Genomic DNA, 64,523 nt, shown 5'->3' on the forward strand with positions numbered 1-64,523 from the left:
CCTGTCTTTGGGGCAGTGTGCACGCTTGTGTTTGGAATGAAGGCTACTCTTATTTCAGCTTCCTGGGAGGGGTTGCAACTACTTTGGAGAATAGGGTCATAATTCAAAATGATCTGGATAAATTGGAGATGATCCGAGGTAAACAGGATGAAGTTTAATAAGAACAAATGCAAAGTGCTCCACTTGGGAAGGAACAATCAGTTTCACATATATAGAATGGGGTGAGTGTCTAGGAATGACTACAGCAGAAAGGGATCCAGGGGTTATAGTGGACCACAAGCTAAATATGGGTCAACAGTGTGATGCTGTTGCAAAAAAACCAAACAGGATTCAGGGATGCATTAACAGGTGTGTTGTGAACAAGACATGAGAAGTCATTCTTCTGCTCTACTCTGTGCTGATTAGGCCTCAGCTGAAATACTGTGTCCAGTTTTGGGCACTGCGGTTGAAGAAAGATGTGGAGAAAATAGAGAGGGTTCAGAAAAGAGCGACAAGAATGATTAAAGGTCTAGAGAATGTGACCTATGAAGAAAGGCTGAAAGAACTGGGCTTGTTTAGTTTGGAAAAGAGAAGATTGAGAGGGGGACATGATAGCAGTTTTCAGGCATCTAAAAGGGTGTCATAAGGAAGAGGGAGAAAACTTGTTCTTTTTTGCCTCTGAGGATAGAACAAGAGGCAATGGACTTAAACTGCAGCAAGGGAGGTTTAGGTTGGACATTAGGAAAAAGTTCTTAACTGTCAGGGTGGTCAAACAGTGGAATAAATTGCCAAGGGAAGTTGTGGAATCTCCATCGCTGTAGATATTTAAGAACAGGTTAGATAAATGTCTATCAGAGATTGTTTAGACAGTACTTGGTCTTGCCATTAGGGCAGGGGGCTGGACTTGACGGCCTCTCAAGGTCTCTTCCAATCCTAGTATTCTATGTATTCTATGATAAAGCAGCTTACGTCTAGATGGTTGATAGAATTTAGCTCCTAACTTCTGTTTGAAATGATAGATCTAGGCCTATGTGGTTTTTGACAAATATCTTAAATGAAAGGAAGCAGTCATGTCTCCATATCACCCCCAATGCCAAAGTGATTTCACCTAACCCACACCAACACAGTGCACCTTTAAAACCAGAGGAAAGGCAGGGTTCTCCTGCATCCTGGTGCAGCGTGCTGAGAAAGGAGGAAGGAAGGAATGTGAGAGAAGTCACAGTTGAACTGAAACAAATGAAAAAAGCCCTCTGCATTTGAAACATGGAAATATACACATCTCATGGAGCTAGAAGGGACCTTGAGAGGTCATTAAGTCTAGCATAACCTGTCACCATCCCTGATGTTTTTGGACCCAGACCCTTGAAAGCCCCCTGGATTGAGCTCACAACCCTGAGCTCATAAGGCCAATACTCTAACCACTGACCTATCCTTCCCCCCTTGAGGAAGACTGTACCTGCTAGAATGTTGTGAATTGCATCAAATCCAGGTTACAAATTCAGGCTGTGCCTCACAGCAGGGCCCGATTTAAATTGGATGCTCTAATAATGCAGTGACTTGTCATGCACACCTACCCAGGGAATCTGGCTAGATGCAAGAAAGCAGGCATATGACAGGTACATGCATAAATAGTCTATGAAAAGGTTAACAATATCTTGCTTCCAATTCCCGTGTGCAGAAGTGACTTGGAATGTCCCTTAAAAAGGCCTCAATGTCATCTGAGCCTGGAACATGCAACGTTTCTCAGTGTCACCGTAAGCAAAAAGAAACAAAAAACCACAATCACTGAACTTCCCAAAGGCTGCTTGGTGCCTATTTTCCCTGCACAATTTTCCTCCTCCACAACAATGCTGTCAGGTTGGCCTTTTGTGTCAGCCATGGAAATGACCAGCTGGGGGGTTGTGTAAGCTCACAGCTCCCATCTCTCTCCCTTCCAGGGCTTGCGGCCAGGGCAGGCTGAAGATGCTCCTTCTAGGAGCAAAAGGGCAGGTTTGTCTCTGTGTCAGATGGACCCTATACATCTCTACTGAATCACTCTTTGGTGGTAACCTGTCCACTAGAAGGTCAACAGCAGATTTTGTGTAAGCCACCAACGAGCCAGCTGCTATCAGCAACTCTCAGTCCCTACCAACCTGATCCAGAGTCATTCCAGCCACCTGAAAATGTTTCCCATTGCCAGCCCTTGAACCCAGGCCTGTTTGCTGTGAAGGATACGCACCATCCAGGCTCTTCTTGACTACGAGAGATGGCAGGGAGCCAGAAGTCACTACAGGGAAATAGATAACTGACAGGAAAGGAGGAGGGAGATGGAGGATCCTGACAGCAGAACAGAGAAGCACAGTTGTATAACTGGATTTGGCACATTTTCAGTGCCTGACTTCTGAGAATTCTGAAGTACTTTTCGAAGGTGGGTTTTACTGGCCACTCCCCCTGTGAGTCGCCCCCATGAGAGCAGAAAAGCAAGGTGGGGCTTGCTGCAGCCTATGTAAATCCTCTCTCTCTCTCTCTAATGCCGTTGAGTAGCGTTCTGATGCTGAGCACACGAGGAGGGGCACGTTACACTGCCTCACTTAAAAAAAAAGTGCCTGAACTAAAGTATGACAATTAAAAGTCAAGCCTGAATAAATGAAAAGTGCCTGAGCCCCAAGCCATTAATACAGGAATGTGCATTTTAAATTATTTTTAATATGCTCTGCAAGGCAGCCATAAAAGACCCCTTGTCAATATGCATTTGAATTCCTTGCATTGGGGTTTGCAGAATTTAAATTCATTGCACTGTGAGGGATTGGAAGCCCACCAGCATTTCAATTAGATGGAGCTCTTGTGTGGCCAAAAAAAAAAAAAAAGTGGGGAGGGAGGAGGCTGAAGGAGGGATTGGTAATAGGACACAGGAGCTGTCATCTGCAGCTCACTTGTTTCAGTCCAGGCTGGGTCAGTCCAGGCCTTTACTGCAATGAATTGTTAGTGCCTGCCCAGTGCTTCTGGAATCACAGACACTGACATTTATTCTCTTGGAAAGCCTCCTGGGTAAGTGCAATGGGCCCCTTTAATGGCAGCTTAGGCTGTATTTGTATTAAATGGCACCTTGGGCCACATAATGTGCTCATTAACCCTCTTGCTGGCAAACACATCAGACAGGTCCAGGATGGAATGGGCCATGGACACCAAGTGACGCTCTCTGAGGTGATGGCATCATCTCATGTGGTGCCTCAAGCACAATAGTACGGCAGAGATGTCCCCACTAGATGCTGGATTGAATAATAAATTTTCTCTGGCCTCTCCACAGCAGCAGGTTTGATCACAAGTAGCTGCTACTCTGCCTTCTACCCTCAGCCTCTCTTTTTAAGGGCTTTCTCTCCCTGAATAGCTCCAGGAGTGCCCTCTGTAATGTTGTTAATATTGTATTAGGTGACTATAGTGTCTAGTAGCCCCAGTCATGGACCAGGGCCTCAGTGTGCTAGGCGCTGTACAAAAAGAACAAAACGACAGCCCTGCCCTAAGCAATTTATAATTTAATCATAAGACAAGGGACAATGTAACCCACACACCTAGGTGTCCCATGTAGTAGCACCTAGATAAGTTCACTGTCCCACGTAGTAGCACCTAGATCATTTACATAGAGAAAGAATGAGCCACCTCTACAGTCTTAACTGAGCGCCCCCTGGCTTTTAGCTCAAACTGTAGAGGGCTCCTGCACCAAGGTCCCAGGTTCAAATCCACCTGTGGGTGGTTACAAAAACACTTGCAGAACAAATTGACCTGTAGGGATATGCAAAGAGAGGTCATATTATATAAATATAAACGTAGTGCAATATGATCTTCCTGAGTCTGCAGACAGCATAAGAACCTCAACTGTTATTCTGAAACATAAGTGGGGGGAAATGACATGGTTCTTGCCAGTTTTACTTCAGCCCATAGAGCTCTGAATACCAAACTATGCATACATTGGTGGCTTATGCACAAGTAAATAATGATGAGCAAATGTGACAATGGTTCATTTTGGGAAAGCATCTGAAAGCCTGGACCCTTCTCATAAATTCATCTAAACTACTGATCTGTAGAAACTGACCTGGCAGAAATAACAAGAAAACAGGGTTTTGCTTAACTTTTTAGCAGCTTTTTTTTTTTTCAAGCAGGGGGCCAGGAATGGGTGTTTTGGTATTTCTGCTGCTGAGCTCTTCCCGCAAGGAGAGAATTCAGAAGCACGTTAAATTCTTTTCCACTGGGGTAAGTCAGTTCAACGGGTTCATTCTTCATCCTTCATTGCAGCCCCATTCTAAGCCTGTGCCTACTTTCTGGGGAGTCTTTACCACCCCTTCAACCTCCCCAGCCTCCTGGCCCAGTCAGATAAAAGCGCAGACCATCCCAGATCCTTAACTCTCTGACTCATTTCCAGCTGGTAACATCCAGACAGATTCACACTTCTGAATGACAAAACACTCTTCATATTCCCTGTCACAGTGGGGCCACCTCCCTGCCACTAAACTCTCCTCCTCCACAGTCTGCTAACATTTGCCTTCGGCAGAGTCAGGCTCCCATATGCATGGCTTTTCTCAGAGCCCCACAGGTCATCAGGCCCGCCAAGGCAGCTGACTCTTCCTGACCTCAGTTTAGCAGAGGGCAAGAGGCATGGAAAGACAGATGGAACCTTTCCATTAATGCGACTGAAGCAACAAAGCGACAGCTACTGTCACTTGTTTGTGCAGTATTGCTGCTGACGTGGTCCGTGAAGCTAGTGCCGCTGTGATTCTGGGCTGGCTTGCGTCCTGAGTGGAGGGGGAGGGGGTATTTGTATATTTTAAATGAAGCTAAGACTGAGCTAGGGAAAGGCAGGCTTTTTAGAAAGAGATGTTTCCTCCTTCAAGGAAGGCAGCGCGAGGGGCAGGGAACGCTCAGAGAAATGTCTAATTTGTTTCAATGTGAAAGGCCTTTCTGGGTTTGCAAGGGCCCCTCCTGTGAGGCACCCCAGGCTGGAGACATTGGCACAGGCTGCATAGTCCAGAAGAACAGTATTGTTGAAAACTGAAGAGGCCCCGTTCTTGGGGAGGCGGGTGGAGAGGAGAGAACCATAATGTCTGCAGAGAAAAATACCCGGGAAGGGAAGGAGCCAGCCTGCCATCTAGTGGAGTTTGCTGGCTGCTTCAGGCCAGCAGTTATATAACTTGCCCAGGAAAGGGGCGGGAGAGAAGGGAGGTAAAAAAACACCCCAATTGTTTTTAATACAAATCGAGTCCAAGCGTTGAAACACAAAGGAATGTGCCCGCAGTCTGGGGAATCTCAGGTTACTTCTTCATGTCAGTGTTTTTTCTGCTCAACCCAAAGACATTAGTGGCTGCCCGGCCTTTCTCCCAAGATATACAGGGTTATCGGAACAAAAAGCAGTCAAGTAGCACTTTAAAGACTAGCAAAATAGTTTATTAGGTGAGCGTTCGTGGGACAGACCCACTTCTTCAGACCATAGCCGTACCAGAACAGACTCAATATTTAAGGCACACAGAAGCAAAAATCCGATGAAGCTGCAAGGGAAATTCAACCAGGCATGGGAGTGTAAATGCATTAAATAAAACACAATGATCTAGAAAAGTTGACTCAAATGGCAATGTGTTCATCTCTTGCTTTTTTCCTTCGAGCCTGTCTTTCCCTCTCCCATCACCACGGCTTTGTTCTGTCCATTTAAAGTCCAACTGGCTTTTTCCTGCTCTTCATTCTGTTTCTTCCCTATTCATTTATTGAGGAGCCATTGAGGTTACATATCTTCCTCATGCAAACATCAGAAACAAACCAAGAATCACTGGGCTAGTGAGCTCTTGTTGAAAGACACATTACTGGTGACTGTAGTTATCAGCTCTCTCTCTTTAACAGGGTATTACTGTATTACAGTCTGAGCACCTTTGCAACACCTAGGACATGTTGTTTCTAGTGAGCTGATTGAATAGAGTGAAATCTCTGATTATACCCACTGAACAGACCAGACAGGTCTAGCGAATGGTAATAGTCACAAAAATTGGATAGGTGTAGTTTGGGTTTGCAGGTGAATGTACTTGGACATTTAGTTACCTTTTGCTTACAGTACCTATTTGACATTGGTCTATTTTGCTGGGTGTGTAAGTGGTGTGTTCATTTTCCCTAACAGCATCCTGACATTTTCTGAACTATTTCTGTACAGTTGGATTTTATTTTTTATAAAAGAATTCCCTCTTTTTTCCTTTCTTTGAAAAGCAACTACTTCCTTGCCATTCTCTTCCTGTCTCTCCTTTGCCCCACATTGTGTTACCTCCCACTTCTTCTATCTCAGTTTCTTTGCCTGTTGCCTCCCTTTCTTCTCTCTGCTTCCTGCAGTGCCATCTCTCTGTCCTCTTGCTCTTATCTGTACCCTTTCAAATGACTCTGCTTCCTGGGTGTTGCACTTCCCCTAGGGGACGTAGCACTGAGTAGGACAAAGCGGACTTTGACTGTATTCCTGGCTTAGCCACTGGCTTGCTAATTGACCTTGGGCAAGTCATGTCACCAAACTGGGCCTCAGTTTTGCCACCTGTAAAATGGGGATAATAGAAAGTGCTATGTGATCTAGTGATAAAAAAAGTAGCATATATCAGTTGGGTGTTATTGAACCTCCCTCTGTTCCCCCAGCATAGAGTTTGAGCTGCAGAAGGGGGAACATATCTGGGAAGGTGAAAAGGGCATAATTCATCTGGGGGACAGCATCAGACGGGAAGAGGCAGAAGGGTGAAATCCTGGGCACACTGATGTCAAAGGCAAAGCTCCTGTTGACAACAGTGGGGTAGGATCTCACACCAAGAATCAGATGGAGGAGAAAAAGAGGGACAAAGAGTCCACTGGTGGGGGAAGTGGTGGTCCCAGGGCTGAAAAAGGGGTGGTGGAGACCTTTGAAATGGCATGTAGGAGTTGGAAAGAATAGATGGATGCAGACTTCCTCCTAAGCGTACCAGGAGAGACCAAGGAGCAGAAACCCCAGTGAAATGTCACTTTACTGCAATCAAGTTGTGGGGAGAAGCCCAATGGGGAGATGGGTTGAGTGGAAGGAAGGGATTGCTGGGTCTTATGGGGGCCTCCGTTGCTTCAGATACACATCTGAGCCTCTGTGTGCTTACGTGGACTCCAGCCCTATGGAGGTTCTCCCAGCCTGAGCTCGCAGATCCTGCTCATTTGACAGGAGATTGTCCAGTCTGAGACCATGGTCATCGAGAGAGCCCAACATTCACCAGGATGTGCCTGGAACTCTGTAGCAGCCCCATTGCCCTGGGGAGGTGTCCCAGGGAAAAACAGAAAATTATTGATGAGAGCCTCCTGGCTCCCCCTTCATTTGCCCCTCCCACACCCCCATGCTGCTTACCTCCTCCTTTTTATAACAAGGGACTCCCCATATATCAGGGAGTTTATATAGGTCAAGCCAACTTTTACGCACAGGCTTGTAAGGATTCACGGAGTGGAACCCAGACCTGCAGACCTAGGGATGACTGACATTCCCACACGCTCTGGGAGGCAGGGCAGAGCCACAGGAAGTATCATCCAAAGGATCCAGAGTGGCAATACCCTGTGGCCTTCTGATTGGTCAAGGGCGCTGTGGAAACCTGGTGGGTGGCCTAGGCAGCTCTCTGGGCAACTATCCAAGGTTCTGACTCACTGTCACTCCAGACCTTATTATGTCTTCCAATCTCTGATTCCGACCTGCTGCTGATCCTAACTCTTACCTCCTTGATTCCAGCTTGGGGCTATCTCTGGTCTCTGACTGCAGCCTGACTCTGACTTACTTATCAAACCAGGCTCCACCCTCTGCTCACAGACTTCTGTCTTACGGATGTCCTTGACGTGTGGCCTCCAGTCCAGCTGTGACTGCTAGGCTAACATGCCTAAGCCCCAGTCCCATATAGCTTGCCAAGACCCACTTTTGACTGCCTGAACGGCAACCCCTTAACAGAGTTATGGAAGGGGTGGGTCCGTCACCTGCCATTGAACCCAATGTGGAACTGGATCTGTAGGAGTGGATCGCACAACTCCAAGTCAAGTACCACTTGCTGTGGCCTCAAGTAGCACAGCTCTTAAGAGAAAATCGGACACTCTGAGAGTGGCTAGCAGTGTCCCACAAAGAGAAGTCCTGGCTCCAAGCTTGGGTTGGACCATTGCCTTGGACCCACCAGAAATTCACTGCATTCCTGAGCCAATGACATCTCCTTCTCCTGCTCCACACTGGAACACATCCCATTGACCAACCCAGGACTGGAATAGAGATCAACGTGCTAGCTGCAGAAACACTGGATTAGGCCCCCCCTACTGCTGCAGCAGGACAGGCCAAAGTTCATGGACCAAAATGTTTTCCTGGGAGCTTTTTCTACCATTTTGGAGGACTCATCATGCTCTGTCAGCAGAAGACATCACATGAAGGCACCAGCCACAGCCAGCTGCCTTGCACGTAGGCCAGTTCTGGCAACGTACAGCTGACATCGAGTGGAATGAGGTATCCTAATGGCATCATTTTCAGTGTGGACTTAGTGAGGAAGTGAAGGATGAGCTTCCCTGTTTTGAGACCCCAACGAGCTTGGATGCCTTCATTGAACTCTCTCTCCGTATCAAGTACTGGTTACATGGGCAAAAGGAGGAGAGAAGGTTCACCATGCCACCATTTTGCCCACAGCATGTGCAGAAAATCCCAGGCACCCAACAAGAATCACTAAAGGTTGATCTGGGCCACTGGCACTTGAGCCTCCAAGAAAAGGAAGAGAGACAGAACATTAAGCTAAGCTTTTGTGGTGGAGCACCAGAACATGCCCATATCTCTTGCCCATTGCGGACTTCTGCCTGTAAGGAATCAGGAAACAAACAAGCTAGGACCTTGAGGGCAGGGTAGCAGTGTGGGCACCAACACCATCAGCACTAAACTCCCGAATAAGCCTCCAGCCCTTGACGGAAACCCAGTCCAGAATGTGGGGGCCCTCCCCACATTCCCTAGTACAGATAAAATGATGGATGGGGCCCTGATTGAGTCTGGGGCTAACAATGACTTGACAAATGCTAAAGCCACAAATCCCCCTCTATTTAAAGCCTATATCGGTCCTCAGAAAGCTTATCTGTGGGTCCCTTCTGTCCCTGGGGACACTGCTGCAGGAAAGAGTAACCCCCCCAGAGTTTGTAGTCAGAGTCATGAGGAAGTGCTACAGTTCAATGTGATCCATTCAACACCCTCCCCCCGAATTCCTGGAATCACTTGACTGGCCTTTGCATGACTCTTGCATCTCAACTTCCCCTCTAAATACTGACAAAGGGTCTGCCTGGGAGCAGCAAGCCCCAGCCCTCTGATCCGGGGCTGGTGCAGCCGATCAGAACCAATAGCATCTGTGAGGGAAACCCAGATGGTGGCAGCTATGCTGAAGAAGCCTGAATTCCCATCTCCCTGATAAGTGCTGGGGCTGGGTGGTGTAGGCTCCAACCCATTTATCCCAATTCCTCTCACTCAGAGCATCCCATCTTTCTCACTTCACTTGGCCTTATCCCTCTCCTCCAGTACAGGTTCCCTGAACAGCAGGAAAAACACACCCACATACTCCACCTGCCCAGTCTTTCCATGCATGGACCAGAGAAAATGGGTCTCCAGTTCATCAGAGGCAGTTGAATGAGACCATATGCAGGGCAAATTGGTACACCAGCTGGACTGCTTCACTAAAGGCTGTGAGGCCAGGGATGGGGGGAAGCCATAGTCTGTGGCGCCCTGGGCTTTGAGGTCAACAATTGTCACACTGGACACTGTGAGGCCATCAGCTGAGGAGCCAGAAACTGGAGGATCAGAGCCTGGGAGTCCAGGGCCCTGCCACTCCATACTTGTAGATACACATCTTGTTCTGTCATTCCCCATGGTTCCTGTGATCCACCATGAGCCTGACCCAGAGCACCACCATTGCTCCCACCAGATTTACATTCCTGAAACCTTGCAGATGCACCAGGGGAATGGGCTGACCCCACTGAGGGAACCAGATTAATGTTCCCTCTCATTTTAACCATCCATGGGTGGAATAAATGTTATGTGCATGCGGGCATGTGTGGATGTGCACCACCAATGGAAACACACGCAGCTGGCTGTGGGTGGCTGTGAGTGCTCTGCTACTCAGCTGGGTGGCCTTTTAATCTCTCCTGGATGGCTGCCCAAGTGCACCACTTACAGCGAATATTGGACCAGACCACCAGGGCCTGTCCCCTGCTCTCCCTTTGGGCCCCAAGCACTTGCGAACTCACCCTGCTGCAGGGATCGGGCTGTTGCCTCTTGCACTTGATCATGGCTTTCCAGGGCTCGAAGCTGACCTCAGATGGACTGCCTCACCTTCGTGAGCAGCTCTATGACAGGCTGCTCTGGTCACAGCTCCCCTCATTCTTTGCACGCATTTGTCACCCGCCCCCATCCCCCACCTAAATCCGTTGACTGCTTCCTGGCCTGAGATCCACAACACATAGCCCCCTGCATCCAGCAGCTGGAAGGAGGTCGTTAGCCAGCCCTGCTGCTCCACCAGGTCTTGAGGTGTCACAGGGTACAGCTGCCATTCATGCTCACACAGGCTGCCCTGGCAAACTATTGTGCTGCTCCTGGTCCCAGTCCTGCAGAGAGCCAGCTGCATGGACTTGGACACTGCCAGCCTGCTGCCTATGGTCCATGCTCAGCTGGGCTGCTTTGCACCTCCTGACTGGTGGACAAACTGGCAAACAGCAGGTGGCCCTGACAACAAAGCTCCTTTCATAGCTTCGGAGACAATCTCCTGAGATCTCCAGCCCACCCAAGAAGTCCTGTGGGGATGGGAGAACCCACAGAGAACTGGTCCACCCTGTCCTTTTATGCTCTTTCCCCTTAGGAGAGCCACCAGACTGCCACTCTCACCAGGCTCAGGGCTCTTGCCTCCCATTCGGGAGCTTTCATGACTTTCTCTGTGGATCCAGAGGGTGGGCCAAAGCTGGGTGCCCAGTAGCAGCTCAGGTGCAGCTTTTCCTCTGGAGTGACTGTCATCTGTACTTTCTCTCCTTGCCCCAGGTGGGGTGATGCTGACAGGTTATGGTCTGTGATCGGGCCTCTTCTTCTCCCAGACTCCTCTTGATACCAGCTGCCTGCAACTAACCAGGCTCGTCCACCAATCTGCGCATGTGGCCAGCGGCTACACTGGCAGCTCTGCAGGGGAGCCAGCACACCTGCAGGTAGGTAGCAAGTGTGACCGGCTGCCTGGCACAGCAGCAGTGCTAGCTCTGATGCAGAACAAGAAAGTGGGACACAGGAAGGTCACCCAAAGGTCAGGCCATAAAGAAACAGCTACTGACAGTGCATATCCATAGCTAAAACTAATGGAGGTAACACACCTCACAGGGTTCCTATTGTTCACCCAGTTGAGGAGAATGATTTGCAGCAACTAATAGTGTGCTACCATCCGGTCTGGGTGAGACAGGCAGGAGAGCTGAGGCTGCACTCAGTGAGGGATTTAATCATAAGATTCTCCTCACTGGATGTGCCACTGTGCATGACACTTACCAGTTGGTTTAATGCCACTCCCCTCCTGAGCCTCGCCCTGAAATTGCAGCTTTATGTTTGGAGTCAGCGTGAGTGGCCAGAAATGAAAGCAGTGCTGCCAGAGCCCTGCACTCTTCTAGCCTGCTGACACAAGCCACCACGTCACACTACCTGGAAGCTCCTGCCAATGCCACCAATAAGGCTATGTCCAGGTTTTCTGCCTCCAGATTGATCTGAAGTCAAGCAACCTCCCAGAAACATGGAGGAATCAGACCGTCTTTGGTTCTGGAGTGTTCTCTGGAGTGTTCCCTATAACCAACAAGCAGTCCTGTGGCACCTTAAAGACTAACAAATTTATTAAGTTACTAGCAAATTGACCCCTCATTGCTCGGGTATTTAAGTGAAATAAGAGGGAGCAGTGCAGCCCATCGGTGCTGTGGGTTGGTAGGAGGAGCAGAGGGTCAGGGGATTGAGGCCACCGGAGCTGGGGAGCCATCAGAACAGTGGGGGAAGGGCTGAGGGATTGAGCTGCTGGGGCCAGGAGGCACAGCCAGGGGACAGCTGAGGGGCCAGGGTATTGGGCAATGGGGCCAGGAGGCAGTGCAGAGGTCCAGGGGCCAGTGTATTGGACCACAGGGCTGGGAGGTGGAGGGGAGGGGGATGGTTGGGAGATTTTGTGGCTGTACTCAGGAGGCAGAGTGGAGGCCGGGGGATTGACATTGCTTGAGTGGCCTTGGACTTCAGCTGTGCTGGGCACACACAGGGGCAGCATAGGGCACTACTTAATTTGGGACAAAGTGATGCGCCAAATGTAGTGGTTCCCTGTGCAGCTACGTACTCTGCATATGCCTGGGGATGGCCCTGATAACTACAGAGCTACTCAGTCGCAGTTCCACAATAAAGGCTCTAACCAGGATTGCACTATATATCACTCCCCTTAACTTCATACAGGAAAACTTTCCAGCTTTTGATTAATTCATTAATTAAAAATAACTCAACGGTAAAACTTCAGATCCAATGTACAGTTAAACCACAAGAAAATCTAGGGCGAGTTCAAAAGGGTGTTAAGGATTTATTTACAGAAAATGGCCTTATTTCTTGACCCATCAATAGGGGTGAAAGAAAATCAACAGGCCTGATTGTTGCTTATTCCTTCTAAAAGACCCACTTCTGCCAGGCTGCCTATAACAGATCTAGATTTCCTATCTACCATCTCCTTTTTGGTCTCCCTTCCCTAATATCAATCAGTCTAGCCATCTGAAGGTTTTATATTGCTGTCCATCCCTGTAATAATGAACATCTTCCATATAAAATCAATAGCAAGAGCAAAGTTCCTAGTGGACCTCCTGAACTTTCAGGCATTTCTCCTTTTTCAGGGTGGTACTCTACACATCCTAGCTTTTTGATGGGTTGGGATTGGAAAGAGTTTTAGCATAAAAGGGGTGTTCAAATTGTGAGCGTCACTTAGGTAGGAAAAGTTTTCTCCAGGAAGAAGGCTGTGGCCCACAAACCTTGTGTGTCAGCTAGCAGAGGGTGCTCGTGTACTTAGGATACAGGGATCCTCTGAGTTCATCAAACGGGGCACATAAAACCCCTAATAAAAGCCTGGATCACAGTCGTCATTGTAATGATTGCAACACGCTAAGCTCTTCAACAGCCCATTGTTTAATAAAAACAAATAAGAAAGTGGACAAAAGCTTTGTTAACATTAATTCCAGGTTGCTTCCAAGAGCGCATACCAAGGAACATTAGTTTAAAAAATAACATTCAACAACTAAGCATTTAGTTTAGAGAATGCCGAGGAGTAATCAGGAACTCCAAAGCACAATTGGAACTACAACTGGCAAGAGATGTGAAGGGTAACAAGAAGGGTTTCTACATGCATGTTAACAATAAGAGGGTGATCAGGGAAAGTGGTGGATTCTCCATCCCTGGAGGTTTTTAAGTCCCAGCTTGACAAGGTCCTGGCTGGGATGACTTAGTTGGGGTTGATCCTGCTGGAAGCAGGGGGCTGGACTCGATGGCCTCCGGAGGTCCCTTCCAGCCCTATGATTCTATGATAACATTATTTAAGAGTCTAGAAATGCACAGTTCTGTAAGCCCCGTTTTGTGCTGTGACAGGAATGGGGAATCTACAGCCTGTAGGCCAGATCCAGCCCGTGGCTTGTCTTCATCTGGCCTGCGAGGCTCTGAGCTACCCTACCTCCTGCCCCGTCTCACCGGGGGGGTAGGTGGTGCTAGCCCTTCAGACACCTGGGGGCACAATGGCTGGAACACCAGCTCCCCTCTCCAGGAGCAGGGGGGAGCCCTGCGCCTCCCAGGACGATCAAGGCAAGCCATGAGCAGCGTACAGCTTGCAGGTGTGATGCCAACAAGTGGAACCACACCTGGAGCCTTTGGAGCTTAGTGTAGGAGCCTCTGCAGAATGAGTTAAAAGAAAGATGGAGCTCAGCTGAGGTTGTAGAAGAGATTCAATTCTTTCTCTCTCTGTAAGTGGCCAAAGTGCCACTGCCTGGGACAGTGAACCACACCCACTAGGTGTGTGGGTTACACAGGCGCTGCCTGGCAGGGAGGAGGAAGTGGCTCTGTGTGCTACAGGGAAGCACTCCCTGCAGGCACTGCCAGCAACAGAGCAGAATGGAGCATCTCTTTCCCACAAGGAGCTGTGCTACATAGGCACCACATTCCGCCACCCCCTTGTGTTTGCCCTCCTGCCCAAACCCCACTTCCCCACCCGTAGCTTGCTCTTGCACCCTATCTCCCACCTGCACCCTGCACCCCCACCCTGCTCACTGGTAAGCCCCTTTCACACACTGAGCCCCACATTTTTGGTCTCACCCAAGAGCCTCAGGGTCCCCCCAGAAAATCTACTAGCCCCAGGACCCCAACAATGTTCATGCAGCCCTGGGGTCAGCCTCCCTGCTCCCATTCCCCCGTTGGGCTGGAGTCTGAGGAACGTGAGGGGAATGTCTTCTTTTTCATCTTCTCAGCTGGGGGCTACATTAGCGAGGGGAGTTTTTCTCCTTCTCACTTGGGGCCAGGCCAGTGAGGACATTTTGGTTTTTGCTTCTCACTTGTGTGTGGGCCCCGATTGATTTTTCTGTGGGTCAGTGGCCCCTGACCCAAAATGTTTGCCCACCCCATCCTATGACAATAGAGGGAAGGGAGGGTAACAGAGCACTTCACCTTGAATTATCCTTTAGAAATTGTGGAAAAACTACTTACGCACAACTTTCTTTTTAATCTTGTATTTAAATGTGACACTCTCAGTATCTCTCCTGGAGATGAAAAAGAACTCTATGTAGCTCAAAAGTTTGCCTCTCTTTCATGCTTGATTTATAATATTTAATATCACATCATATGAGGGTTTTCAATATCTGACTGAAGATGTCTGCTTCCCACTTCATGATGCATAACACTGAATGTACATGTGCAGCTGATATAAATTCTGTGTAGAAAATCTTTTCCATATATAAAGTTAAAACTCACTAGCAGAAGTTGGTTCAGTAAAAGATATTGCCTCACCCACCTGGTCTCTGTAATATCCTAAAACAGACACGTCAAATAGGATATTCCAAAATCCACCTTAACTCTATCCCATAACCTGACCCAACCTCAGCTCCCGTTTTTGTTTTTAATAGGGTTTTTTCCTTAACACAGTGTTTCCCAAATGGTGTTCTGCAGTACCCCAGGGTTCCATGAAGTGAAAAGAAGTTTTCTGTGAGCAAATTCCATTACAATAACATTTTAGCTACGTCTACACGTGAAGCCTACTTTGAAGTAGCCTATTTCGATGTGGAGACATCGAAATAGGCTATTTCAATGAATAACGTTTACACGTCCTCCAGGGCTGGCAACGTCGACGTTCAACATCGACGTTGGGCAGCACCACATCGAAATAGGCACAGCGAGGGAACGTCTACACGCCAAAGTAGCACACATCGAAATAAGGGTGCCAGGCGCAGCTGCAGACAGGGTCACAGGGCGGACTCAACAGCAAGCTGCTCCCTTAAAGGGCCCCTCCCAGACACAGTTGCACTAAACAACACAAGATCCACAGAGCCGACAACTGGTTGCAGACCCTGTGCATGCAGCATGGATCCCCAGCTGCAGCAGCAGCAGCCAGAAGCCCTGGGCTAAGGGCTGCTGCACACGGTGACCATAGAGCCCTGCCGGGGCTGGAGAGAGAGCGTCTCTCAACCCCTCAGCTGATGGCCACCATGGAGGACCCCGCTATTTTGATGTTGCGGGACGCGGTTCGTCTACACGTGCCCTACTTCGATGTTCTTCAAAGTAGGGCGCTATTCCCATCCCCTCATGGGGTTAGCGACTTCGACGTCTCGCTGCCTAACGTTGATGTTAACGTCGAAATAGTGCCCAACACGTGTAGCCGTGACGGGCGCTATTTCGAAGTTAGTGCCGCTACTTCGAAGTAGCGTGCACGTGTAGACACGGCTTTTATGATTTAAAAATAATTAATATTTAAGCAATTATGGATTTTATTAAAAACGATTTCCATTTGTGTTTGCCACGATAAGTCTCCCTGTGTAATGCCAATTTAGACAGAGAGTGGGGATGATGATGTTACTACCCACCACTGCATGCACAGTCAGTCAGTGGTGCAATCGCTTGTTATATACCATTGTAAATCTCTGTTCTCACTCTCAGGGAGCATGGATCATTTGGGGGCAGTTTATGTCAAGAATATTCAGCTTTATCAAGATGTGCAATTTGTCATTGTTACCCTTTGCTAGCACATGCTTTTGTGAAACTGGCTTCTCAAATTACACAGCAACAAAAACAAAATACAAAGAGCGACTGAATGCCGCACCATATACGCAAATCCAACTTTCCCATATTAAACCAAATACAAAAAGAATTTGCCAAGAAGAAAAGCCACTCTTCACATTGAAAACTGCCAATATAATGCATATTAGTTTTTGAGCTTTAGTTTTGTACAGGTTAAATGTGATTTTTGTTTTTTAAATATGTGCAGTTAAACTAAATGTTGGTATCATGGCCTTGTTTAGCATTTGTTTATTAATATCCTTATTTGTGGTCTTCTTTTTCAGTTCCGTATATGACTGTTATTAGGGGATCTGCAAAATTCTTTCAAGTTTAAAAGGGTTCCATGGCCAAACAAAATTGGGAGACACTCCCTTAGCAAAGGACGTAAGTTTCTAGGCCTGCTGACCTAGGAGCTCAGACATGCACAAAATGCACTGGCATTTTTGTAACGAACCAGCCACTCTTTAAACCACCCTAAGAACAGTTTTAAATCACCCAAAGCAGCCTGCATGGCAGCATCACAGTCCCATTCTGAACACTGTGCACTCGAAAGGCTCAGTCCAGGTCATACCTTTTTATAAATCCAAGTGGTCATTACTCACACAAGGGGTGTGACTTCCAGGGGACTACTCAGTTGATTACGGGCTCCTTACATTTGCAAGTGTAATGGCATCAGACTCTCCATTTATATGCATTTGTATGTGATGGGGGTTGAGATGATTTTTAAAAAATGATTTTATAAGAGCCCTAATGCAGTGATTTCCCACATGTATGCTCTCCATATTGAGGTCAAACAGCTGCCTGAAAGAGAGGAAGGGCCAGGGATCAATGAGAAGCAAAACGCCCATACGTTTTAAAGGCTACAAGGCTGCTTGAGCACAAATACTGTAGCAGTCTGAAAAAAAAGAACAGATTCCTTTAGTCTTTAACACTTCTGTGATCTTCTCCAATAGCCATTAGGCACAGGAACAGTGATGTCAGCTACGGCAGGACTTGCACCATGAAACAACAGAGTGGCAGATCTGTCTGCCAACGTGCCTATGTGTTAAGACCGCATACTTTAATTTTTTAAAACTTTTCTCTGCAAAGTGTTAATGTAACATTATTAAAGCATGCAATGCAACCAAGGCCTCAATTCATGTGTGTATTTAGGTATGTATGCTCTATATGTGCAGTGCAGGTTCTTAGACCTTTTATTATAATTGACTACAATAAAAAGTAGAGGCCCCAATGAGATCAGGATATTGAACACATACATGGTAAGAGGCAGTCTCTGCTCCAAGGATCATGCAGTTAAAAGAGACAAGACAAAGAAGTGATCTTAGCTCCCTTTGAACAAGTAAGAAACTGAGGCACAGTGGCATCAGTTTAAGGCTTAACTCTTAAGTACTCACTTATGTGCTGTCCTGAAAAGAAATGGACTTAGAGATGAGCGCTTTAAAACTGTCAGCACTAGAGGGAGTAAGTGGCTTGCCCAAGATCACAGAAGTAATAATGAGCTGGGAAAACGAACTCACACCTATATCCTAGTCCCCTGCCCAGGTCACAAAACCAAGCCACTCTCTCAAAAGGGCAGATCCGGAAAATGAAGTCTCTGTGTGGGTTTGGCAGTGCAGTTCCCTTCAGAACGTGGGGCTGAGACCCCCACCCCTTAGATGTGCGCAAAGGGCTAGAGACCCCCCAAATGTGGGGTTCACCCCTCACCGTGGGTGCGCATAGGGGAGCTCAGCCACGCCAAGTACGTGCGGCTTGGGGGGGGTGTGGGGAGCACAGACACTCCCGGGACGGAGGGCTCCGGCTCTGCCGTGCGTGTTCCGTGGGGGGCTGGCGTGGGCACCCCCAGGATCTGGGCTGCAGCCCCTGCAGCGTGTGGCCGTGGGAGGGGACAGACGCGCGCTCACGGGGCTGAGTCCCAGGTGCGTGGGGGGGGGGGCGCACAGGCACCCTCAAGTGCCGGCCCCGGAGGGGGAATAAACACACCCCCGGGCGCGGGCCTGACGGGGGACCCGGACACGCCCGGACGCGGACTCGACGCGGGTCACGGACTCCCCCGGACGCGGACCCGACGCGCGGCGAGGCCCGGCCACACTAGGCCCGCGGCTCTCCCGGGGGCTCGCCCTGCAGCGGCCCCTAGCGGCGGCCCGGGCGCTGCCGGTGCCGAATCTGCTGCGCGCTCGGGCGGCCGTGAGGAAAGTGCGGCGCGGCGGCGGGGGCTGCGTGCGCCTGGGCGGCCCGATTTCATCATGCGCCGGGGCGGGCCGCGCCGCGCCGCGCCGCGCGACGCTCCATGCCGCCCCTTAGCGCCTTGCTGCTGCCGCTGCCGCTGCTGCGCCGCCGCCTGCCCGCGCTGCTGCGTCCGCTGGTCGCCCCGCTCCGCCACGCCAGCGCCGGCATGGACCGATCCGCCGCCGAGGCGCTGCTCGACCCGCTCCGCCAGGCAGTGCGGCTGCAGGTACCGGCCGGGCTCGGGCTGGGTCCGGGGCTGTGCGCGAGGTGTCTCCCCTGGGAGCCGGGCTCCGGCTTCCCTGTGCCCTGCGGGTCCGGGGCTGTGCGCGGGGTGTCTCCCTTATAGAGCTGGGACCTGTGATTCCCTTGTACCCCACGGATCCGGGGCTGTGCGCGGGGTGTCTCCCGGGGGGAGCCGGGCTCTGGGCTTCCCTTCTGACTTGTGGGTCTGGGGCTGCGTGCGGGGTGTCTCCCTTGTGAAGCTGGGATCTGTGATTCCACTCTGGCCTGTGGGGCTGGGGCTGGGGCTGTAAGGGGGCTGTCTTCCCTACAGAGCTGGGCTCTGGGCTTCCTCTCTGTCCTAGGGGATTGGGTCTCTATCGGTGGTGTCTGCTTGGGCTCTGTAGCACCCCTTCTGCTGTAGGAATGGGGTTTTCCTGGGGCGTGTCTCCCTGTACAGCTGGGTTATGTGGCCTTATTTGTGCCCTAGGGAGCTGGGTCTTCAGGGTAGGTGTCTGCTCCTGGAAGTGGGTCTCTGTTTTCTAGGTGTGTGGTCCGTTTCTTTTCCCCTGTAGATTTGATCTGCATAGGTTCCCTTTTATCCTATGGAACTGGCTCCATATGAACTAGATATATAGAGCGTCTTCTCTTCTATAGAGCCATGTGGTGGTCTCTCACCATATAGAGCTGGCCCACATAGGATCACTTCCCTTTCTTTATAAGCAGGTCTGTGTTACGTCTCCCTTTCCATTCCATAGAGCTGTCTCTCTGCGGTACCCCCCACCCCAACTTAGAGAGCTAGGTCTGTATATGGCCTTCATGGTATAAGTGCGTATTTTGCTATGTAATGGTTCCCTTTTCACCAACAATACCTTGCTGTGTGTCTCATCCCTTTTAGAACTGGGCATATATAGGTCTATGTATTTCCTGTTACAGAACTGGAACTATATGCCTGTGCCCTTCTTGCTCTGTTATCGCTGATCTATGGCTGTGCACTTTCATCTAGAGGTGTCTGTGCATTCCCCTTCTCCTTGCATAGCTGGATCTATATTTGTGCACCATTCTTAAGTGTATCTGTTTCTGCATACGCTTCTTATACCTCATGGATTCTCCACATCTTTTCGTAGCTAGATCTGTATGTGCATGGATTGCCCTGCATGTCTTCTTAGCATGGCTAGTTCTGTATAGATCCCTTCTTACCTACACCCCATGTGCATATGTTCCGTAGGTATTGTTAGGGCTACATGCTTGTTTGGCCCTTACATATTTTTGTTATGTAAGTGGATCTGGCTTTGTTCTTTTTACGTGCACCCATACTTTAGTGAGTTTTTGTTATGAGTCATTGTACAGTAACTGAATGTATTGGTGGGGAATCTCCAAGTAAGTGCAGTTAAAATAACTGGACCCAGATGACTTGCTTTTTATTTCATTCCATTAATTTGGGAGCGGCCCCTCTGCCTTTTAGAACAGAAATACATGAATGCCCCTTTTCCCATGCTCTTGGGGATGGGACAGAAGTGTGGGCTGTAAGAGAGAGGTTTGGGAGGGTGAGTGATGAAGGGCAACCTTCCACCGTGTGACGTGAAAGGGTAATAGTAAAAGGACGGGCGTTCAAGGTGTTTTTGCAATGGAGATAGAATAAGGTAAATGCTCTTGTGCAATCCAGATGAAAGGCCCGTGCAGTTCTATGAAATCCGTAGAAGCCTTAATAGAGAGAGAAAAATTGTCCCCATGCGGCCAAGCCGGTGTTTCGTCCTGCAGCAGTGCCTGATGCAATAAGCTGTTGTGATACAGGGGTGGATCCCTTTCACTGTTGTTTGGGACAAAGCTGCAGCAAAACCTGCCACATCAAATGGTGCTGTGTGCTCCTCCTCTTCTGGGCTGGGCTCATGTCTTTAATTAAATTGTGTCCAGTCAGCAAGCATAATTGTTTGCTTCATTTTTTTTTCCCCTGCCCTATGCCCAAAGTCTGAGTCTTTTTTATTGTCATTCTGGACAAAGAGCTGCTGCATGCCATTTTTTTTCTGGTGTGAATGCAAGGCAGTGTGGTGAACTCTTCTGAGCATGCAGCAGTCCCTTGGACACTCTGTCTTTGCTTTCTTTCCTTGAAGATCCCCTAATTCAGCAAAGAGGGGTTTGGTTTGCTACTTTTTTTCCCCGGTGTTCTGATCCCTCCCTCTGCCACGTTAGCTTGGAATTACAGTTCAGCCGATCAGCCTTGGAGTGAAATTTTCACATTTTGATTACACTGGTTACCAGGAAGGAAGCAGTCAAGTGCAGTTGCCAACTTTCTTTATCCAGTGGATTAAAGTGGCTGACATGTTAAGTTTATTAGATCAGCCTTTCGTGGTCTTTTATTTTCTCTTTGCTTAATTTGCTTACTGTCAGTTCTTTCCCGGTATAAAGTCAGCCCCTGCTTTCCCCAGCCTGAGAGATGAAATCCCAACTGCAGCCTGTGTTTCCTATCTCATTGCCTGTGTGCAGTGATTTTGCTAGGGCTGAGCATCATGCAGGAAAAACAAAATCTTGCAGATTGTAAACAAAGCTAGCAATACAGAAAAAAATAAAAATCAGGTTCACATTTTCTTAAATGAAAGAACAATAGGTACAGGAAAGATGCTGTACTGGGAACATTAAAGTAGGGAAGCTGTTAATTTTTTCACATAGTTCACATCTTTAGCTGTCTTTTGCTGTCTCTTGCCTCTCAACAGTCCTCCCTCAATAACTCAAGATAAACACTTTTTATTTTTGGCTCAGTTAACTCCTTGGGTGTGGTGGAGGGAAAGACTGTTCATTCACTTAAAGCCAGCACAGGCAAGAAACAGAACTAAATTACCTGCAGCTGCTGCCTACAATTTATAGTGATACAGCAGTGTAGATCTGGGATGTGAAAAACCTGATCAACAGAGCTGTGCCAACAAAACTTTCTGTGTAGGTGCAGCTATTCCACCAGAAGAATAGCTACAGTGTCAGAAATAATGTTGAGAGAGATGGTGATCCTAACTGGCAGAAAAGCTTCTGTTGGTGTTGGAAGTATCTACACTAGGGGGCTATGCTAAATAGGCTCAGAAGTGTTGACACGATCCCAGCAAATATTATAAAACCATATGATAGTGTTGGGTATAGACTCTGATCCCTGCCCTAACAAGTCATCTAGGCAAGGTGCTGATGATGATGCTGACGGAGAGACTAAGATTGCAGATAAAAGAACATCTAGTGAATGAGCAAGCTGGATTCAGGAAAGATAGAAGTACCATACAGCAGATATTGGCACTAAGATTGATAGCAGGGAAAGCTGGACAAAAGAACAAGAACATCTACACTTGCTTTGTCGATTTTCAGGAGGCATTTGAAAGTGTAGATCAGAAAGTGACTTGGGCGGTGCTGGAGCCATATGAAATGGATAGCAGACTGATACGGTTGTTAAAGGATATCAGCGACAATGCAGAGGCAGCAGTGAGAACGTGTGGAGAGTTGGGAAGTTGGTTTAGAACGAGTAGAGGTACGAGACAAGGAGATCAGATATCACTGAGTATCTTCATCACATAAGAACATAAGAATGGCCATACTGGGTCAGACCAAAGGTCCATCCAGCCCAGTATCCTGTCTGCTGACAGTGTCCAATGCCAGGTGCCCCAGAGAAGGAGAACAGAAGACAATGATCAAGTGATTTATCTCCTGCCATCCATCTCCTGCCCTTGTACTGAAGGCTAGGGCACCATACTTTACCTCTGGCTAATAGCCATTTATGGACCTAACCTGCAAAAATTTATCGAGCTCTTTTTTAAACCCTAATAGAGTCCTGGCCTTCACAGCCTCCTCTGGCAAGGAGTTCCACAGGTTGACTGTGCGCTGTGTGAAGAAAAATTTCCTTTTATTAGTTTTGAACCTACTACCCATCAATTTCATTTGGTGTCCCCTAGTTCTTATATTATGGTAAAAGGTAAATAATTTTTCTATATTCACTTTCTCCACACCATTCATAATTTTATATACCTCTATCATATCGCCCCTCAATCGCCTCTTTTCCAAACTGAAAAGTCCCAGTCTCTCTAGCCTCTCCCCATATGGGACCCATTCCAAACCCCTAATCATCTTAGTTGCCCTTTTCTGAACCTTTTCTAATGCCAATATATCTTTTTTGAGGTGAGGAGACCACATCTGCATGCAGTACTCAAGATGTGGGCGTACCATAGTTTTATGTAGGGGAAGTATGATATCTTTTGTCTTATTATCTATCCCTTTTTTAATAATTCCTAACATCCTGTTTGCTTTACTAACTGCCGCTGCACACTGCATGGATGTCTTCAGAGAACTATCCACTATAACTCCAAGATCCCTTTCGTGATCTGTCGTAGCTAAATTTGACCCCATCATGTTGTACGTGTACTTTGGGTTATTTTTTCCAATGTGCATTACCTTACACTTACCCACATTAAATTTCATTTGCCATCTAAACAGAGTGATGGACAAGATCAAGGAAGAGGTAGAAGGCACATCTGTACATGGAGTAAGAATTAACAACTTGAGGATTGCGGGTTAGTTATCATTGAGGAAGATGAGGAGAAGCTAGCGAAAACTAGGAAGGGAAGCAGTACGGAATGTTTATGAACATGGATCAAACAAAAACAATGGCATTTGGAGATAAAGAAATAGGAAGGAAGATCATTGTAGATGGGATTGATCTAGAGAAAGTAGAGAAGTTCACGTATCTGGGGAACAACATAATGTATGATCTAGACCATGGGTGTCCAACCTTTTGGCTTGCCTGGGCTGCATTGAGTGACGAGGAATTGTCTTGGTCCGCGTATAAAATATATTATATAGTTAATGTATATAAATCACATAATAATGTTAAAAGTTTATGATCTTGTGGGGCCGCATTACTAGCTGTCCAGGGCTGCAGGTTGGACACGCCTGATCTAGACTGAGAAGGAAATGGCAACTAGAATAGCAAAAACAAGAGTGAGTTTGAAGGAGATGGATAAGATCTGGAAAAGCAAAGTGATTAGCTTAGGAATGAAGCTGAGCATCTTGAAAATGTGTGTATTCAGCAGCATGTTGTACAGATATGAGACATGGGTGATAACGAAAGATTTGAGGAGAATATTGGAGTTTGAGAGGTATTGTTACAGGAAGATCCTGAGAAGGTCACCCACAAAGAATTAGACTCATCCCGCATTAAATGAGTACTCTGCTTACAAGTACTCGCTTAAACAAGGGACACATACACTTACCTCTGTTCACTAGGTGAGTGAACTCCCCCCGCTAATATGAGCCTGACCCCTCCCCATGGCTCCAACCCACCGCAGTCTGACTTCCACCCCGCCGGCCACGGAGCCGTAACACGCCTCAGCCTGACCGGCCCCCAACCACCACAGCCTGACCCCCCTGCAGCCCCAAACTGTAGCAGCCTGACTTCCCCTGCCGGCCCCACAACCCCAACCCACCGCAGTCTGACGCCCCTCCTCTCCCATCTGCCCCACAGGCCCAACGCAGCACCAGGTTTTAACCCCCCCACTCGTGGCCCCAAACTGCCCCTAGCCTTTAACCCATCGCCCTTCCAAACCCAAGGTTCACTTAAAAAGCAGCACCACATGCTGTCACTCCTTCACAAAGTTAGGAGCACTAGGAACCAATCAGAGACTTTTACATGTATTTTAATGGGAATTTAGTGTCCCTCTTACCAGTTTTCACCTACAAGCAGAAAGCTGGGAACCAGTTGTGCTAGTACAGTGAAGGATGAGTGTACATAGGAGGATACAGCTGAAAGAGAGCTGACTGCAGAAAGTTATGCAACACAAGATACAGTTATTTGGGCATATTTGCAAAGTAAATGACAAATGAAAAATCAAGACCCTGGTATTCAGCATAATGGACAGTTTGAATAGGAGAGGCAGACCCCACAGAGAATGGGTAGGTGATATAGTAGATTGTAGACTAGCTCCACACCCGAAATTAAGCCACTCTGCACTGGACAGGGAAAGATGGAAGGAAATGGTGAGAGAGGCATCAGACACCAACGGGCACTGAGCCCACGGTTGATGATAATATTATAGTGTGCATAGGAGTTAAAAATTTACCTGTTCTTTGCCTGTCCCATTTTGGGGGTCATGGGGTGGGGACTCCTGACCAAGTGGGACAGCAAAACCCTTCCAGAAATCTTACAAGATGGTAGTAGTCAGTCATGTTCCAAGGCCCCTACTGTAACTGGCTTTCTTATAAATTTGCTTCCTACACTGCTTTGATAATCTGCTGTCCTACAAAACCATGGATGTCCTGAATGTCAGAGAATCTTTAATCACCATAATAGTGCTTGTGCCTATTCAGCTGGACTTTCTTTAAAGGGAACGTATTCACATATTGAGATTAATTGTGGGTGGTTTGGGAAACATTTACTTCAGTGATACGTTAATGCTTCCGTGCTCATTTTCCAATTTCAGAGTGCTCCCCCCCACTTCCAGTACCTCGGCCAGTTTCCATGGGATTGTAGGCTCTCTCAGGCAGCCTTGAGAGCTAAACATCCCTCACACCCGCCTTTCAGAGTGGAATCTTCATCTCAGATTCTTCTGTGTTCTTCCTCAGGGGGAACTGGTAAGAAAGCTGAAAGAAGAGAGAGCTCCCCAGGTGGATGTAGACAGAGCTGTAGCAGAGCTCAAGGCTCGAAAGAGGATCTTAGAAGCCAAGGTGAGTCTAAGTACAGTAGACCCTTGAGTTATGGGAGGGTTTCATTCCACACTCCCTCACGTAACCCAAATTTCACGTAAGTGGGGTCCAGCTTTTTGTCCAGTGGAACACATGTTCTGCAGCTGCGGAAGCAGCAGAAAGGTAGGCCATAGGGTGGGGCGGGGGGGGGGCAGTTGGAGAGGGTTAAGCCTGGTGGTTGGTTGGGGCGAGGGGTGGAGATGAGCCACAGCTGTTCACAGGGGTGGTGAGCCAGAGCCCTGCTTGGGTGGTGAGTCGGGCCCTGGGGGTGGAGGGTGTTAATTGAGTCCGAATGCAGGGGAGTTTGAACCGGGGTGAGGGTGTTGAACTGAAGCCACGTGCGGGGGTGGGGAGGACTCGCACTGGGGTGGGAGAAAAGAACTGGGGCCTCACGCGAGGGGTGGTGAGCCGGAGCCAGGCGTGGGAGTGAAGGGTGAGCTGGAGCCGCGCTTGGGTCGTGAGCCGGAAGGGGGATTGAACCGGGACTTGGGAGGTTGAGGCAGAGTTGCGCCTGAGGGGTGTGAACTAGAACCAGAGGTGGAGATGAGAGGGGAGCAGGAGCTGTGTGCGGGTGGTGAGTGGAGCTGGGGGTGGAGACTGAGCCGGCGCCGTGTGGGGCCTGGCGGTGGTGTTGAGCCAGGGCCAGGGGGGCACCAGTTAAGCACACTGGAAATTGTGCATTTCCAGGGCTTGCTGTAGGAATCGGGGGTCAGCTGTGTAAGAGCGGGGTCGCGTGCTCTGGGCTCATGTACTCTGAGACCTTACTGTATTAGATCTGTGATCTGGAGGGTTGCATGAGCGTACTACGATTCCTACAGTGAAGTGGTCGTGTTTTTTAAATGCAGACGTTTAAAAGAAAAGGAGGAGCTCGATGTAAGCTTGAAAGCTTATCCATCTCATCAACAGACATTTGTCAACTTCTGGGTGGGTTATCTTACCCACTTTCTCTATGTTTATGCCACACCCTTTGGACCACTACAGGTTGAACCTCTGTAATTGGAAACTGTCTCATCCAGCAAACTCTGTAATCCAGCCTGATTTTAGTTAGCTGTATGACCAGTTATCATGAGTGTGGCCAAATTTCCCATGGTCCCATAAAGTTTGTTTACAGCCACCTGTCCTGGCTCTCAGTGTTGTTTAGCTGTAATTTACCCCTGCATGACTTCTAAGAGCCCAGTAAGCAGTGGAAGTGTTGGTAATGTGCTAGAAAATGCTGACTTCCCATCGTCCAGGAAATTCTTTCCCCCACCACTGGTCAGGTCCTGAGGGTGCCAGATAAGAGAGGTTCAGCCTACAGATGCTTTGTTGAAATCTACTCTTTCAGCATAGGATTCATGTTAATGTGTCAGCATGGGCCCATGTTACCCCTTACCTTTAATTACGAAACGGTCAGCTCAGTGGTCTACGTGTTTTTGAGACCACTTGATAATGTTCCTTGCCTTAGTTCTTCCTGTGTGGCTGACATTTCATGCAGTCTAGTTCTTCTGCTGATTATGGTCACTTGCTAGTTGTGCTCCTTCTTTCCAGGAGATACCAGTGCATCCAGTATCTCCTGTTGCTGTCTTCTGCCAGCTTTTCCTTGGCCTCCTTACTTACTCTTTCCTTCCTTGCTGTTTGTACCACAGAGGAGTATTCAAGAGCCCTTCCACTGCTGCACCCATGACTGTCCCAGCCAATACTTATTATAACTTGCAATCAACTTAAAAATCACATTTTAAACAAATTTTATCTATCTTCCCTAGGTTGCTAATAACAGTTTAGATTATCAAAAGTTAACAAATTTTTAAAATCCAATGTGTACGTCACCATTTTTTGTTTACTTTTCCCATTTCTGTCAGCCAGCAAAATGAAAACCTTATATGGTCACTTTGTATCTGTTTCACTTCCAGATTCTTTACACAATGTTTGAATTACAAATCTGGCAAGGGAGATTTTAAAAAAGGAGAAAATTCTGTTCGTAGCAGCTTAACTCATCTGTTTAAAAACATTTCCTGCAACCTTAATTTTTTTTTTTTTTCAAATTGAAGGCCAAATTTAAGTTTGTATCTTTAAAACAGACACATCCTGGCCTGGAAAGAGGTTCTAAAAATAACGTTATGGGATTCCAGGTTTATTGTCTTCATTTCCAGAACACATTGGCTCAGTATGAGTAAAAATACATTTTCCTCCCACTCAATAGCCAGCCCTGCAAACTCATCTTGAGATCTAAGAGCAGATTCTGGGTACTTTCTGGTTTGTGTATCACCACAAGTTTAAAAAATGGGGAAATTCTTTTGTTAGGTGCAGACAACCTTGTTGTGAAACCTTGTCTTCAGCAGTGTGCATAAACCTAGGGCAGAAGCTGCTGCTGTGCTCGCGACTCAGCTAATAATTAGAACACCAGCATCAAACCTCGCTCTGGCCTGCTTTGAAGAACTAATTGAATTATTTAGAAGTTATTTGTCTCATAAGTCGGTAGTTATGACTGGAGATGTGCGAGGAGGCAATGTGAGTAAGAGTGAGTCACTTTTCGGAGTGAAACCACGCTTTAGAATCCACGGTTTGCTCAAGGCTAGTCTCGGTTACTGTGACTCATCTCTTTAAATCTCTGGTTATGTCTTGTCATTCTGGCAAAGGATTCTTGGCACCTCTTTCAGCCACTCCTTATCCATGGGAAAGGCATGTGCAGGATGCGATGCAGAAGCCTCTTTGCTGGTTACACAATTTGTGTGGGTTATACTCATGTATTCCAGGGTGACCTTGCAACAGCAGCACATCTTTTCACCAGCACAAGGGTGATTATTGTAATTCCTGTTTGGCAAGGCTTCCAGCAGTGCATGTTCATCCGTTGCAGTTTGAGAGGAGAGTATGGATGGATACCTGCTGCTTTGAGCAACTGGGCACTGTCACACCAGCCCTGTGACACAGCTGCATATTCAAGGGAGGTGTAGCTCTAGGTGGGCATCACTGGCTTATAATACCTTCCCTGAGCAGGACACATCTGTGTTTGAGATCCCTTAGTGGGCATGGATGCTCAGCTACCACTTGGAACCTGTTGCCATCTTAAGACGTCCTCCTTGAAGCTGTTGTGTGCTTCCCTCCACACGGCTTAAAAACAGAGTGAAGCCAGACAGTCTCTATTTCTTCCCCACAATAACCCAACAAGAGTAGCATTGCCTCTGTAACAGTGACTCAACGTGTATTGGTGGTTGGGGCCAGGGATTTCCTGTCACTCCAAATTCCTCCATTTTCACTTTTGGTATCAGCCCTGTATCATTTGCTGCTTCGCCCACCAGAAAGTCATTCTGCCTGGTGAGAAGTCCTAACACGTTTGCAATGTCTATGATCCAGATAGAGTGCACTTCTCTCTGTCCTCAGTTTCTCAGTGGCAGTGTCTACACGAGCTCCCTACTTCAAAGGGAGCATGGTAGGTAGGGTGTCGGGAGATTATTAAAGAAGTGCTGCAGTGCATACGCAGCACTTCATTAAGCTAATTGTCCCCCATGCTACTTCAAAGTGCTGGCTTGCATGTAGCCATGGCTAACCCGCCGGTACTCCTCAAAATTTTGAGGAGTAAGAGGACTTCACATCTTCTCAGGCACTTCCGAAGTATCAGTGGGTTGGCTGCGGCTACGCAGAAGCCAGCCCTTTGAAGTTTAACACTTCGAAGTTGCACGGGGAGAATTAGCTTAATGAAGTGCTGTGTATGCACCGCAGAACTTCATTAATAATCTCCCGACACCCTACTTACCATGCTCCTTTCGATGTAGGGAGCTAGAGTAGCCACAGCCAATCTGTACTTCAAAGCTATTGTTTTAACACTGTCAACAACCTTAGTTTAAAACAGTCTTTTCAGGCAGATGTATTTATTCTGAAGCTGACGGGAGCTGCATATGCTTTCACCTCTCTGAAAATCAGTCCTCTTCTGTTTGTTCTCAAATGTGCGTTTAGGTGCTGATCTCCAAGGACCCAAGCTGGGAAGTGTGTGACGTAATTTTTTAGCTTTGGGGTATAAGCCAAAGACCATTCAGAATAAAGACGTCAGTTTAACCTTTTCAGAGACAGGTTCGCTCTCCGAAATCCATGATTCTCTGGCAAGATCACGGATGTTGCTGGAGCAGACGGCCCTGGTGACAGAGCGGGCGCCATCTGTGAGTCCCCCCCGGCTGGGGCTGTGCAGCTGGGGAAAGGAGCCGTGGCAAGGGAGCTTCAGTGGCTGGGAGGTGGGAAGCTGTGGTAGCCCAGGGGAAGAGGAGGGTCAGGGAGCTCTGGTGGCCACAGAGCTACAACGGCCAGGGATAGGAGCTGCTCCAGAGGCTTAGAGGGGCAGCATCAGGGAATGGGTGATGCCCAGGAGCAGCAGACAGCAGGGACAATCCTTGGTTTGGGAGCACTCAGGTCCCAAGGGTACCACACCAGCAAGGTGCAACCTGTATTCTATTTTGCTTTAAATAGTTTGTTTTAGAAACAACAACAGCAATTTTAGTCATCTGTCATAAGATTTAATCACTAAAATGTCTTCATGGCAGGGGAGAAAAATCACCATCAGTAATGAATGGGATGGGTGCTTGCAGTGGTGGGTTTGCTATTAGAATCTATGTGTATAGACTGAAACTACCATACACTTGTTTAATCAGCAGTAAATGTTCTCGCTGAATATTTTTGCCATAATGTGTGTTTGATAATTGATACTGAAACTTAATAGGGAAAGTAATGTTTATGGCATATGTTCTGAGTCTAAACTGATGGTGTTTATTATCAGTATCTTTCTACAGTAATCATATGGAATACAGGCAACTGTGTTTGCTCTGGTATTTGAATTCAGAGACTATGAGGATGACATGAAAGATATTCCTAGCCGTCAGTCAATGCTTCAATTAGACATCTACCTCTAGCTTAGATTCTGTTACACAGAATCCCAAGTGCGTCAGAGGAAGTTTGCTTTAGAAGTAGTCATCCCTCATGCTGCAGGTGGCTAGGAAATGTCTGCTCAGCGTATCACAATATGAATGTGCTTCATAATCCTCCTTGTCAAAATCCCCATAGCATCCAGAACCTCACGATATTTGTGCAAATGTTTGTTTACAGAATTCACTTTTCAAACTTTGTGGCTAAAATCCTGCATTTGGGCAACCTTAGCAGTTGGACACGTTTTCCAATGTCTGATCTGGGAGGTGCACATCTAAGTTGGGTGCCTGTGAAGGCTGTTTTTGAACAAAGGTGCTTTTGTCCCACAATAGTTAATGGGGAAGGATTCATTTTACTGCCACTAACTGGGACCATTATTTATCTTCTCCCTACCTGTTTTACAGGAGCTGGCTTTACAGCCCAAGGATGATATTGTGGACAGAGCTAAAATGGAGGACACTCTGAAGCGGAGGTTTTTCTATGACCAAGCTTTTGCTATTTATGGAGGTACAAGCATAAAACAGTTTAATTACTAGTCACTTTAGAGAAGCTTCTCTGTATGCAACTGTGAAGTGTATTAATCTCAGCATGCTAAGTTGTTGGTGATCATAATACCGTGAAACATGAAGTGGTTTTTGGAAAGCTGACTTTAGGAGACATCACCTTCTTGAGTCTCTACATTTCTCAAAATCACCTATTTTCCTTCAAATATGTGTGGGCACAAGTTCCATCTTGTGCTGTTGGAATGCAACGTGGAGGATCAGAGAGAGGATGCTAGCTGTCCAGGGAAGTAATGGAAATAGGTTGGCTGGGCATTTTTAACAAAGGCCAGGTGATTAGGATCTCTGCATCTTTCTCTAAACTTCCCTGGCTAAGCTAATGTTAACATCACTCAAATACCAGATCCTGCGATTGTTCTCAATCCTATTACTGCAGGGACACACTTAGCAAGGGGCTAAATGTGGCAGTCTAATCTTTTCAGATAGCCAGGTGCGAGTGTGCATTAGAACAGCGGTTCTCAACCAGGGCATGCGGAGGGGGTACCTCAGCTCATCCTAATAGCTTGACATTCGCCTGCAACAGGCTGCATAAAAAGCACTAGCCAAATCAGTGCAAACTAAAGTTTCGTACAAACAATAACTTGTTGATGCTTCTCTGTGTAGTATACACGCAGATGCAAGTGCAGGACGGTAAACCCTTGATTTAACAGTCCTCAATTTAAAGGCATTCAGAAATAATGGATGCTGTCTGCCAGCCCCCACCCCTGCAATGTAAATGCCCACGACTCACCAGAGCTGCTGCCATCACTGCTGGAGCCACCGGGGCTGGAGGAGCTGTCACTGTGGCTGTGGCCACCGGGGCTGCTGCAGCAGAGTGGGTGCCTAGACTGGACAGCTGGTGGGCGTCCTGTCAGCTGCAGCCCTGAAGGCCCAGCCTTGGGTGGATGGTGAGCGGCTCGTGGCAGGTGAGCCCAGAAGCTCTGCTCTGTAAACTACACAAAGAGCCTACTGCCAAGCTCTCTCTTGCGATCCTGCTGCGTTCCTCCCAGCTCTCAGGTGGAGTGCTCCCTAGCGCACCTTGCAGGTGCCTCCAGTCCTGCAGATTCAGATGTAACAGACTTTTGGCATTAATGGACATCCCTTTCCCCCATTAGTCCGTTAAATCGAGGGTTTCCGATACTTGGAGTCCAATTAATATTTGTAATTAAATGGTGAAAATCAGAGTCAACAATTTTCCAGTAGTTAGGGTGCTGTGGCACTCCTGTATTCGTGTCTGATTTTGTGAGCAAGTCGTTTTTAAGTGAGGTGAAACTTGGGATGTTCAAGACAAATCAGACTTCTGACAGGGCGATCGTCATCTGGAGAGGTAAAGAGCCACTGCATTAGAGTGGGGCTGTCAGTCAGGCTGCAGGTCTCTCCTGTTTGGCCTCAGATTCTGGAGTCAGTTTTCAGTGTGGCATCTACTGGCCAACAGCCTGGGCTTTTCTGCCCTTTTCTTTCATTGGGATGTGTTTGCTACTCCCCTTTCATCTTTAAGGATAAACTGGTGGGCGTGTAACATGCATTCTGTTAAAATGCAACTTCCCCACAGAATATAGAAGTGTCCACTCTTTGTCCAGATTCAGCTCCTGCTGTCAAATACACTTCTTGCATACACTCCTCAGGGATAATCCACAGGAGGAAGACGTGTGGTTGGTATATTTATAGAACACCTATCTGAATCTGAGTTTTTGGCTGCTCAGTGCAGTGTGGGACTGAACTGAGTTTATTTTCTCACCGAGGGCCTGATTCTTAGAGATGCTGAGCAGCTCTACTTCCAGTGCTTGGCAGGATTAATCCCTCCCATTATAAGCATTCTCAGGCAGAGCCTATTTTAATGCTGGTTCGTATGAAATGCTCGTACTTGGGGAGTGATCAGTCAATAAGTTGGGACTGACACCTATAAGTTGAAACATTGTAGTTGATGTGTGTTTGTTTGTTTTATCAAAACAAAGCTGCTGTGTAAGATTGTATGAACCCTATTTTACTTTTCTTGTAGGTGTTAGTGGCCTGTATGACTTTGGGCCAGTTGGATGTGCTTTGAAGAACAACATTATCCAAGCTTGGAGGCACCATTTTATACAGGAGGATCAAATTCTAGAGATAGACTGCACCATGCTCACCCCAGAGCCGGTTCTGAAGTAAATATGGGCCCTTTTCTCTGCAGTGTGTGTTCATTTCTGGTAGCGCTAGAGTTCCTTACAAGCCCGTGTAAAAATAACCACGGGAATGAGAGACTAGGTCATCCAGTTTGTTACCCTGCAGCAATGCAGACTGTCAAAGTGGTTGCACTTGGCTAGGTAATTAGTGCAAATTGCCGTTCAGGTATATAGCTAATGAAAGTTTGTATTACCATAATAGTCCCATAATTTTTAATGGATTTCTCCTCATAAGCGCTTCCCCCAGAACAAGAGCAGTGCTCTCAGCTACACTTCACAAATGGAGGAACTGAAGCACAAAAACTGACTCACTGAAGGGTCTCACAGGAAGTCGGGCAGAGCAGGGAACCGAGCCCAAATTCTAGACTAGTGCCCTAGGCCCTGGGTGCAGTGTCCCCTCCATGTGGAAGCATGGCACAAACCACCCTGTGTCCGTTAAGAGTGGGATGGTAGTGCTAGTGAGTGGTGCCAGCCTGGGAGACTGAAATCCTTTGTTTATCCACAGCACAGGTAGAGCACAGAAAGCAGCAAAGCAATAGGCCTCACACAGCTCCTGCAGTGTGCCTCAAGCCTGCCCTGGAGGCATCACCTCAAAGGGTGAGAGTGCAGTTCAGTCGCCGTACCTGTCCCATCCTTAGCGCCTCTGCCAAAACTGCCAGCCAGGAGGCTCGAGGGACTCATGGCTTTAGTGTGTTGTGGAAGCTTGGCCTCCAGGAATGGGGCTGAGACCTCCAAATAACTTCAGATGGGTCACTGAGCCATCACCGAGTAGTAAAGACTTCCCCCCATAACACCTTGGGTCACACTCAAACTGATGGCATAAGTGAGTGTCCATTTGCCCCCGCCAGTCACCTGACTGATCAAGTTCCGTATATGAATGCATCCTTATCGTGCTCCAGTAATAATGCAGCAAACCAAAGAAAGAACATAATGCTATGTTATTGGCCCAGCGTATGAACCTAAAATTGATTCGGGAGTGACCAGCCTGTCTCAAGGATACTTATGGCTGTAGACAATTTGTGAGTGGGCAAACCAAGTATAGGTCTGTAAACTGAAGCAAGAATGAGCTTGCAGCTTGGCTAGGAGGGGATCTGATTAATGACTGTCTTCCCGGCAGGCTCACCTCATACTCTGGTGCTGTCAAGTGATAGTATGTGATTCTAACGTAGCCTCTTCTCTTCCAGGACTTCTGGCCATGTGGACAAATTTGCTGACTTCATGGTGAAAGATGTGAAAAACGGGGAGTGTTTTCGTGCTGACCATCTCTTAAAAGGTGCGTCCTGAGCCAGGGCTGGCGGAGGGATTCCGTGTGAGTGCTTTCTGCCCCAGGGGACTCCCCTGCTTGTGAGGCTAGATGAGATGACTTAGGGAACTGTAGATGTTAATATGTAACAGACCTACTCAGGAAGACATTCATTCCAGTGTAGATGCTCTTGCAAGTCTATTTACCCATTGTGTTAAGAGTCTGAAGTGATGCCTGGATCCCCTGCAGTGGAATGACTTGTATCCAAAGAAATACCATACACTCAGGACCTCATTTTTATTTTCTAGTCATTCATAAATGAAGCCAGAAGGGACTATTGGATCATCTAGTTTGGCTTCATAGCAAGCCTAACCTTCTGCCTGTCGAATCTAAATGAAGCATGTAAAGGCCACGCTTTGGTCTTGTTGTTCTGGTGTTGGCTGAAACTTGCTTTTTGATGCACTCTTAGGTTAAATCTAGTAGATAGATGGCTGCATGACAAAGCTGCTGGATTGCACTTATTTCATAGAAGAGGTGTTCCAAGGGTACTGTTCAGCTTAATAACCCCAGAATCTAGCTAGCACTGGGATCCATAAATGTGCATATTGGGTGGTTTTTTTTCAGGTTGCAAAGTCAGTGTGATTCTTTACATTGGTTTGTGTTAAACAAACCGTGACTCCTAAACATTGGAGCTGAGTCAGATTTGCATCTTGACCATCCCTGGCTCAAGGGAGGGACAGGTGCAGTCTAGCTTTAAGTGTCTCATTCTGCGGGGGGTTCCCATCATTCCCCTGGGATACTGGTCTGCAGTCTAATAGATATCAGCATTAAGAAATAGTCTTGGAATATTCAACTTAAAGTTTCCTTTTGCTGTTTTGGAACCTGCTAAGTGAGACTGTCCTCCCCTGTATGGCTGATCCACAGGGGAAAGCCACCTGTGTTGCTCCCTGTTAGCAGACCAAATCTTTTTGCTTAAAAGGTGCTGGTGATCTGTACTTTGAATCTAGAGATCCTGGGTTTGCTCCCCAATGATGATTTGTCCTGTGGAGGGTCATTGCAGACTTAAAAAAAAAAAAGCAGGCTGTACAAGTCAGTGACAGAGAAGTTGTATGTATGTGTACGAACACGATAGACAGAAAAGCCTTTCTGAACAGCTTTTGCTCTCAAGCTTCCAGTGCCTTACTGAGAGCAGGTTTAAAATAAGGGGCGGGGGAGCAAAGGGTAGCACGAGCGCTGTTTGCTAAGTACACACAGCAGATGTGATCGTGTCCTCTCTCAGCTGAGAGATAAAGAATGTCAAAAATCAAATGGGAAACGTTGAGCCAAAGCTTCCTCTGTTGTACGTCAGCATATCCCCTCTGACTTCAGGGAAGCTACAGTGAATCACGTGAGTGGAGAAGCCAACCCATTGCATGTTGTCTGGTGGACATGCACATGTTTTCAGACACTTCATAATCCTCCGGATTCCTTTAGTTCTGGGGTTAGAGCGGTTCAGTGATCTTGCTCAAATGTGAAACTAACTCCCGATGCTTGCAGCTCACTTGCAGAAGCTGATGTCTGACAAGAAGTGTACAGCTGAGAAAAAGACAGAAATGGAAAACGTTTTAACACAGGTCAGTGCTTGAGCACAGGAGGATGAAAACTTGCCAGATGAGGTGGCAGATGTGAGGTGTGATACAAACATCCAAGAGTGCATCCTGTCCCAACTCCCTCAGAGGAGAAGCACTCTCGGCTTCCCGCATCCATTGTGAATGTTCCACTGGGCACCAGATATTTTTTCAAGCAGACATGAAGGCGGTAGCATTTGATGTAAATTTCTAAGCCAACCTTCCCCTCCCCCATATGTGCATGTCAGCCTCCTAAATATATGTGAGGTGTTACTTTCCTTAAAGAAAATGTTCTATTGCAAGACCCCTCAGAAGGCCCTGTCGCCATCAAAGCTGCTATAGTGTCATTGCAGCCAGGGTTTGTGGACTGTGCACCCTGTGAACCTTTGTTAGGAGCCATTTGGGCTCATTGTGCCACTGTACAGGTGGAGATGCAGATCCACCAGTCAGAGAGAGACTGGTCTCAAGCATCCTACTGAAGACCTATGGTTGAAGATCTAGAGACCATCCCCATCAGCAGCCAGGGGAGGAGGATTCTGCCCCCTGTTGAGCCTCCTGCCCCATCTGCTATGCAAGGCTCAGCCATGTAGGCTAGATGCAGGGGACAGAAATTATATCTGCAAGGTTCAGTAGCAGCTTGTTAAATTATTTTTGTATTGAACCAAAACCCTTAGTGATGTCTCTGCTTGTAAACTCTTGGGAATTCTTTCTCTGTGTGAGGTTGCTTTTGTTTCCCATTAGAATGGTTGGTGTTGCAAGCTAATGTTCCCAGGCTGCAGTGTGTAGAGGTTTGTCTTCATTTAGTTGTTTGTTTTCGTAATGTGTATTCCCATGGCTCTTAGGATAAGTGCTTTCACAGTCTAGTCGGTAACTCTTCCACAGTACTGTACTGAACCTTGACCCTGTTACATTTGTCCTGTTTTGCTTTCCCCTGCTGTAGCTGCAGACTTGCTGTAAAACTGGAGCTGCTGTTGTGGTGTTGGGAGTTCCCTATGTTCGTCAAATCTGTGTGCTCCTAGACTGGGAGTTCTCTGTGATGTGCCAGGGATCATAGAAGTGAGAGATGGACAAGGCCTATTTGATCACAGAGTCCTCTCTTGGTGCTGCCATGAGGGCAGGGGCCTGGGCTCCGTGACCTCTTGAGGTCCCTTCCAGTCCTAATATTCTATGATTCCATTACCTCTGACACTGGCGAGTAAAGCTGCCTTGACAGAGGACATATTCAATGTTGAATGTTACTGGTTAAAATGTGGTTCTTTAAAATCACTCTCTCATGCAGCTGTCTAGGTGTCCCTGGCAACATCTCACTCACAAAATCGTCCAGTTAACAAATTGCTGCTAGAGCTAGTAGACCGTCCCCACATTTAGCTGCTTTACTCTGTGGTCACCTTCCCTGCTGCAGATCATCTCAGCAGTGCTAGAATGCAACACGCAACACTTGGCATGTATTGTGCCTGGTGCACCAGCTAATTGCAGAGTTGTGGAAGGAAGAGGGCATGAAAAGAAGCAACACATTGCAGAAATTGTAGTTAACTTTCTTTGTCTCCTGCCCAGCGATTACCCTTTTTCTGTGTTGCTCCTGCCCTGGCTGGTTTGATTGGTTTGACTGCTCAGAAGAAGGTTCTCTTTGGATGATGTTGCCATCTAGTGACTCTGCTGCTGCTTTGCACCCAACCTTTCCAAGCAGAGCTGCTATTGCTGGAAAGATTGTAAGCCTGGAAAGGCTCCATGCTGTGGCTGAGTCAGACATACAGTATTAAAGTGGACATGTAGTTTCTTCCATGCCTGCTGCAAACCTTTACCCTTGCCCTCAATAAAATGTGGTGTTGCAGTCCTATAACAAGCTCTTCCAGTGTGATCCTGAGTTGGTGTTTAGTAATAGATGGGAAGGGTGCAAATCATCACTGCGTTACCTTGTCTTGTACTTTTAAAATAACCATCCTTGTGTTTTGTCACTAGTTGGACAACTACAGTCAACAGGAGCTCGCCGATCTCTTTGTGAATTACAATGTGAAGTCTCCTGTCACAGGGAATGACCTCTCCCCTCCTGTGTCTTTCAATCTAATGTTCAAGACCTCCATTGGGCCTGGAGGGAACATGCCAGGGTAGGTAGTAGCCTCATGCTGCCCATATTCTTTTGGCAAGTGGCTAAGAGTGACCCTAATTTTCCACTGCCCAGGATTAGCAACGAGATCTGCATGCAACTGAAAACAATCCAGATCTCATCTCAGGCAGCCTTTGCCGTTCCAGTCTTTTCCCCAGGGTGCTCTGAAGCTGCTATTGCAAAGTAGACTCTAAGGTCAGTAGGAACCACTGCGACTCCCATGGCTGTAGTAACCGCGGAGTTCTTATTCTACTGCTGTGCTTGAGTGGCAGGAGTAGCTTGCGGCTGTACGTAGGTGCAGGCTAGGCTAAACTCTGTATGGCATGGAGCAGCCAAGCCCTGTGGCTTGGAGCAGGGATTGCTGCACGTGTGCAAGACCTGGACTTCTGTTCCCCATGGAGCAGAACACAGAGGGGGAGGGGTAGCTCAGTGGTTTGAGCATTGGCCTGCTAAACCCAAGGCTGTGAGTTCAATCCTTGAGGGTGCCATTTAGGCATCTGGGAAAAATAATTTTAAAAATAAAGAAAAGGGATGGTGCTCAGTCCTGGTCAGGGGACTGGACTTGATGACCTCCTGAAGTCTCTTCCAGCTCTATGAGATATGTATCTCCGTTCATCCTTGTTGCCATGGGTGTGCATGACTCCTGTAATTACACACAGGGGCCATGAAGCTAGACTATTACACAGCACAGCTAGCCATCCTGGGTGGCTTGTGGCTATCATTTTAGTTGATGCAACAGAAATTGAACTGTGGACTTCCAGAGCTGAAAGCGTGGGCTGCTACAACTTACGCAAAGATCCAGGCTCTCTAGCTGGGGTGTAATAGGCTTCTCCTCCATTTAACACCCACTCACCGCTGGGCTCTTTAAGCATTGGTGTCAGAAGCCTTAAATGAGCTTTGGAAAAGACTAGACCATGGTGAATCTATGTGTGTGATTACCTTGGGAGGGTTCTCTAATTTCTGGCCTTTATAAGGGCATCATTTCTGGCCGTGCTTCACCTCTGTATGTGCCAGTATTGGAGGGGTACAGAGAGAATAAGCAATGGTCCCTGAATTCACAAGAGAGCTGCAGTCAGGAGGATGCGTAGACCATTCCCTGCTCTTCTTGACCCCTAGACGTGGCCCCTGAGTCAGCCTTTGCTGCGCTAAAGAAAATGTCTTGATGCTTATTTGTAATCTGTGTGGTTTCCTGTTAGACTCTACATTACTGCAGCTGCTGAGAACTACTGAACATGTTGCCTTTATGTTTTGTGCCTGGACTTGGAGAGCTGAGATAAAACAAGGCCTCTTCGTTTTTACATTAAAATAAAGTTTGTTGCCTCCTGCCACATTCACTGACCTATTTCTTGTTTTTTCTTTCAGCTATCTGAGGCCAGAAACAGCACAGGGAATTTTCCTCAACTTCAAACGCCTTTTGGAATTTAACCAAGGCAAACTGCCTTTCGCTGCTGCCCAGATTGGAAATTCTTTCAGAAATGAGATCTCTCCCCGTTCTGGCCTCATCAGAGTCAGGTATTGCAATCCTTCTCCCCCAACAGAACATCTAGCAGGTGATCAGCTGCCTCTAGAGAAATCAAAGCTCCTCCTGGCCAGAGTTTCCCTTTTTCTGATTTCAGGTCCACGCTGCTCTTTGGGGGAATGTCCCAAAGGGTTCTTAGTAGCCACATAATAAACATCTTAAAAAAAGTGATCAGAGTTCACTGGCAAGGAATATCTTGGTTATGAGAGTCTTGCTTCAGAAATGTTGATAATTTTATTCTAGGAATGAAAACTTAGCACTGAAACATGGTTAGACGTTGGAGTAGGGTTTTTTGTCTCAACCTTAGATCGTGTGACAAAGAACAAACAGGGACTTTATCTCTTAGATAAGTTGCTGTGGGGCATTAGTCTAGCAAGAGATTGTTTTAGGGTGACCACCAGATCTTCAAAGCTTCCTGCTTGGAGTAACTGGGCTCTGAAGTGTGTACGATGTTCATGCTTCCTGCACTAGATTGCTCTAGTAGAACCTCCTAAACCATTCGTGAAGTTTCGGCAGTGTTCAGTGGGTGAGAGATTGTGCAGCAAAAGCTTAGAGGAATTAATCTTTCAGTTGATTGCTTTGGGGTGAACTAAAAGTGGCTATTTAAGGGAAAAAAACACAGGGGGCTACTCAGCTGGCAGATCTCAAAATAGTTTGGTACAAAAATCAAAAATGGACCCATTTCACTCTTTAAAGCTGACCTTGGTGTTTCCACTGTGTCTTTCTGTACTGATACCGTGTCCCCTGCTGTTTGGCTTTGCAGCCTCCATTCAGAGACCCAGATTTTGATCTCTGAAGGTTTTTTTAAGCTTCTGGTGGGCATCAGTGGCATTACTCTGCAGATGTACACAGTGCAACTGTAAAACTGATAACTGATTAACATAATGCCATGTTATAGCATGAGCTGGGTCCAGGGGCATTACCGGTACTGAGGTTTTTCAACCCTTGTGCTCTCTTTATTATATCTACAAACTTACACTTCTGGTCACCGAAACCCTTTTCCAATACAATATAAATTACAGGCTTGCGGTTCTTTTATAGGAAATTGTGTTCTAATGTTCGGCAGTAGAATAACATCCCAGTGCTTGCAAAATAAACTTTAAAATCTTCAGTGCGTTCACAAAGCTTTTTTCTGAAGGTTCTTGATAACAGAAAAACTGACAGCAAAGCAGTTTGCAATATGAGGTTAAGAGACTGTGTGTGTTAAAACAATAATATAAAAGAGAGCATACATATTTGTGTGTGTGTGTGTGTGTTAAAACAATAATGTCAATGAGAGCATACATATTGTTGAACATTTGGTTAGGGTACCTGTTATCTTCCTGCTCCTGTTGTCTCAGACTCTTGGACTTAACCCAGTCTCTGAGGAAAAACAACGAGATCAGCCTTTGGGGAAATATGCGCTGTATTTTCCACCCTGAGCACCTGAAGTCTAAATTTATTCACTGCAGACAGATTGCAGAAATATCTGGCATGACGAGCCTTCACTGTAAACACTTAAACAGTAGGCCTGGTTTTCAGCAGGGTGAGCCACCTGCAATGGCAGTTGAAATTAGAGAGCACCCCCCTCTCTCATTACCACTAAAGGTCAGGCTAGTGAGACATGTAAATATGATTCAGGTGCCCAATGCACTCTTCTGAAAATGTCTCATGTCTCTTGAAGTCCATCCCCTGGCACACCCACCTCAATGGCCGAGAGTTAAGATTTGACTTGTTGAATGGGGGATCATGGACTTTTTCTTGATCTCCGTGTTTACAATGCCATGCAGAATACTTTTGTCATCTCTTTGCTTGTTTGCAGTAAAGCAAAGTAAGCAAATTGGATTTATTGTTCGACTGCCTGGTTGAATGCTGGAAGATCCTCCGGTTTTAAATCCGTCCCATGCTCTTATAGAGAATGGTGTTGCATTTAAAGATGTATTAGTCGTGGGGGCTTTTTCCGTGAAGCTTTCTAAACTAGATCTCTCCATGTGATCAGGGTGAGGAGAGGTCATAAGTTGGGTGGGACACCTCCAGAGGACTTAGGAAGAGATGGGGGTTTTTCATTAGGTTGTGTTCTTCGCTCTGGGTCACTGATGTGATAACCAAGGCCTAAAGGCTTCCCAGGAAATGCATAGGTACCGTTTAATAGATGTTAATGGTGGGGGTGAAATGTCTGATGTCTGAAGAGAAGAGGCTTGTTTCCTAACCTCACTCTGTTCCCTTGGCGCAGTACACGGTGGTGAGTAAACTCCTGATGGGAGTTTTTAACAATGTAGACACACTTATAAGGCTGGTGTGAAAGATTCTGCTTGGGAGGCCCCCAGAACATCCATTAACACTGGCCTGTGGTTCTATGTGTTCTCCTTAGAGAATTCACTATGGCAGAAATTGAGCACTTTGTGGATCCCAGTGAGAAGCATCACCCCAAATTCCAGAGTGTGGCAGATCTCCACATCTGCCTGTATTCCTCCAAAGCCCAGGTCAGTGGGCAGTCCGCCCACAGGATGCGTCTGGGAGATGCCGTTGAGCAGGTAAAGTTACTCTCACACCATTCACAATGTGCAGAAGTAAACAAATTCCAAACGTGCAAATCAGGAGCACCTTTGTGTAGTCCAGTGGAGTTACTCCTCATGAGCACCTGTGGAACAGAAATCAAAGTCTATCCTATCTTATCAGTACTGAAGGGACAAAGTCACCTAGCATGGAGGCTGGTTGGTTTTTGAGAGAGGGAGCAGGTAGGGATACAACACTCACTAGAAGACTTGAGAATCCAGACACACACCCTTTGTATCACCTGCCATCCATAAGCTGTGTGTTTTGCATTTGAATCCCCAAACCCCTGATTCCTTTATCCAGGTAAGTCAGAGAGAGAAAGATGGACCACTTGAAAGTAGGTACTAAATACAGTAGTCCCTCGAGTTGTGCAAAGGTTGTTCCCACACATCCTTGCATAACTCAGATTTCACCTAAGTCAAGGGCAGCATTTTTTCCCAGGTGGAACGAATGTTCCACAGCTGGGGAAGCAGCAGGAGCATCTGGAGCTCCCAAGGAGTTGTGGAGGGTTAAGGCTACAAAGGGGGTGGGGAGTTGAGTTGGAGCATAGAGGGTTTGAACCAGGCCTGTGCAGAGCTGGTGAGGGAGAGTTGAGCCAAGGCCAGTGGGATATTGAATTGTGCTGAATTCACAACTGTGCATTTCCAGGGGTTACTATATATAATGAGAACCCATTTTTCTGGTCTCTGCATGTGTCGAGATTATCAATATGTGGAGATACACATCTCATAGAGCTGGAAGGGGCCTTAGGAGGTTATGGATTCCAGTCCCCTGCCCTCTTGGCAGGACCAAGCCTGACAGACTTTTTTTTTTTTTTTTTTTTTAAATCTATTTGCCCCAGACCCCTAAATAGCCCCTTCAGGGATTGAACTCACAACCCTGCATTTAGCAGGCCAATTCTAAACCACTGAGCTGTCCCTTCCCACAAATTCTAGCCTGCCCCAGGCCCTTAGAAGGTCCCCTCAAGGATAATGGCTCACAACCCTGGATTTACAAGGCTAATGCTCTAACCAGTGAGCTATCCCTCTCCCGATAATGGGATCATGATCTGTGAGTGGGGTTGTTAGGCAATATTGCAATGTAAATAACGTGCACTTCAGTATAAAAATACATTATCTCTGTATTTGTCAGAGGCCTTTTGATACAATGCCTTGTTAATACTGGACATTCATAATAGTACGGAGGTAACTGGTTTTGTATTGGTGGTATGAGATGGCTGGTAGTGCACAGGGAGGGGTTTGTCTGGCAAATTAATAGGAAAAAACTCAAAATCCTCAAATACAAATTGTAAGGATGATAATTTAAAGATGATTCATCATCAACTCAGTCAAATTTCTAGCAACCAAAATAATCTCTCTTTGGAGGGCTGAGAACAGAAGTGATGGATGGAAGTAAGAAAAGCTCCTCCTAGGCTCTTTCTCTGTCCTCTCCTTTTCATCTTAGCCTCTACATATTTTGTTGCTTTTAGGGCCTGGTCTGAACCCTTTGGGCTCCATCATTTTGTTCCTTTGTTTTTATCAGGTCCACAACAATTCCTCCTCTGTCAGCTGCTCCAGACCTCTAATCCTGTTACTTTTTTTTTTAATTCCAACTCTTCCCATTATGGGGCCTGTGCATTGAGCCTGGTAGGCAGGGATTCCCAACTGTCTCATGGGCCTTCTGAAATGCCCCTTGAGGTAGCTCTGTAGGGATTTGATTTTAGAGGTGGAAAATCAAGTGCAGAAAACCCAAATGACACTCACAACTTCCAGCCATTGGCTTGTGTTGTACCTCTTTGCTGAACTAAAGAGCCTATTGTCAAATATTAGTTTCTGTGCAGTATTCTGCTATACTGGGGAATTTACTAATTTTGGTCACACAAGACTTCCAAAGGGAGACTTTACTGTGAAGTACAGAGGTTTTGCTGTATTGCGTTCACAATGCAGTGGATTTCAGGAAACATATCTCAGTGTATCACAGATGGCAGCAAGAAGTGAAGCAATAACTGCTGTCTCCAGTTTTTCTGAGGCAGCAATATGATGCTGTGGAAGTTAACAAAATGTGCTTTTTTTTTTTTATCTCCCTCCAGGGTGTGATTAATAACTCTGTCCTAGGTTACTTCATTGGCAGAATCTACCTCTACCTGATAAAGGTTGGTGTATCCCCAGATAAGCTACGGTTCCGACAGCACATGGAGAACGAGATGGCTCATTATGCCTGTGACTGCTGGGATGCGGAGTCCAAAACATCTTATGTAAGTTGCAGAATTAAATTTATGAGGAGAGCCTTGAGTTGTGTGTTCCCCGTGCTCTGATACATTCTTAGCCTGGCATGTCACTAGTAAGATGGCCTCAAAAATCTGTTTGTTAAAGTGAAGAAATTCAACGGGCAGGTTTAAGGCTGGCTCTGCTGCCTCAGGCGCATCCTTGGAGTATCATGGAAGGACAGAGTGACCAACACCGCCGTCCTCGAGCAAGCTGGAATCCCAACCATGCACACCCTCCTCAGGCAGCGTCGACTCCGCTGGCTTGGCCATGTCCACAGGATGAGTGATGGAAGGATTCCAAAAGACATCCTGTATGGTGAGCTAGCCTCTGGCAAAAGACCTCCCGGACGCCCCCAGTTGCACTACAAAGATGTCTGCAAGAGAGACCTCAGAGAGGTAGGCATCGAGCTGGACAACTGGGAAGAACTAGCGGACGACCACAGCAGATGGAGGCAGGGGTTACACAAGGGCCTTCAGAAGGGCGAGATGAAGATCAGACAGCTAGCAGAGGAGAAGCGAGCGCACAGAAAGCACACTAAGGACTTGCCAGACACCCACTACATCTGCAAGAGATGCAGCAAGGACCGTCACACTCATGTGGGTCTTCATAGTCGCAATAGACGCTATAAATGAAGTCCTCAATTGAAACTTTAAAGGGTGCGATCCATAGTCTATGCAGACTGAAGGATGCCTACTACTACTACCCCTCTGTTGAGCTTCATACGATTCCATTGGCTATAGCAGACTCACTCCTGATTTATGGATGCTGTACGTGGGATGTTCATCGCCCTGTAGGAGCAACAGGTGCTGTAAACCCTAGTCAGAGGACTTAAGTATTGTGGGGTTGAATTGTGTCCAAGTGAGAGGTGAATCAGGCCCCTGTGGCTTCCAGCTTGTTACCCCAATAAAACCAGTGCAGAAGAGAGAGAGCACTGCTGGAGTTGTCTGCCCAAGACAGCTCCTTTGTGCTCCATCCACTGACCTCCTTTTGCTATGAGGTCTAACCAAGGATAGCTAGTAGGACAGGGCTTTTTTCCCAGGACCTCTGTTCCCATTACACACCTGCCCCACTCTTCACTATATGAAGAATGTTGCAATGTCCTGACTTGGTGTACACTTTTGTTTTCCCTCTGATTGTTCATTGGACAATTAAGATCTTGTGTGTATTTTTTTCCAGTGAACAGGAAAGGTTTGTTAGGAGTGCAGCATTTTTTTTAAATCCCCCTGTTACATGCTTGTGGAGCTCTTACTGCGTCTTCCAGAAATCTCAGCGACAGTCTTTGTATGAGTCAGCAGAAAGATTTTTTTGAGTGGAGGCTTCGTAGGGGGCTCTTATTGATCAGTTATGTCTGGTAGAAAGAGAAGAAACCTCACAGGTAACAGAATTGGATGAAATCCTTTGGCTGGACTTAGGCAGGGTGAATCAACAGTATCTTCCATTAGAGTGAAGACCTTTCTTTACACCCAACTAGTCTTTTCAAGTGGGCTGGGGTCTGCTAATTCTCAGAGTGCTAAAACTGCTTGGGAACTTCATGGGATTGAATCATAGGACCCTTCTGTTGCTGTGAGCATCTCATGGGCGTACCTCCGAGGTGAGGCACAGTTGAAGTAAAGAAGGTTAAACTGTATGGTTTCTGCAGGGTTATGCAGAGCTCATGACAGAACGGGAACTTAAGAACATAGGACAAGAAGAGCCCTCCTTGGTCTCTGCTTTTCTAGGTTGGATAGATGGTTCAGTTAATAGGAGTTTGCTTTATTTTATGGCATGAATAAGAGCTAAACCTGGAGCTCCTCTGCAGGTGAAAGTACAAATGTTCTGTCTGAACTCTAATCGTTGCAACTCTTTATTGAATTATTTGGGGTTGGCCATCCGTAATGTGTCGTCACAGCCTGCTAATGGGTGAAGTTGCTATATGTGAAGTTGCACCAAACTTTTCAGCTAAAGAACCACTGCAGCTTGCCTGTTACTTCATCGAAAAATCCTGTGGAACTGAGCAGAGAAGAAAATTTCTCTGCCTGCAAAAAGTTTAAACCAACTTCTGTAGCAGGGGCGTAATTGGTTAAGACTTTCTACATGATTTTTCAAAAAGTTGTAGAAAAATTATCATTGTCTGTTACAGCTAATAGTTTTTCTGTCAGACCTTATTGGTTTCCTCCCTGTGAAATTCTGTAGGACTTTCCTACATGGAATGGCATGGCGTCTGACAAAGTGGGTCAAGTGCCCGCAAAAGCTTATGCTCCAATAAATCTGTTAGTCTGTAAGGTGCCACAGGACTTCCCGTTGTTTCTACATGGAATGTGTTGGAACACAGGAATGTTTCCTGTACAGGCATCCTCGTTGGGTCTCTCTACGTTGAAGTGGGGCTTTATGTAAGCTGGACAGCTTCTCTCTCACTAATAGAAGTTGGTCCAATAAAATATATTCCCTTACCCATCCTGCGTTTGTACTATTCTGCAACCAACACAAATACAACAGCACTGCCCCGCAGCACATCTGGCTGTACCCAAGTGAGCTTTGAGTTAGGTACCTCAGATGAATGCACTGAAGCACTATACCCCGTTATGTCCTCACGTGGCTACTCTGCAGTGTCGTAGAATCTGTGCTCTCTTGCAAGCTTGCTTGAGTACCTCTACCCAGGCTGCATTCGCTCACTTGTGGTTGTGATATAACTGGACTCTTTAGCTGTGTCTACACGTGCACGCTACTTCGAAGTAGCGGCACGAACTTCAAAATAGCGCCCGTGACGGCTACATGTGTTGGGCGCTATTTCGATGTTAACATCGACGTTAGGCAGTGAGACGTCGAAGCCGCTAACCCCATGAGGGGATGGGAATAGCGCCCTACTTCGACGTTCAACGTCGAAGTAGGGACCGTGTAGTCGTTGCGCGTCCTGCAACATCGAAATTGTGGGGTCCTCCATGGCAGCCATCAGCTGCGGGGTTGAGAGACGCTGTCTCTCCAGCCCATGCAGGGCTCTATGGTCACCGTGTGCAGCAGCCCTTAGCCCAGGGCTTCTGGCTGCTGCTGCTGCAGCGGGGGATTCATGCTGCATGCACAGGGTCTGCAACTCGTTGTCGGCGCTGTGTATCTTGTGCTGTTTAGTGCAAGTGTGTCTGGGAGGGGCCCTTTAAGGGAGCGGCTTGCTGTTGAGTCCGCCCTGTGACCCTGTCTGCAGCTGTGCCTGGCACCCTTATTTCGATGTGTGCTACTGTGGCGTGTAGACGTTCCCTCGCTGCGCCTATTTCGATGTGGTGCTGTGCAACGTCGATGTTCAACATCGACGTTGCCAGCCCTGGAGGATGTGTAGACGTTATTCATCGAAATAGACTATTTCGATGTCTCCACATCGAAATAGGCTACTTCGAAGTAGGCTTCACGTGTAGACGTAGCCTTTGAGTCCTTCTGTTGTTGCAAACTGGAATTTCATGCACGTAGGTTTTGACCACATGTGCGTGCGTGCTGGCGTACAACAGAATGAACGGGGAAGACCAAAGAGCTTTGTTGCATGGATTGCCCCATTGTAAAGCAAACAGCTCACTGGTTTTGGTGAACAGATTTAGAATTCACAGACCATGCTCTGTGCAAATTAATTCGTGTACAGGCTTTTCCTTTCCACCCCATGATCATATGCAAGAAAATGCTTCAGTCAGCTCTTACTCATACGTTACTTAGCAGCTCTTAAGCAGGCCTCTTTGACAGCTGTGAAGAGGCAAGTTGACTAATCTGTCCCAAGCTGAGGTGACAAAAGCCCACTGATGCCAAGTTACTCATCTCATGCATGTTTATGTGATTGTAAAAACATTCGCTGTTACCAGCTCCCCACCTCATGTGAGTCTGTGTCATTCCACAAGCCTCAATAGGGAACGTGACCCTGTATACATGCATTTTTCATATTCCATAACTAGTTACTTCTTGATGTAAACAGGCCCATTCAAGCAAGAGGGAAGCTGGTGGAACTCTTGCTGCTTATCAAAACAGAGCTAATTAGGTAGAAAAAGCAGCCCTGGGAGCATGAAGGGCTTAGGCACAAACAAACACATTTTATGGTTAAGTGAGCAAAAAGACATCCGTTTAAAAGCTTCCAATTCTGCCTTTCTAGGGTTGGATTGAGATCGTTGGTTGTGCTGATCGCTCCTGCTATGACCTCTCCTGCCATGCCAGAGCCACCAAAGTTCCTCTCATAGCTGAGAAGCCACTGAAAGAACCCATATCCTTTGTGAATAAAATGGTTCTCCCTAAAGTGTCTGACACAAAAACATCCTAAGGCCAGTGTGTGTCTAGTCAAAGTTAGACCTTACAGAGAGTATCTGGGGTAAATCAGGAGACCTTATTGCTCACAGTAATGTAAAGAATAGCTTTGCAGGGTCAGCCCCAAAGTTTTCTGTATGAGAGTCGTTTTACTCAGGTGAGTATAGGAAATAGGGGGCAAAGTTTGCTTCCTGAATCCTTGTTTTTTATTTACTAGTCAAGCATAGTTTAAATGTTGCACCAGCTACTTGCAAAAGAACTTTGGAACATTAAAGAGGGGCATAAACCCATAAAAAAGTAAATGAATGTGGTCTGCTTGGAGGGTTCAGTCTGCCTGGTTCTTGGTTGGTTCAGGACCACGAATTCCACTCCCCCATTTTTTCCCCTCCATGGGATTGGGAGGGACTGCTTTCCAGATAGCCTAAGTCCCCAGACCAGTGGATTTCCATTCAGGTGGTGAGTTGCGACTGGCTCTGGGGTAGGCTTGGTGGGCTTTTTCTTGAATATATTGGATTTGATTCTGTTCCTGAGTGCACTGGTATAAATCTGGAATTGAGGCAATTGGCATCGCTCCTGATGATTTGGGTGTAACTGAGATCAGAAACCAGCCCACGGTGTGAAAATATCTTATTCTTGCTCTAATATCAACCATACTAACGGCATATACAGGTTGAACCTCTCTAGTCCAGAACTCTCTCGTCTGGCAACATCTGTAATCCGGCATGGTTTTGGTTAGGCAGATGACCACTTTCCCGTGGTCCCATACAGATTGTTTCCAGCCACCAGTCCTGGCTCCGTGTTTTGTGCTGTTATTTAGATGTAATTTGCCCCTAAATGTCTTCTAAAAGCCCAGCGAGCAGTGGAAGTGTTGGTAATGCTGCTAGACAATATTGACCTCCCGTCATCTAGCAAATTCTCCTGTTTAGTCTGGTGCCCTTGGGACCTGAGTGGCACCAGAGAGGTTCAACCTGTATATGCTGATCGACAATACTAATAGAGTCAAAACAAAAAAGCAGTAAAGTAGCACTTTAAAGACTAACAAAATAATTTATTAGGTGAGCTTTCGTGGGACAGACTATGGTCTGAAGAATCATAGAATACTAGGTCTGGAAGGGACCTCGACAGGCCATCAAGTCCCCAGTGGCAGGACCAAGTACTGTCTAAACCATCCCTGCTAGACATCTATCTAACCGGTTCTTAAATATCTCCAGCAGTGGAGATTCCACAACCTCCCTTGGCAATTTATTCCACTGTTTGACCACCCTGACAGTTCGGAACTTTTTCCTAATATCCAACCTAAACCTTCCTTGCTGCAGTTTAAGTCATTGCCTCTTGTTCTGTCCTCAGAGGCCAAAAAGAACAAGTTTTCTCCCTCCCCTTTGACACCCTTTTAGATACCTGAAAACTTCTATCATGTCTCCCCTCAATCTTCTCTTTTCCAAACTAAACTGTCTGTCCCACGAAAGCTCATCTAATAAATTATTTTGTTAGTCTTTAAAGTGCTACTTTACTGCTTTTTTGTTCTGATAGTATATAGACTAGCATGGCTTTCTCTCTGTTACTAATAGAGCATTTACTTTCTGCTCTCAGGTAAGTTACTCAAACCAGCGACAGTGTAGCATAGGATAGAATGACAGAGCGTGGACCCCAAGGTCAGTAGGTGATGCCTATCATTACGTGTTACCTAATACATGCTAATGAAAGAGTCCTCAGAGTCGTTTCCTTAACCGCTTTGTACAAAACAGTCAATGTTGTTCAGTTTGAGGCAAATAAGGGAGCCATTGGCAAAGCCTACAAGAAGGATGCAAAATCGGTGCTGGAATACCTTTCCATCTGTGACGAATGTTACATCAGCGAGATGGAGAAGCTGCTGAATGAGAAAGGGTGAGAACACACTGGGTGTGGGGCTGAAATAAGATTTTCCTTTCCATTGTCCTATCTCAGGGATACCCAAAAAGCCACTTGAGTAACCGCAGGGCATCCTGTGCCAGCCCTCCAGTAACTGAAAGCCACAATAAAATGGATCATCTGCTGTTCATCCTCCTGGTGACTCAGCCGAGACAATTTTCAGTGATGAACAGAGTACATGTAAATATTATAGTTATGGGCCTTTATGCTTTGGTTTGAAAAAGTAGGTGTGTTTATACTCAAACTAGATGCAGCCTGCTGGCTCCATAGCCAGTCCTGCAAGGTACCAGGTGTCACCTATGAAGTGGTGAGAGCCCTTGGCTCCCACTGACGTCCTTGGGAGTGGAGGCTGTCTCACAGCTTGTGGGCTGGGGTTCGTAGCCGGGCACGGCTGACAGAGGCAGGCAAGTTATATTAATGTAAAATATGTGTTTGTGTGGGGATTATTCATACCCAGCATGGCTTGGTTCACCAATAAAAACATAAGACTGCCCACACTGGTTCAGAGCAAAGGCCATCCAGACCAGTATCCTGTCTTCTGACAAAGGCCAATGCCAAATCCTTCAAAGGGAAAGAACAGAACAGGGCAATTATCAAGACTGTCATCCAGTCCCAGCATCTGGTGGTCAGAGGCTTGTCGAGCCGATAAAGCATTACAGGTGGTAGCAGTGAAAATTACTACAGGGGTCACTTGGTTAGTGCCGTGCTAAAACACTGCAACAACCACAGCTGTGCCCGATGCGTCTGTAATGTGGGTTTTCCAGTTGATTGGTCAGATGGAGAATCCTAAGGATCCTAATCCTTCGAAAAAGCATCATTATATTTCTGAGAAGTGTTATCTTAAAAAATAAAGTTGTTGCTCCAATGTTGCTTGACATAGCATGTGCAGAACAAGTCCCATGGAACACCTCGCCTGTGCAGTGCTTGCTTAGTCTTGCTGGTAGACTACTTTTAACGTATTCGATCCAATGTGGGTTTTATGCGCATCCAAGTAAACAAAGAGCAAGAAGAAGAGTACTTGTAATACATTCAAGCCAGGCCTGCAAGACAGAAAAATTATCACTGGGCGCATCTGTCCTACTGAACCCCAAGCCAGCAGAAAGTTAATCTAATTCCTTTAACCCTCTGATATGATGTGAGCAAAGCAAGAGCAGCATTTGTTGGTGTGTGTACCCCTTCAATCCCCGATGGTGGCTGCAGTTCAGACTCAACTCCCTCATACAGCCACAGTCAGATTGTGCCTCCAGAGACGTCAACTCTGGGAAATGAGTCTCCATGCTGGCACTCAGCATGCAGCTTGCCATAAGTGCCTCCGTTCCTGTATGCCGCACGCTCCTGGAAGCCATCGGTTTAGTATACCTGAGACCACTGCTGCTGATGCACAAGCCTGGTGAGGCGGCTGTGTGGTGATGTGCCTGTGTTAGACCTGTTTCACAGATGGCCATGTTTAGAAGACTGTAGGTGGCTGCTGTAGAAGAAGAGGCAGATTTTGCACTACAGCATCAGTTAGCTGGAAGTTTAATACAATAAATCTTCTTTGTGAACTGAATGTTTAGGGCTGGACAGCCAGCAGTGGAAATTCTGCCTGTCTGAGGACAGATGTGGCAGGTCAGGAAGGGATTTGTTTCCCATCTCCGGAGTAGAGTTGGGTTTGTGTACGTTAAATGTCCTTCCTCTGAAGCACCAGCATTGGCCACAGCTGGAGGTGGGACAGTGGGTGGGGTTGGCCAGGGCTCTGAGGTGACACCAAGCATTGTCTGTGGCAGGCTGGTTCATATTCACATGCTAAGGATCTAACTGAGCCGTATGTGGGACTGGGATGGAATTTTCCCAGCCTGTGTCAGACGGGTGGTGATCTGAGGACTTTTTTTTGCCTTCTTCGGCAGTATGTGGGTGCAAATTACTTGGCAGGATTATCTGCTTGTATCTCACTCATTTCCTTGCCATAGCATAGGCCTCATACATTGGCCCATCTCAATTCCTCCTGTTCTCTGCCTGTGGTACCACTCCAGTCCCCCGTGGGCTGTAATAATTTGGTCAGATTTAGGTTGTCCAGTTTAATATGCGGGTGCTGGTTGGTGCTGGCAGCCTGGGCAGTACAGGTCAGAGCAGTTGATCTGGTCCTTATACTCTGACTCTGTTATTGGTTTGTCCATTAAGCAGCCGTGGGATCATTTTTTATTTGTCTGGCTTGAGAGAGCACAACACCAAAAGCTGTAGGAGTCAGCAAAAAGCGGATTTTGGCCCAGCTGCTTGTTTGGGAAGCTTTTACAGATCAATAATATGTTTGATTTTTTTCAATTCCCAGGGAGCTGGCAGGTAGTCTCCATCAGAACTAAACTGACATGAAAAGTCGGTAGTGAGTCAATATCTGAATGTTCTGTGGTTAATTTCTCTCTTTGTTCCCCCTTGGAAATCTTCCATAGTTTAATTGAATTTGCTTCTGGCTATTAACCACATTTGCTTTTATGTTCCCCAATGATTATGAGCACTTGTATTTTACAACAATAATAAAAGAATGCTAGATACAATCTTGGAGTGCTTTGAAAAATGAGACGTGTTAACTGGTTCTTCCTTTGATCCATGGAGGTTGTTGATTTGTTCCATATAGCCCCTAAATCAGTTTTTCTTTAAATAAAAATGAAACCAGCAAAACCACCTAAGGGGAAGTGACAGAACTGGTTTCTATGCTAATACTTAAAAACTGGCATTTTCTTTACAGGGAATTCACTGTTGAAACTGAAGGGAAAACTTTTCAATTAACAAAGGACATGGTCAGTGTGAAGAGATTCCAGAAAACACTGCACGGTAACTTTATTCTTTAATTTTAGTGATGGGAAGCCAATAGCCACACATTTAGAGCATAAGAGAAATAAACGAACCTGCAAGTTGTGGCCAAAATGTTGAAACTTAAGTGCTCTTCTACAAGCCTGATATATATGAACCATCTTCTTTCACTGACTTCAGTGGAAACACCCCAGTAAATAAACCTGTTTTTATTACAGTGCTGAAGTTGAGGTTCCAAGCTTTGGGGCTCCTTGTTTTTTAAGACATGTTCCCCATTATTTTCTTATGATCTGTTGCCTTACAGGATAATTCCAGCATAGGTTCAAAGCAGGTCAGACAGTTATTTATAGTATACAAGGCCCCTATTACAATGATAGCTGAGACACCCTCAATGTTCTGTATATTTAGCCTCACTACATCACCGTGAGGAACCACAGTGCTGTTCTTCTATTTTACAGGTGGGGACTGAGGCCCAGAAAGTCTTAAGTTGACTAGAGCTGATTGGAAAAATTTCCCAAAAACATTTTTGTTTGCTGATTTGTCAAAATCAAAATGTTCTGTGAATCTGTTCCATTCTGAGACTTCCAACACGACACAGGCTTTATCTCCTGCCACCTATTGAGTGCCAGCAGCCCAGGATTCCAGTGCCTACAGCTCCAGGATGGCTTCAGAGTCAGGAACCCTGGGCTTCCAAACCCTGGAGCTAGCTGGCTCCTTGATCTGCTCTTGCAGTTGTGGAACTGCAGCAGGACCAGTGATCGTAGGACTTCAAGGCTCCTGACTCCCCACCAGAGAGAACACAAATCCCGGTCAGTTTCATTGCTGCCATTCAGTGATGGACAGCAATGAAACTTACAGTCATGTCAGTTTTAGTGAGAAGCTTGTAGAGGACCACGCTTCACTGAGAATGTGGCCCTTGATCCTAGGGGCTTACATTGCTTTGGAAACACCATGTTTCTGAAATGAAATATCTGTATTTCTTTTTCTCTTTCCTTTTTCTTTTTGAGTTTTTGGCTTTGTCTAAAATCTTTAACATTTTTTTGGAAATCAAACTTGTTTTCCCAGGCAGATCTGTAACTAACTTCTCCAAGGTCACAAAGGAAGTTTGTTGGTTATTGTTTCTAGCCCAGAGATTCACATTAGCGCCCTCACTACTGGACCATCATTCTTCTGCATCTTTTTTTAAAACATTTAAGAGTCAGTCATGCACAAAGCCAAGTGCTTCCTGGGAGTTGGAGAGCACCCTTAATTCTTACCCGTTCTTGGAGACATAAGCAGTCTGCATACATTACCCAGGTTTCTAAGTGCCTGTCAGTCAGAGGTAGAAAGTAACTACACTTAGTCAATATGCCTTGCATTATCTCGGAGCAGTCAGCTGGAGTTTTGATTGTTGGTCAGTTAATTTGTGTTAGTGCAGTCTCTGAATTCTGCTTATCGTTGGCTGGGATGGGAGGCATAGCCAGAGTGAAGGGATCTAATGTGGCCTAGGACCCGGGCTCTGAGGAACAAATTAAAAGCAGCATAGGATGTTCGGTAAATATAATGCTTATGGGAGAAGGTATTGTGCCAAAGGGACTGGCAGAACAGTACTGCCACGTCGTGTATTTCACAGATCTCTTGCTTTTTTTTGTTTGTTTGTTTGTTTTTCCAACCTGTGAAGGTGGGAGCATAAGGCCACTACGTCTGAAATGGTTTTTCATATTACTTAATTTCTAGAACCAGCTTATTCCTCTAACAAACTGTAGCTTCTCAGTTTGGCTGCCAAGGGTTTTTCTAAAACGCTGTGCTGTCTCTAACCAGCACAGACGTTAGCAGGGCTAGTCTGTGGAAACACCGGTACAAATATCATGAAGACAGTTTTTGGGGAGAAAAGTCCTTTTCAGTAGTACTTTGGGAGGGTTGTTTTCGTGTTTCTGTAGAGTGTAGTATTTCTTACATAGGGCATCTGATCTTCAGAGGGCTTTACAAACATTGACTAATCCGCATGCCACTGTGCGGACGCTTCACATACAGGGACGCTGAGGCAGACAGCTTGAAAGCACCAAGGGATTCACTGATGGTGCTCAGGTTTTAATTCAACGGTTTCTTTCACCCTCTCTTTTTCTCATACAGTTAGATTCATAGTATAACAATAGCACCTGTAGAACCACATTGAGTCCAAATCTTGAGCTCCCCGTATTCCCATCGGCAGCAGAGTTATTTAAACTCCTGTCTTTCTATGTTCAGCTGTAATCTGTCCTGACTTGTGGGGAGGAATGCAGCTTTAGTCCAATAACTGTGCTTTTATAAACTGCCTGTGACTGCCGTGTGTTTTGTGTTGTAGTGGAAGAAATAGTCCCGAATGTGATTGAGCCCTCATTCGGTATTGGAAGGATCATGTACACAGTGTTTGAACACACATTCCATGTCCGGGAGGGAGACGAACAACGAACGGTGAGCCTTTGTGTGCCTTTGGCTTTGTCACAAAGCAGCTGTGGGCGTTTGATTCCCAAAATCCCACCACCAGATGCAGCTCTGGGGTTTCCGTTATACACTGGAATACACAACAGACCTGGGAAAGCCCTGGTAGGACACCTCGCTCCTCTCCTTACCAGAGCATGTGTAAGTGGCACCCAGACACTTAGGTGGTGGCAACACCTGGCCAAAACTTTGAAATGGCCATGCTAATGGCCAAATTGAAGAATACTAGTGAGGGGCTGACATGAATATTCAGCTCCTCATTAGTATGCTGCCGGCCGCGGCACTTTGAAAGTGCCGCTTTTGAATGTGTGCAGCTTGGCTACACGGGGTCCTTTTTGAAAGGACACCAAGCGTTTTGAAATCCCTAAGGGGATTTCAGTGTTTGCGGGATCCTTCCAAAAAGGACCCCCGTGTGGCTGAGCCGCGCACGTTCGAAGTGGCACTTTTGAAGTGCTGCGCCCAGCAGCATGCTAATGAGGCGCTGAATATTCATTTCAGCGCCGCATTAGTATTCTTCATTTTGGCCATTAGCATGGCCATTTCGAAGTTTTGGCCAAGTGTGGCCACATCCTTACAGTTATCTACCACCGTTTGCACTGTAAGCTCTTCCTGCGCTCCTTGGAGCAGAGAACTCTCTTGTGGGCTGAAACTTGACAAATCTCTTCCTAAGGAAGGGAAGTCCTTTTATGTAATTTGTCTCTGCTCTTTTATAATCTCCGTACCATGCAAGCGTCCTCTCAAGCCTGGCTTGTGAGACCTCCCCGCTGCTGAGGTCAGAGACAAAGAATGCAAGCTGTGCCACAGACCATAGTGTTAGCATCATTCCCCAAACTGCAATCCAAGGAGCACTCACTGGCGGCCAATGGAGAGCTATGGGCACTAGATGCCAGCTTCCTTTCCTTGTTTCCCACTGCAACGTTACTTTTAAAGCAGCTGCTAACAGCACATTCCTCTTCCAGCTCAGGTTGCTTTTGGGCTGTGATTACAAGTGGGGGTGGACAGGTGAGGGAGTCTGTGATCTCCTGTCTCCATTAGGTGATCTGTCTATGCAAACACTTGGGCGCCTGTGCTGTGTGCAGTAGGAAAGGATGGGAGAGGGTAAGATGGGAGCGTGAAGGTGAGGGAAAGAACATTACTCCGTTCTCCTTCCTTTGGAACAGTTGGTTAACTATGTAGTGATGAAGCAGATCTCAGGAGAACTACTTGCATTTGTGCTCCGTATCTTAATCAAGTCTCTGTGTGAATTGGAGAGTGGGATGTACCAGATTCTAAGCACCACCATTGAGAGAAATGCACTGGAATTAAACATCTGAGCCCCTCCTCACACTTTGGTTTTCAGGTAGTTCAGGGGGAAGCTCACCTTTACCTCTGAAGCTTTAATGGTTTGCCAAGGGCCAGCTGCTCAGCCAGAAGGAATTGCTATAGCTGTATGATTTCATTAGCGCTGTGCTAACATACTCGAGCTAAGAACCCGATCCAAACTGTAGCTGCTTAATTAAATCTGTGTGTTTGTTTTGACTGTGTTTGTACAGTTCTTCAGCTTTCCGGCGGTGGTAGCGCCATTCAAGTGCTCCGTCCTGCCCTTGAGCCAGAATCAGGAATTCATGCCTTTCGTCAAGGAGCTCTGTGAGTAAATATAATAACATATTTAAAAAAAAAAAAAGAAGATAGTAGCAATCGTCCTGTAAGTCAGTGGGACGGCTGCAATATCAGACTGTTAGAATCAGGGCTTGCTTGGAGCTTCTGTTGCCAGCTCCTTGCCCTAACATGGCTGGTCCCAGATGCTGGCGTTAACTCATTCTTCAGTTAGTGCTTCGTTGGGGGAGCTTTAATGTCCAGCTGAAGAGGCCTTAGTTTCAGTGTCATCTTTCAGAAGAGACTTAGCAAAGCACAAAGGGTAGGCATGGTGCACGGAGATGTGCCCACGCCTTTGTTTGAGCCTTGAACCCAGAACCTGCTGTCAAAACAAAGTCACTTCTTACTTCCCAGCTCTCAAGCACATACTGCCTCCCTCCCATTTACTACTAATGCTGGACTCAAAGTGCGCTGGGCGTGGTATAGGCATAGAGCAAGGACCAGCCCTTACCCCAAACAGCTTAAAACATACGATCTGGAATCGCCCACCCTTGCTCAGTGGACAGCCTGTGACTGACTCTGGCGAGGGAGTGGCATGCACCCCCGTGAACAACTTCCAGTGTAGAGTTGGGGCAAAGTAGCAGATGACTGGCTTGGGGAGCCACACGGAGCCATTGTGGGTCTGACTTGCCGGGACAGTAATGACTGTCCATTGGCATTTCCCTCCCTTTTTGTCTCTGTCGCCCTGTGGTTCTGTGTCCCTCTGACCCGCCAGCCTGGCCGGGCTGTTAACCCTGTGAATCTCCATTTCCTCCAGCTGAGGCACTCACCAGGAATGGCGTCTCCCACAAAGTGGATGATTCCTCCGGGTCCATTGGCCGGCGCTACGCCAGGACGGATGAGATCGGCGTGGCGTTCGGCATCACGATAGACTTCGACACGGTGAACAGGACACCTCACACGGCCACTCTAAGGGACCGCGACTCAATGCGTCAGATCCGAGCTGAGGTAAAATGCCCACACGCTTGTGAGGGAAGGAGTTAATGTATTGACTAGGGCGGGGGCTGGGTTGGCTGCCTCTGAGCCTGGGGACATACTGGCCTTGCTGTCAACCATGCAGGTCTCTTCATGTAGGATCCATATGCTCTGAGGCCGAGAGGGTACAAACCCACTGGGGAAACGGACACAGCTGTTGCTTTGAATAGGAGCCAGAGGGAGAGGTTACCCTGGAGAGAGTCTCGAGCCATGTAAACACCTACTAGGAGACTGTCCCGCTCACTGTGGGCATAGGCCATTGTTGTTGTCATTGCTGACTTGTGTACATAGCGCTAAGCTGTTCTCCAGACAGTCCCACGGTGACTTGTCTTGGTTGTCGCGGAAGGTGGACCTCCATGGGGCCTCTTTCGTGCGTGTGAATATGCAGCGCCCTCCTCAGCTAGCATGTCCCCTGCAGGCCCTTTGCTAGCAATTCAGTGAGGTGGCCATCTTGGCCCCTCTCCTTCTGGGGCACTGACCCCTAAGGCCCAGGAGATGCTCCAAAAGCCCCATTTTCACTTCCTTGGGGAAGCTTTTTCAAGTGTCTGCCAACCAGACTGTCATGTTTACTGAGCTAGCAGGACCTCAGGCCCTTTCTGGCCTCTGAGTGCAGACCCCCTCGCCCTTTGGCTTCTTGCCCTTACCTCTCTGGGGAGGAATCTCACACTCCTTCCACTCAGACCACAGCCTGGGTGTGCCAGCCTGTGCGCATCAGCCACTGAGCTCCCTGCAGGTCAGGCTGGGTTTCAGGCACTTGTATCTAGTGCCTTTCATTCTCCTGGTAGAAGGTAACGTTGCTAACTGCGCTGGCGCACCGAGAATGTGCTGACTCAACCGTAGCAGCGCTCTGATTGGATGCTGAGGGAGCACATGGTTCTCAGCCGATGTTATGTGCAACACACCTCGTTTCATGTGCCCTTGCTTGAGGTGCATGTCACGTTAATAATGCCGGTAGGAAAAGACCTACGTGAAAGGAAACCAGCAGACTGTGGCAGCCCTGTGCATGAGTAGTGGTACACAAAACGTTTTGTGGGCTGCACGCGGAAGCACAATGGGCTGTAGGTTGCCCACCACTGCTCTAGGTCAGTCGAGGGTTTAGGTCTGGAGGTCTGTCTTCCTTACTGCCCTTTTCAGAGTGGCTTGGATGCTGCCTGGAGAGTGGGCAAGAGCGATGAATGCTGCTCACTCTTAACCCTTAGCACAAGCTGCTGAATGACTATCCGGAAGGGCCTCTTCTCTGGAGAGGCTCATCTCCCCTGACAGCCCTTGTGGTGTAACGGTCACCCCATGGCATGGCACAGACACAGCCGACACCAGTTAGTGCTAATCACTGGTGCACCCCTGCGATGGTCACAGTGACAGGCGAGGGAGTCTCTAGAAGGAAGGGAGCCAAACGGGTGGCTGCAGATGAAGCAGGGAGCATGCACACTCCTGCAGTGCAGAAGACTCCCGCTGCTCACAAGCCTGCTAGGGATGGCACTGCATGCATTGTGACCAGAAGCCTCTGCTGGGCCAGTGCCCACTGAAGACATGGGAATGACTCCCACTGGTTTTAGCGAACACTTGTCCCAGTGTGACTAGTATGTCTGATTTCTCTCACTGAACCCTGAATCAGTTCCTGCATGGTCTCTGTAGCTCTTTAACTCAGCCCCTCTGATCACACCCATAGCAAAGCAAAAACTCACCAGCTCCTGCATTAGCTTGTACTCGCGTTACATTACCCAGGACCTGTCAGAATCCTCTGCTCCCAGGTTCCTTTGGGCTAGCACATTCTTCTCTACCTGTCCCAACATGTTGTGTGATGCTGTGCTCCGCTCCGGGGATGGCTGCATTTCACTAGGGACTATCCGTGCTCCAGATACTTGATCAATAGTCACTACGGTGAAAAGTGATCTCGAGTTCAAATGCCCTTTTGGTTGGTGACACAATGACTTGATGTCCCAGAGTTTGAGGAAGTGTTTGGTTGTAAAAATATTATATGACAGTGGTGGATAGATCTGTTGTCACACAGTGACAGCCAATCAGTTGGCTGTATTTGTAATACGGTGCTAAACATTATCCATGTCCGTGTAGGATGAACGAAATCAAGTTGTGTGGCCTCATGCCTTGCCTGTTTCTTGCACTCTCCCCCTAGGTCTCTGAACTTCCTACCATAATCCGGGACCTGGCAAATGGTTATCTAACTTGGGCTGACGTGGAGGCAAAGTACCCGCTCTTTGAGGGACAAGAGACTGGCAAAAAGGAGACAATAGAGGAAGATAATTACCTGAAATAAACTCTATAGGACGTCCACTTTTTACTGTTCCTGTTAATATGAAATAAACTATCATGTGTATTATTCAAAGCTGCATTGTTTGTGCACCCAGGGAATATTTGTTTTGTTTTTTCCTCAATTGCTGCCTGATTTTAACTTTAAACTGAAATAATGGCAATTAAAGGTGTTATGAACAAAACTGTCCTTGCAGTTGCGTGCTTCTCTGGGTTTGTGCAGCCTTGTGCTTTGAGACCTTTGACTTTTTTGACCACTTATTTGGTTAACTCTTGGGGGGGCGAAGAGGAGGTCCAAGTGGGTGCATAAAAGAAGCAAAGTCCAGTTGGTGAGACGTTCATGCTAGGGCAATGTTGGACAAGCTCCTCTGTACCTCCCTTCCCCACTGTAAAGCAGGGTTAATACGCTTCTTCACCTCACAGGCATGTGGTGAGGATAACTACCTCAGCGTGCAAGGTGCTCAGATCAGATGGGGGATGTAAGTACATCAGATGGCCACGGTCATGGGCTGAGTTTGGCCTTGTGCCGGGAAGCAGTTCCTTCCCCCTTCTGGGGAGAGAAATACAAGCATCTGTTGGGTTGCTGACAGGCTTGGCTATGTCTGAAACTCCAGGGAATGCTGAGTAGGCTCCAGGCATGAAGCCAAACCTCCGACTGGTGCCTTGCACTCTCCAGCTAGGGAGTTCACCATGCTTCGTGTCTCCGGTTACCATGGTTACTTCTGCTAGCCTGGCGCAGCCGACATTGCTATGCAAGCGAGTTGGTTCTGTTCCTTGTAAGAGAGAGGGCTCAGTTTGCCACTGTAGATGTGAACAGCAGTGTTCCCGTTACCATTCAGCAGCACAGGGAGGGTGCTAAAGGCGCGGTTTACTAAATGTCACTGAGTTACACCTGTCTGGCCTCACTGAAAGTGATAAGGCTACACAGAGCCCCTGCTGTGCTTGGCAGAATATTACCGGTGTGAGCAGAAACACAAGGAGGAAATAGACCTGCTTGGCTGGTGGGAAAACAGCAGAGTGCGGCCCTGATGGTTAGTAAACAGCTTTTCACATGTAAACAGCATTGGGCCAAAAATGCATTCCCCTCCTACACCTACTTTTGAGAGGGTGAAGTTTTTTTCCTCTCAACGCCAAAAATGAATCAGATATTCACAAACCAAACCAGAGCGTTTTGCTGTTTCAGGTCATGCAAAACACCATTTTGATTTCAGCCTTATTTCTTCCCTTAGTATTTTTCATACTAATTAGCTTAGATCTTGAAACAAGTCACTGGAGCAGAATTTCATTTAAAATATCAAAACCCATATGTTGACAATTGACATTTTAGCATTTTGGTTTCGGAAATTTGACAAAACAGACCCTGTTCCCTGGATAGATGGGGATCAAACAATGATTGTGTGAGAAATCCCTGAATAGCTCTGATCATGAAGCAAGCACACGTGGGCTGGTGCCTGTCAGAGGGCAGTGAGCACAGAACCTGCAGTGATTCCCAAACTTTTCAGCATCACGCCCCCCGGCTTTTGATTTCTGAGAGAGCCTCACGCCCCCCACCTCTTTAGCATCATCCAACCCCCTTTTTAATAAAAAAAATTCAATTCATACCTTAAAATAAACAGAAAACATTGACATAAAACGTTATTTGAAATTAAAAATAAGTACAAATAGTTTTTCTTGGGCCCTTGTGGGTGCCTGGTGCAGCCCCAGCTGGTCAGCTGCCTGTGCCAGCTGCCCACCCACCTGAGCCCTGTGCTGCCAGAGCCGCAGGTCCAAGCTGACTGAGCCCCATGCTGCTGGGGCTTGCCACCCACCCACCAGCCTGAGCCACCCAAACCCTGCAATGCCGGGGCCAGCTGCCCAAGCGTCACAAGCCCTGCAAGCTGGCTGCCCAAGTTCCATGAGCTCCACTGCCCATGCCCCTCCCTTCCCCCAAAGCCAGGCTCCCGCAGTCCCCCATTAACTCCATTCCCCTCATGCAAGCCAGGCAACCCCCCCAGCCCCCATCTAACCCCATCCTTCTCCTCACACTCACTCCCCTTTGCAGAAGGCAGCTAGCTCCATGTGGGTCTTCACCGGCTGCCTGCTTTTTATAGCGCTGCACTGGGTCACCCACATAAAATTGCAGGGGCTGAGAGCTGGAAGCAAAGGCTGGATCTTTCTTTGGGTGGGGGAATGACGGGGGGGGGGTTGCATCACCTCATACCCCCCAAAAAATTCTTCACACCCCCCGCCCCCAAGTTTGAGAAACCCTGGCCTAAGGTAATTTTAACTCCCTGAAGCTCTGGTCTGAAAACCCACGCTGAGGTCATCATGATAACCACCAGCCCCCTGAGACAAGTAGGGGCTTTAAGCTATAGTTCCATCCCTTTGCTCTCCCACATCCCTGGTCCTTCTCACCTGAGTAGAGAACAGCAATACCTAAAGTCCAGAGATGCAAACAATTCATTGTTGATGAGGCTTAGCTTCCAGCCAGCACGAATCGCATTTCCTCTTCCCCTTTTTCCCAATGTACTTCCTGTTTGTCCCCAATTTACATAGTAATAGTCTCAGCAGTACCTTGGCCAGTCATTTTGCTGAAATTTAACTCACCAATCCTAATATAATGTAACATGATTATCTAACCCAGAGGCGAGCCAACTTTTTACACCGGGCCCCACTTTTTGCTCTGCAATTAGCAGGGGCCCCAACCTGTCTGATGTAATCCAAAGCCACGGAAATTTTGATTACGTTCATATGAAAAAAAGCCCTTTTGACACATGTAAGAAAACGTAAGTAGTTTGTCATGTCTGACGATGACGTCTACACATACATGCACAAAGAACCTGTGCAGGAGAATGTTGCAAGTGGAAAAGCTGTTGCACAGGGGCAGTTCCACTCTCTTGACCTCAGAAGCCTGGTTCCAGTGGTATGAAAAGTCTTCACAGCTGGGACTTCCTAGCCTGCAGTGGATGGCCATGCCATCTCTGGTGCCTTGTCATGCCCTTCGCTCTCCACAGAGCGTTGCAGAACCGCCTTCCTGGTCATTGGCTCTTGCTGTTGAGCTCATCCAGCCAATCCACCGGGGCTGACTTTGCATGCTGGGATAGGCAATTCCCTATCTCACTGCAGGTTTCAGACCTGCCAGCTACCCTCACCTGGTTTAGCCTGCCTGTCGAGGTGGTTTATCAGGGTGTGGCTGCTGCATGCTACAGCTTCTTGAAGCCACAGGTGAGAGCTGGGTGCCAGGTGGGGACCAAAGGTGCACAAACTGACCCCCAAGAGACACAACGAGTTCCCACACCAGAAGTGCTACCCCTCCCTGGGCACCCCATACACATCTAGAAAACATATAGAATGTAAAACCATTACTCAGCGGTATGTAAATATGAGTGCACACGCACAAACAGTAACATTTCAACATCTTCAATGAGATAAACAAGCCTGAGACCCAGCAGCTGAAGGTGCTGGGTCCCCTTATGAATTTTTTTGCCCTCTGAGGGGACTCACTCCACATTTTGTTCATCCCTGATATAACCAATCACATCCCACCATCTTAATTACTTCAGAGCCAGTAAAACCTAACTATACAGCAGGCAGAAACAGACTGGACAGATAAAACAATAGAGACAAATAGATGACAAAACAATAAAGAAATAGGCATTTCACAATCCCAACTATTGATAAGTGGGTCCTTGCCAGACACTATCAACCCATTTTCTTTAAGTCTAGGCTCTCCCCTATCTGTGGAGGCAATACACTGGATCGCCTTTCAAACAGCCCGACAGTGCCCTATTTCAGTGTGACTGGGTTCGGATGTGTGAGGACTAGGCCGCGTCTACACATGCATGCTACTTCGAAGTAGCGGCGCCAACGTCGAAATAGCGCCCGTCACGTCTACACATGTAGGGAGCTATTTCGAAGTTGAAATCAACGTTAGGCGGCGAGACGTCGAAGTCGCTAACCCCATGAGGGGATGGGAATAGCGCCCTACTTCGACGTTCAACGTCAAAGTA

The 64,523-nt window shown here is 47.2% G+C and overlaps 1 protein-coding gene across 1 annotated transcript; it reads left to right on the forward strand.

The window, feature by feature from the left end:
• The first annotated feature begins 18,500 nt into the window (after window positions 1-18,500).
• GARS1 (glycyl-tRNA synthetase 1) lies at window positions 18,501-60,709 on the forward strand. Its single transcript, XM_074985170.1, has 17 exons — window positions 18,501-18,716; window positions 25,295-25,396; window positions 30,706-30,808; window positions 32,840-32,981; window positions 34,184-34,272; window positions 35,779-35,855; window positions 37,809-37,954; window positions 39,316-39,465; window positions 41,823-41,985; window positions 44,076-44,240; window positions 48,353-48,464; window positions 50,244-50,385; window positions 53,132-53,217; window positions 55,520-55,629; window positions 57,189-57,282; window positions 58,049-58,239; window positions 60,401-60,709. The coding sequence occupies exons 1-17, from the start codon at window positions 18,552-18,554 to the stop codon at window positions 60,539-60,541; spliced, it is 2,178 nt and encodes a 725-aa protein (XP_074841271.1). The 5' UTR covers window positions 18,501-18,551; the 3' UTR covers window positions 60,542-60,709.
• The last annotated feature ends 3,814 nt before the right edge of the window (window positions 60,710-64,523 follow it).

The sequence above is a fragment of the Carettochelys insculpta genome, chromosome 2 (genome assembly GCF_033958435.1).
Source record: "Carettochelys insculpta isolate YL-2023 chromosome 2, ASM3395843v1, whole genome shotgun sequence".
Taxonomy (NCBI): domain Eukaryota; kingdom Metazoa; phylum Chordata; order Testudines; family Carettochelyidae; genus Carettochelys; species Carettochelys insculpta.

Bases quoted from the DNA above. Each gene is read 5' to 3' on its own strand.
- GARS1 (XM_074985170.1), top strand. From the start codon at position 18,552: ATGCCGCCCCTTAGCGCCTTGCTGCTGCCGCTGCCGCTGCTGCGCCGC. The intron at 18,717-25,294 runs GTACCGGCCGGG...GTTCTTCCTCAG, and splicing joins GCCAGGCAGTGCGGCTGCAG to GGGGAACTGGTAAGAAAGCT. The intron at 58,240-60,400 runs GTAAAATGCCCA...CTCTCCCCCTAG, and splicing joins TGCGTCAGATCCGAGCTGAG to GTCTCTGAACTTCCTACCAT.